A 71,734-nucleotide genomic window follows, 5' to 3' on the forward strand; every position below is an offset into this window, starting at 1 on the left:
TATATATAATGATTATTATTAAGTAATTATATGTTGGAGTGAAATATTAAGTTGTCAATTAATGATTTTTTTTAATATCATCGATTCGATGAAAATATTAAGAAAATTTGATATTTTTCAAAAAATTAAAATATAATTATTTCTTTATTCTTTATTATCTTTTCATTCTTTCATTTTTTCCTCTCATTTCATTTTGAAACATGATTGTAAATCAAAGTTCATATTCATGAATAATTGCATTATGACATCGAAGTGCGTGTCATTTCTTAAAAATAGAAACTATACAAATAAAAAAATTAATTTATATTTTAGATTTTCTATATATAGATATGTATTCATCTTTATTACCTTTTATTATATGTATTTAGTATGATAAGATGGACTCCTATCCTCTGATTTTAAATAACTGATTTGATTGTTTCGTTTATGATGACCTAACAAAAAACATCACAAGTTTTCATATCATAAAGAGAATCTTAGATAACCAAACAAAAACCATCACAAGTTTCATATCAAATTAGTTACAAAGAAAAATGATGTGTTGTCGATGGTGGTGAAAGATGTGGAGAAACCAAGTGAGACTTCAAAAAAACAAGAGGAAATAAAATTAAGTAAGACCCGAAATGTGAATGACTCAAATAAACAAAATAAGAAAAACAAGACAAATATAAAATAGATTAATCAATATCAAATCCGATGATAAAAAAACATGGAAAACACATATGATGATTAAATTGCCGAATTTAATCGAACAAAGAGGCATGAAAAATTTAAAATTTAAAAAAAGATGAAAAAAATATGGAAAGATTCAAAAATTAAAAAAATGAAAAGATTGGAGAAATTAAACTATGATTTTTGAAATAATATATAAGTGTGAAATAATATTTTTTATTTAATAATTTGTGAAAAAAAAATGTATCTACATTGATTTGCAAATTTACGACTAATATTCATAGTGTACTAAAGCTCGTTACTCACATGTAACCCACATGCTTTGCTAGCAAAGTATTATTTAAAAGTTTAATGATAGTGGTAAACCTTCCTACATGAGGAAGAGGTCCATTGACCAAGACGAGAAGATAAATCGAAAGATATGCATGAGTAAGTAGAGACCCAAAATAGATGACGACAAACACTTACCCCCCCCAAGAGCATATCCCACAATATTTCAGTGAAAAATACACTCCACACTAGAATCGATCATATGACGTCAAAGAATATCAACTCATGTCATCACAAACTTTACCAACTTACTATGCGTATAAGGCAACGGTCATATATATGAATTCGATGTGATCCTTTCTACGAATCAGAAATATAAATAGGATTGCCTTTTGGTTTTCATATTTTCACAACAGCAGCATGCAGAATATATAAACCAAAGAACCATTAATAGAATAACCACGTTTCGATTTGCTTTAATTTGCATAATTATAATATTTTCGGACTACCATATTCTTGATTATTTCGTATTTAATATAAATCTTAAAAACAGTGGTTTCCCTACATTTTTCACGTTAAAAAACAAAACAGATAACATAATGCAATTTTTCGAATTATACATTAAATATATAAAAATTTTATACTTTATTATATTTATAGTCAATTATTCTCGTTTACGATCAAATGGTATTGGGTACCCAATGGTCGGGGGTTTTAATTTTTATGGAAGATTAGAAGAGCAATCTGTATTATTTAGAGCTAAACACATAATTAAACATGAGGAAAATCGAATGTTTTTCTTAGGTTTCATGCAAAAGTAACACTTTAAAGTGTATCATGGCCAAGCAATGTGTCAAGGACGAGTATTAAATTTAAATTTAGAAGACTGTTATGTACGTATGTTGTAATTTATTCGATGACATGTTCCAAAACTTCAACGTTTTTTTTTATCATATTATCGATCAATATACGATCTTAATCCACTAACTTGTGTTATATTTTCAACTTTAAATTTTTTTATCATATTACCGGGGGTTTAAATATTTCCTTTTCACTATATATGAGTATGTTTATTATGAGATGATTTCACTTATTCTTGAGATGAGTCAACCCGGTCTATATTTATAACAAAGTAATATTTTTGGTATAAAAAGTAATATTGTTTTATGAGTGACTCAAATTAAATATTTGTATCACAAAATTGACTCATAACACTATCTCACAAAAGTTTTTGTGTTAGTAAAACATGACAGAGTATATTGTCGCGCACCGTTTACTGCAAACCCGTAGATTTTTAGATGAAAGCAAAACCAAAAAAAAAAAAAAAAAAAAAAAAGCGCCCCAGATTTCCATTATAGAACTGAAAAAATGATAATTTAATTACAACACGCAAGAAGAACCGACCATATGATTTTCAACTGAAATCGTAAATTAGTATTAAGTTTTAACGTGAAATATTTAAATTATATTATTATATAATGAAAGTCAAAGATTTATTTAATGCAACGCAGTCCTCTATGGGTCGTTTTCTTAAAAAAAAATAATATGTGAAAAATTTTGTTACGTTTAATGAATGGATAATTTAATTATTTATTTATGGAGAAGCTATATATTTTTAATCAAAGGGGGCATTCACTATTAATTGACGATCAACCACCTACGTGGCATATTATCTATCAGATTGTGGTCTTAAGAATAACAGGTAGCTTGTCCCAATCCACAATTTTATGACACATTTTTTATTTTATATATATTATATTATTAATAATTACAAAATATAGCAATATTGGGTATCTTATAATTAATTTCTCAATAAATGATACCCAACCAATTATAATTATTTTTTTATCATGAAATTTAATTACTTGTGAAACGTGGAAGTGTAATTGCTATGCTTTATAATTTATTCATCGAAATAAGTTCAATTTTTGACAATAATATCTGCTTATTCGGAGTCTCGGAATCCACGTCCTTTATCGAGAGATCATGCACTTTTCCATGATTAGTGGACTAAAATGCAATTGAATTATACTTTTTTGTATTGTATGAAAACTAATAATATACAACAAAATCTAAATGAATAGTATTAATTAGCATGCTGTTAAAATTGAGACTTGGATTTAAATCAATCCTAAATGCTAGTTTAAGGGGAGAGTAGGATTGTCCAAGCTAATATACGCAAGTCCCAGGAATTTTATCCAACCGACATGGGACAACTAACACTTCATTTCTGGGCGTGAAATTTACAAATGAGCCAAATATGAGCAGAACATATGACTCAACTATGGGCAATCCAACACATAACGGTGAAACCCGAGCTCTGATATCATGTTAAGACTGTGACTTAGATCTAACTTAACCACAAAAGCTAGCTCAAGAGGGGGGTGGAATTGTCCAATTTTATATATACAACTTCCAGGTATTTTATCCAATCGATGTGGGATAACTAACTAATGCCAATAACTATTCATGTCAAGAGATTGATCAAAACATTCATGGTGCACTTGAGTTGTTATATAGTTTAAGAGATTTAAGCTGTGTCGTTGTTATCAACTATAATTTTTGATAAAATAATAAGCGTTTGATTGCATGAGTAAATATTGAAATTTGAAGAACATCAACAATTATTTAGGATTCAATTATGATATGATATAATATCTAATCCCTGAGGAAAAGGGTTTTTACTACACAACTGATTAGAGTACAATCTAGTTATCACAAGATCAAATTTACTCTAATAGAAGTTATACAAGTAACTCCAGTTGGTAGAAGCAAACTGAAAACTACTAAAGATATCAACATGTATAGATACAAATTCAATGTAGACAAAATAATAATATTACAATAATGTCGAGAATTCTTGATTTTTAATCATTATTTTTGTTTGCAAATTAATTTTTAGTGTATTAAGAGTCTAGTGATCTGTAATGGTCATATAGGATGAAACATGTTTTTATCATAAATTTGTCTAATAAAATTGAGTCGTGGGAATATTTTATAAAAATTTTGTATTAATAAAAAAATAAAAATAATAAAGCGGCTCTTTTAGAAAATAAATATAAAAAATGAAAATAAACTTATTGAAATTAACCTGCTTCCCATCTTGAGTATTGTATGGTAGACAAAAACTTGTGTGAGATGGTCTCACGGGTCGTATTTTGTGATACGAAACTCTTATTTGAGTCATCCATGAAAAAACATTATTTTTTATGCTGAGAGTATTACTTTTTATTGTGAATATCGGTAGGTTTGGGACCGTCTCACAGATAAAGATTCGTGAGACCGTCTCACAAGAGACCTACTCTGTATGGTATGAGTAATGATTACCATAAAAAATCTAATATTACAGGACAGATGATCAATTTAAAAAGCGCAATTATAATGACACCTAACCTACCCAACATTGTCCCACCTCACGCAATTTTCTTTACCAAACGTATAGAATAAGTGTTCAACAATTGGAGAAGTAGATTAGAAATATCATCACCACGAAATCTTGCAATACTTTTTTTCGTGTATTTTCCCATTGACTTACAAAAAATTTTAAAATAAGGAGAAATATAATTTTAGTCAAGTAAGTTAATCTATTTTGAATTTTAATTTAGTCATGTAAATATTATTTATTTGACACTGATACTCTTATACATGGATATGTGATACTGTGATGAGAATAATGACTATAATACACACAATAAAATCTATTTAATCAATATAAAAAAAAATCTGGACAACGAGTTCACGTGATTCATGTGGCGCTGTGTTAGTGCTCAGGAAACCACATGCGACAATTTTATATAGAAGATTTGTTTTCTAAGATTTAAAGCTTTTATGTTAAACACTTTTATGATAAAAAAAACTTATCATTAGACCAAAATTATAGTTATTAGCTAAAATAAAAGTTTATTTTCTTATGTTCATGACAGCGCATAATGCATCTACATGAGTGTTAATGGGTCAGGCTGTAAGGCTCATGAGTCCAGAGAGGTTCGTGTTTATCTGTTGGTGGTGTCTAATATCCCATAAAGATCAGTGTTATCCTATTCTTATTGTCGGTCATGTCCCCACTAGAGACAATATTACGCATTAAGATCTAGCGTCACTCTTTTATGGCCTACCTAACCTACCAAATCAAGCAGAGCAACGTCAGCAGCTTGACGAACGAGAATTTATCCGGAGGTCGCCCATCCCAATATTATTTTTACTCATGCACGTTTAACCCAATATTAAGTATATAAATATGATTTTTGGAGACTTGAACTCATGATCTCGCTCTGATACCAATTATTAGGATGAAACACTTACTACTAGGCCAAAAACTATAGCTTTTAGCTAAGGCGCAACTCGAATTCCTTATGCTCGTGATAGTGCATAATACACCAATTTGTGCGCTAATAGGTCGGACTATTACATTAACCTAACACTTTTGCGAATTCTTCTCGGATCAATATCATATTTCAAAAAATCTAAAATGATGATTAAAGTTGCTTCGATCGTCTGACAATAATACCTCTTAGTCTCGACGATAAATATTTAGGCTACGTTTGGTTGGAAGGATATGATAAACTAATGATTAGTATGTAAATGATGAAGAAAATGATTGTGGTAGGATTGTAATATATGGTGTAAAATAATATTATGTTTGGTAGGATTTTTAAGTGTAGGATAATTTTGAATTTTTTGATGAAAAGACAATTTCCCTTCCCCTTCGCGGTGGCGGCAGGGGCCGGCGGCCGGAAACGGCCAGCCGGAAAAATCGGCCGGCGGCCGGCGGTAGGTCGGCGGCGGTCGTGGCGGCGGCGGCAGTCGTGGCGGGAAGTGGTGGTGAGTTTGAATATAATAGAGGGGTAAAATTGAAAAAATAGGAGGTATTAAGAGTTTGATAAATAATCCTAGGGGGTGAGAAGTATTATTTTAACCTACCTAATATAACCTAATCATTCATAGGAGGGATTGACTTGGTTAAATAATTACGCGTACCAAACAGCTGACTAGGCAGGATAAAAAAAATAATACCCCCTAATCCCGCCAACCAAACACTCCCTTATTATATTATATTTTATCAATATATTAAAGTATATTTAGCTTTATATATGATTTAATTGAGTTGAAATTGTATTAATATATAATATTTATATATCGATAAAGAAAAATAATACTATTTTATTATATATTTATAAATATGTTTTATATATATTATATTGACTAAATAATTTATTTCCTGAGATATGTTTGTAGTAATTAATAATTATAATATTTTAATACAAATAACATGATAATTTATCGTAGTATATATTTTTAAAAATAAATAAATATAGTTTTAAAAACTAATTAAAAATTTTAAAAATAAAAATGTATATCTAATTGAATTTAATAAAAAAATCGGACTTAAAAAAATTATCTAAAAGTCATATATCAATTAAATTATTTATAATAGTTCATGTATCCATTTACCTATTCACCAAAAGTTCGTATACCAAAATATTTTTTACTCCTCCAAAAATATAATTTATTATTTAACTTAAAACTGTTTTTTTTTTATCTAGTATAATAATTAATGAATATCTAAGTAATTTATAAATTTTTTATTTAAATAATTATAATAATTTAATATTCAATATAAAATAATAACCATATAAAATGGTTAACATTTTTAAAATAAATATAAAAACAATTTCATTATTTAACTATATTAATTATATTAAACTACCAAATGTATTTTACTTGATCAAATATTCTCCGCTATATGTATATATATATCTATATGAACGAATATATGATTACACTCATCTATCGTCATCTATTTATTTTCAGTGCATTATTCATATGATCACTGCTACAATTAAAGCATGGAAATCCGCCACATTTTTCATTGGAAAAATGACTTTAATTCAAGAGCCATTAATAATTGCCACTTTTGGCACTTCAACAGGGAACTCGTTGATCTCATCAGTCCAGGGATTCTTCTCCTTAGCCGGTTCAATCCGCCTCAACGCTCTCCAAATCGTGCTGTTACACTTGAATCCAGATCCGAACGCGATTTGCCACGTCCTATCACCCTCGTTAATCCGCCCCTTCGCCTCCAAATAGGCCAACTCGTACCACAGCGTGCTGCTAGATGTGTTACCGAACCTGTATAGTGTCATCCTCGATGGTTCCATATGCCATCCACTCAACTCAAGATTCTTTTCGATTGCATCTAGCACTGCTCTTCCACCAGCGTGAACGCAGAAATGCTCGACAGCGAGTTTGAAATCAGGAACATAAGGCTTGACTTTCATCTTGAATACTTTTCTTGCAACTAATGAGGCAAGAAACAGTATCTGTTCCGACATGGGGAGGATCGATGGGCCTAACTTCATGATGTTTGATTTTAGGGCCTCACCTGCCACGACCATTAGGTCTTTCGAAAGCGCGACGCCTATTTTTTCCATGTCATCCTCTTTCTGAAATACGGAGCTGTAGCTTTTATGATCGGGGCCTTGGTGGGTTCGGATTGTATGCATGAGCTGGTACTTTGCACGACTTTTTTCCGATGGTTTGTTGGAGAGGAGAATGGCAGCTCCTCCCATTCGAAAGATGCAGTTAGAGATGAGCATCGAACGATCGTTGCCATTATACCAATTTAGGGTCATGTTCTCCGTGCTCACTATTAAGGCATAGGAATTGGCGTGAACCTGTTGCATTGATACAAAACATATATATAATTAAAGAAGCATTAATCTATTACATATAAACATTTGTAATTATGTGCTTTATATATTCATCTATATTATATTATTAAATTTGAGACCTCTAGTGTAACTAACTTTTAGTGTCATACTCTGTTTTACTAATTATATATTAACGTACCAACGCACACATATAGCAACTAACTTAGTGTCATATTCTATTTTATTAATTATAGATATTAATAAAGTGTTAAAATTTTATTGTAAGTTACATGTAGCTTTTCGGATGTAACCTAGTTTTTTAAACATCAAATTGTAGGTTCAATTCCTAGTTTTTTTCTCTCTTTCATATTCTATTTATTTTTTTTATTTCATATATCAAAATTATAGTGTAGTCCCTCACTATTTCTTATAATTACATTTGATCTCAATTTAAATATAAACCAAAATGAATTATAAAAAATATTGTACAAGCACGCAATTACGTGCATCAGTGCACTAGTATAAATTAGTTTTTGTGTACGTTTTGGACAATATGAACTATCTTTTGCAGTAATAGAATCGTTGTGGTCATATCCTTTTAATTAAACGTGAAATATGCACAATTTGCTGCACATTCAGTACTGCTTAACTTACATTTGAGGATATTAAATCTCTCGATCAAATTCATAATTGTTTTATTCATGTGGCTAAAATCATGGTTTTCTACCAAGAAAGATATCCTACGAACTTGTAAACAAAATGGAATTTTAAGATTAAATTGGAAGTCTTAAGATTCAAGGTATATCTACTATATGCTATAAAGAGTGTGACACTTCTTCTTGATATTATTCATAGTACAAACCTGCAAAAGTTGTTTGGCAAGATCAATAGAAATCAACCCAGCACCGCACCCCATTCCACTAAGATTGTAGCTCAAAATGTTACCTCTAAGCTTATAATGGTTCACAACCACCGAAGAAAGAGATGGTGTTGGGTTAAACAAGCTGCAATTCACCACAAGAATCCCGATATCTTTGGCTCTTACACTGGTTTTCGCTAACAAATCATCAATAGCCCCGAAGATAACAATCTCAGCTTCTTTTCTTGCCTCGGACATGCATATATTCGGAGGCAAGCTGAAAAACGCTTCTGGGAAATATGTCTTCTGCCCCAAACCTGATCTCTCCACGATTTTCTTTAGAAAAGCTAAGTTCTCAGGTGTGTAATGGTTTACAGCAGCAAATGTTCTTGTAAGCAGTTCTCTGCTACACATAACCTCAGGTTTGGACTTGTAACACGCAAAATCGACTAGATACACTTTTCTCAGCCTAGTCATGAAGTAAAGTGTGATTAAAGAAACCATCAGCGAAGAACAGACGAAGACCGATACATTAATATCGGATTTTAGTCGATCCCATGTCAGGATTAAACCCTTGGCCATTGCTGTGGAAAGACGAACCGAAAAAATCCCAAGTAAAGGGAGTAGAAACAAGTGCGTGGCATGTGAAATCAAGCAGTGATAGCCATGTTTCAAATATTTTGGCCAAAAAGATTGAACAGCACTAGTGCTGTTAGGCGTCGGCGTCTCTTTTCTTTCATTTGTTTTGTCACCCGCCATCCTTAACTACAAAGAACAAACTATAGCTTGGACTGAGTATGTATAAATGCTTGAAATCTACCAATAATCCAAACTACCAATCAACTTAATCTAGATACTGTATCAAAAGCTATAGATAATAGTCGCTATATGGTTTGAAATTATGACTCCAAAGTTCATGAGTGACATAATAAAATTATTTATCTCCTAAGATCAGTTTCATTTTAAAATATTAAATAAATAATAAAGTATATATTTAATTGTAAGAATTTTAAGGGGCTTTCCCAATTCCCCCCTATCGTTAACTATTTGATACAGGGGCTTCAATCTTTACATTTTTTAGCTGCTCCTATAATTTAGGTAATTTATATGCACCAAACCTAGAGCCGTCCTCTCCTAGAATTTTTAATGAAGTGTAATTAATTAAAAAAAATTACTCAATTATTCATCCAAATTTTCCCTTGGCCTTACGCATGCTTATGCTCGGGCAGTGGTTATGGGGTGAGGCCATTTTGGGGTCGGTGATTCCTGAGAAGTTTTTTAGGATGCGTGTGAGTGAGAATATAAACACGCGGACAGTCATCGAATCTGAGACGTTAAATACTTAAATTCTTACTCACTCCGGGCTAAGCTGCGAGCCCGAGCTTGTATGAGTATTTGTTGATCTAATCCAATTCTCTAGTTGTTGCTGAACCACGAATGTTATATATAAGAGTACTTTTTTTACGGGCGCTAGTTCTCCCTCGGTAGCCTCAGGCTCCGGATCTCTTACTCTGTCCGAGTCCGAAGATGATCCAGTCTCTTTGCTCTGGACCGATATGGGCCTTTTGAGCAAGAAACCACTATATAGGCTAACTGGGCTCAACCCAGCCCAAATGTAACACGGCCTCAATGTAATAAAAACTGATAAGTCCAACAAATCTCAAAACTGTGGATTGTGAATATTAATTAGGACGCTTTTGTGGTATGTAGCATATTTTGTTCGAATATAAAAGCATGTATAATATTTTGTGCTCGTTTATCCCGATCTTATAAAGCTGTACTACAAACAAGCCCTTTTAGTAGACAAGTTTTCTTCCTATTTACATTGAGATACAATTTACTCTTGTGATAATTTGAGTCAATCATTTTTATAGAGCGATGCCGATTATGGAGTATTTGCTGCTTGGACCACCGATTGTGCAGCACAAGTTTAGGTTCGGAGCATGACAATATGGATCGGTTTCATTTTGCAGAGCAATCTAGCTATACAAGGAATTAATGAATTTCATTTTTGGTATTGTATTTGCGATTTTGGTAAATTATGTTATTGAATTTCATTTTTGGTCATACATCTTCCATTTTTCGGTAATTTTAGCCATTTTCATGAGGAGTTCTAATGTGACACTGTACATGTCAATACCATGTCAGAAAAAAGATTAAAATTGCAAAAAAAAAAAAAAAAAAAAACAAAGATAACGGGCTAAAACTGAATTTTGACAATATAGAATATCAAAATCGAAAAAAACATCTGTGACCAAAAGACAATTTTATCATCGTTAGATTTAATTCCAATTTTTTTTTTTCAATTCACTGTTAACCTGCACTTATTACTACCAAAACTAGCACGTGCTTGATCATGGGTGAGTTGGTTATTTTCTCCAAAGGAAAAAAGATAAATATGTTGTGAAAAAGTAAAAATTTATGGTGAAAAGTAAAAATCTTAAACTCTCAAAATTTACCAAACAACACACTTTATAATATTTTCCTCTATACTCAATTGTGAATTTCTTCACAAATGTTGAGGCAATTTATAGAATTTCTTTACAAATAATCCAAAAATAAAATACGTCATTACCTACATCATCACACACTAATTTTCAATATTTACAACTCTTACTTTCAACATTCAAATATTCAATACACACATTTTAAATATTATTTTCCAACACTCCCCCTTGTGATGATGATCATAATGATTGTATTAATTACGTGTTTTTATACTGTCTCGTTAAAAACCTTACTAGAAAAAACCCATTGGGATAAAAACCATAGCAAGGGAAAAAGAGTGCAGTCACGTAAACTCCCCCTTATGTTGACACGAACAATTCTTCACAAATTTCGTAGATTGCGCATCCCAATATTATATATGTGCTTTCTGAATATTGTCGTAGGAAGTGCCTTTGTGAAAAGATCTGATGAGTTTTCACTTGATTGAATGTGACGAACATCAATACATTTATTCTTCTCAAGCTCCTTGGTGAATGCAAAGAACTTAAGAGGAATATGTTTAGTTCTGTCGTTTTTTGTATCCTTCTTTCATTTGAGCAACACATGCAGCATTATCTTCATATAGTATCACAGGCTTCTCGTCGAATGATAATCCGCATGATATTTGGATATGTTAGGTCATTGATTTTAACCACACACATTCACGACTTGCTTCATGTAGTGCACTAATCTCGGCATGATTTGATGAAGTTGTTACGAGCGTTTGTTTCTGTGAACGCCAAGAAATTTCAGTGCCTCCACGAGTAAATACATATCCAGTTTGGGAACGTGCCTTGTATGGATCAGATAAGTATCCAGCATCGGCATAACGAATTATACTTGAATTAGCATCTTTTGAATACAAAAGTCCCAAGTCTGTCGTTTCTCGTAGATAACGGAATATGTGTCTAATTCCGTTTCAGTGTCTCTTTGTTGGATATGTGCTAAATCTTGCCAACAAATTTACGACAAAAGATATATCAGGCCTTGTACAATTTGTAAGATACATAAGGGCACCGATAGCACTTAGATATGGTACTTCTGGATCAAGAATATCTTCATCATCTTCACATGGACGGAATGGATCCTTTTCTATGTTTAATGATCTAACAACCATTTGAGTACTTAAAGGATTTGATTTATCCATATTATAATGTTTAAGGATCTTTTTTGTATAATTTGTCTGGTGAACAAATATTCCACATTCTTTTTGTTCAATTTGTAAACCCAGACAATATTTGGTTTTTTCAAGATCCTTCATTTCAAATTCTTCCTTCAAGTATGACACAACTTCTTGAATTTTCTTATTCGTTCCAATGATGTTTAAATAATCAACATATACAGCAATAATTACGCATCCGGATGTTGTTTTCTTAATGAAAACACAAGGGCATATTGAGTTATTTACATATCCCTTTTTCATCAAGTGATCACTTAGTCGATTATACCACATTCGACCGGATTGCTTTAACCCATATAATGATCTTTGTAATTTCACAGAATAACATTCTCTGGGTTTTGAACTTTGTGCTTCAGGCATCTTAAATCCTTCAGGGATTTTCATATATATATTACTATCAGGTGATCCATATAAGTAAGCTGTAACAACATCCATAAGACGCATTTCTAAATTTTCAGATACCGCCAAGCTAATCAAATACCGAAACGTAATTGCATCAATCACGGGAGAATACGTTTCTTCATAATCAATTTCAGGCCTTTGAGAAAAACCTTGCGCAACAAGTCGAGCTTTATATCTTACTATTTCATTTTTCTCATTTCGCTTTCGAATAAAAACCCATTTGTATCCAACAGGTTTTACACCTTCAGGTGTAAGGACTATAGGTCCAAAAACATTACGTTTATTTAGCGAATCCAATTCAACCTGGATGATTTCTTTCCATTTTATCCAATCCTGCCGATTTTTACATTCACCAAAAGATTTTGGTTCATGATCTTCATTATTATTTATGATGTCGATTGCCACATTATAAGAAAATATATCATCAATTTCTTCTATATCTTTTCGGTTCTATATTTTTCCTGTATTACTATAATTGATAGAGATTTCATGATTCTCGTCAGTTTGTTGTTCTGACAGAACATTTTCATCATCATGTGTTTCTTCAGGAACACCATTCTCTATTTTGTGATCATCATATGTTTCTTCAGGAACATCATTCTTTATTTTGTGATCATCGTGTTTCTCTATGAATTTTCTTTTTCGAGGATTTTTATCCTTGGAACCGACTGGCCTTCCACGCTTCAGGTGTTTAATGACATCATGAGTATCTTCAATTTGTTTCTTCGGAATTTCAATTCGAGCAGGGGCATTTTCAGCATGTATATATGATTTAGTTACCCCTTTTGTGTCTGCAAATGCATCTGGTATTTGATTTGCTATTCTTTGCAAGTGCACAATTTGCTGTACATCTTTTTCACATTGTTTTGTTCTTGGATCCAGATGTAACAATGATGATACATACCATGTAATTTCTTTTTCGGTATGTTTTTATTCTCCCCCTAACATTGGGAAGATTTTCTCATTAAAATGACAATCAGCAAAACGTGCTGTGAACACGTCGCCTGTCTGAGATTCAAGATATCGAATGATTGATGAACTATCATAACCGATATAAATTCCAACCTTTCTTTGAGGTCCCATTTTCTTTCGTTGCGGTGGTGCAATAGGCACATACACCATACATCCAAAAATTCTCAGATGAGAAATGTCTGGTTCTTTACCAAATGCAAGCTGCAATGGGGAGTATTTATGATATGCACTTGGTCTGATGCGAATTAATGAAGCAGCATGTAAAATTGCATGTCCCCTTATAGAAATAGGGAGCTTTTTTTTTTCATAAGAATTGGTCTAGCAATCATTTGCAGACGTTTAATCAATGATTCAGCCAATCCATTCTGTGTATGTACATGAGCAACAGGATGCTCAACAATGATTCCCATAGACATACAATAATAAGTGAAAGTTTGGGAAGTAAATTCACCAGCATTATCAAGTCTAATTTTCTTGATTGTATAAACGGGAAATTGATTCCTCAATTTTATTATTTGAGCAAGTAATCTTGCAAATGCAACATTTCGAGTTGACAATAAACATATATGTGACCATCTGCTGGAGACATTAATCAATACCATAAAGTATCTGAATGGTCCACATGGTGGATGGATTGGTCCACAAATATCACCCTGAATACGTTCAAGAAACATTGGTGATTCAGTTTGGATTTTGGCTGGTGAAGGTCTTATAATAAGTTTTCCAAGAGAACATGCTTTACATTGAAACTTATTATTCTGAAAGATCTTCTGGTCTTTCAGCGGATGACCATGTGTATTTTCTATAATTCTTCGTATCATTGTTGAACCAGAATGTCCTAATCGATCATGCCAATTGATTAATATTGAAGAATTATCAACTACCATGTTTGATTCAATGGGACTTATATGTGTATAATGCAATCCAGTAGGGAGCATTGATAGTTTTTCAATCACATATTTCTTTCCTGATTTATATGTGATAAGACACATATACTTCTCATTCCCTTCATTCATTGTTTGAGTATCATAACCATGAGAATATATATCATTAAAACTCAACAAATTTCTTTTCGATTGTGGTGAATATAAAGCATCATTGATCAAAAATTTTTACCATTAGGTAACAAAAATTATGTTTTACCACATCCTTTAATCAAGTCTACAGGACCTGATATTGTATTCACCGTTGTTTTTGTTGGTTTTAGTTCCAAGAAATATCTTTTATCTCGGAGGATAGTGTGCGTTGTACCATTATCGGGTATGCAAACTTTAGCTTTGCTCATAGCATTTTCCATATTTGAACTTAAAAAAAAAATATGCAATGAAATAAAATTACTGACAATACATATATAAATATAACACATATCATAATTGTACAATAAAACATTATTATATGAACACATGAAAAATAAATTATTGTACATTTATATTCTACCATTATATTGTTCATTTTCAGATAAATCATTGAGAAAATATGTAGCATCAATATTGTTCATTTCTATCCCACCAACATATTGATCATTGTCTGAGAAATCAATCAGAAAATCTCCAGCATCAAAATGAGTTGAATCACTCAAAGGTTCACTTTGTTCAGTGAAGTTGCTCTCATTTTCTTTTCCCTTTATTGATTCTTTATAAAGTTTACAAAGGTGCTCAGGGGCTCGACAAATACAGGACCAATGTCCTGGAGTACCACATCTGAAACAAGAACTTTCAAATCTTTTTGAGTGATTCTCATTAACACTCGTATTTTCATGATGCCTTTTCTGTGGATGGTTTGGGACGTTCTTTTGAGATGAGTTATAAAAGTAACTATCTCGATTATTTTCAAAATCACGGTCGCGTCCACGACCACGACCACTTCCACGTCCACGTCCACGACCACGACCTCGATTTCGTCCTCGACCAAAATCTTGTCTATAACTTTGATTTTGGTTTCCAGATTTAAATTCATTTTTGTTTACGACATTTACTTCAGGAAATGCCGTTGAACCAGTGGGTCGTGCATGATAATTTCTCATTAGCAGCTCATTATTCTTTTCCGCCACAAGGAGATAGGCGATAAGTTCAGAATATCTCAAAAATCCACGCACTCTATATTGTTGTTGTAGAGTTATATTCGATGCGTGAAAAGTGGAAAATGATTTTTCAAGCATTTCCATTTCAGTAATCTCATGCCCACAGAATTTCAATTGCGAGATTATTCTATACATCGTCGAGTTATAATCACTAACTTTTTTAAAATCTTGGAATCTCAACGTATTCCATTCATCCCGGGCGGTCGGAAGTATAACTTCCCTTATATGTTCGAATCTTTCTTTTAATCCATTCCACAAAGGCATGAGATCTTTTTCAATTAGATATTCACATTTCAATCCCTCATCGAGATGTCGACGCAAAAATATCATGGCTTTTGCCTTTTCTTGGGATGTCGATATGCCATTTTCTTTTATGGTTTCATTTAGATCCAATGACTCAAGATGCATTTCTACATCGAGAGTCCATGGCATATAATTTTTTCCCGTGATATCAAGAGCAATGAATTCGAGCTTTGCCAAGTTTGACATGGTGGTACTTTTTCTTCTGTTTTGGAGCTTGGAAAAATATGGAGGACTTTTAGAGCTTCGTGCTGATAATGTGTTGTGAAAAAGTAAAAATTTATGGTAAAAAGTAAAAATCTCAAACTCTCAAAATTTACCAAACAACACACTTTGTAATATTTTTCCCTATACTCAATTGTGAATTTCTTCACAAATGGTGAGGCTATTTATAGAATTTCTTTACAAATAATCCAAAAATAAAATACATCATTACCTACATCATCACACACTAATTTTCAATATTTACAACTCTTATTTTCAACATTCAAATATTCAATACACACATTTTAAATATTATTTTCCAACAAAATAAATGAGTATCCTTTGACTTTATTTTTTTGCATATGAAGTGTTCCTTTTTGCTGTACTGGGAATGAATATCCTTTTCATGTTGCGCAACAGCCAGTATTCTTTAGTGTTCGACAGATATCTATTCGTGCATGCATGCATACATTTCTAATTTTAGAATATTGTCCATTTCCATTTCTAGCCAGATAAGGAAAGGACAAACAACAATTTAATAGGGTTGTCTGATTTTGTGGAACCTTATTTTATTAAAAATTTAGAGTTTACACAAGTGGTACTGCTTGCTATTCACTTAGAAAGAGCTTTTCGGTTACGAAAATTTGCATCGCCGCGGAAAATTTGTCCAATTAACCATCGAATTGATTGAGCTAGAAAAGGATATATAAATGCTCGAAAAAAGTAGTGGTTAATCGAGTGAGAAATTTGGGCGAATGTATCCAAACCACTTCATGTCCAAGATCTATCCCCATGAATCAAATCTTAATAGTTTAATGGAAATAATTAAATAAACAATTGATAGGTATATATGGTTAAATTGATCGATCGAGCCAAAAATGGCAACAACATATATCATATGATTCAAACAAGAACCATTTAATTGGATGTAAATAGCACATAATTGATTACTTGATGACGATAGTTTAATAATCATAATAATTCGCAATAAACTATGGTTGAGAAAGTGATGGGAAAATCTAATGATTCAAAATAATATCTCCTAATGGTCATTATACAAATTTTGAGATCCGCCAAGATTTTGGATATATATATATTTATATACACAAAAAAACTATTATAAGACCGTTTCATGTGTCAATTTTGTGATAAATATCCAACCCAACCAATTCATGAAAAATTATTACATTTTATGCTAACAGTAATTATATATATATATATGGATTAGGCGGGTACGTCTCACGAAAGTTATGTGAGACTGTCTTACAAGAGACATACATATATATGTGTGTGCGGTTGCTTTTCCCTCCTTCAATCAACCCTGCCTTCCTTGAAAAAATACAGATAAAATATAATGTCATTCCTCTCGTTTTTCATTTTCTTTACGAAATCATAGAGCGGACCATAAACTTGAATTAAAAATGTAAACTATAATTACAATAATATCTTAAGTTCGCCTTTTTGGCTCACATTCCCGTCTACTTTTCATATACTATTTATATAAAAATTTAGAATGAATTCATCTAATTTTAATACAAATGACAGGGATTTTCAATCAAATTAAACTGCTTAAACCAACAAAACAAGTGGAGATTGAATCCAAGACATCACGGGCCTTGGATCTCGTCTTTGTCTCTAGACCTAGCTATCCTTTACGATTAGATCTAAATTTTTAAATGCTACAAAAATATTAAATTTTATAGATTGCACTAGGGATGTCAAAACGGGTTAGCTCACACCGACTTGCCACAACCTGCCATCATCAAATGGGTCAGTGCGGGTTAACCCGTCTATTTATTTTAAGAAAAAATAGTATAAAAAGGAAAAGTAAATGTTGTTTATAAAGAAAAATTTGTAAAAAAAAAAAAAACCCTTTTCAAATTATCAATTCAGTAATAAATAAAATAGAAACGTAGAAACAAGTCAAATTAACGAAGATCTATCTTCGAAAAAATAATTGTTAATAAATTGAATCAAAAGTGGACCAAAATAATGGCAACCTCAATTTTATATAATGGAGAAAAAAATATATTTTTTCCAAATTTTTTTTTAATAAATGGTGGGCCAACTCAACTCTTTATAACTCATAACCCGAACATATTAAGCTAAAATTAAGCCATTTTAGCTGACTTCTAGTGGATTGTTAAATATTAACTCAACCAGCGTTTCTACGATGAAAAGTTGAGTTAATCCGATGAATCTAACTCATTTTGATATCTCTAAATTGAACACACGTTGTGAATAGATTAGTGTATTTTGACATGAAATGATATCTATAATATAAAATATTGATTCTGAAAATGTGAGTAAATAAACTTTATATTCTCCAATTAACCCAAAATCACATTTTTTTTTAAAAAAAACTAACGTCACGTATCCAAACATACGCTATGTGTCCCAAGTCAGTCCAATATTTTAAAAAAAAAAAAAAAAAATCCAATACTCTATGGTTCAATTGGCAGTCCACATCCATCAATATGTTTTCCCTTTAGTTTTTTAAACAACGTTTTCACTATTTTTATGGCACAGCATTGGACGGCTTTTATCGCATACTTTCTTTTTTAATTCATTCACCTCCAAACACGGAAAATTAAAATAATGAAACAAATCCGACATTTTAATCAAGAGAAAGATACTAGAAATTATTAGGATCCTTTATCAGCAATTGAAATACTTTCGAGTTGAGAAAATGCAGTAATATATAATGATTTAATAGTTATAATTCTAATCCATCTTCAATTTTTTGTCGATTAAGTTTGTCTGTTTGCAATTTTACATGGCAATTATCACACCTAAATATATTAAAGAAACCCTTAATAAAAAAGATTAATATATTAACTGCATTTTTTGTCGATTAAGTTTGTCCGTTTGCAATTTTAATAATTTATATTGTTAAATTTCAATATTAATCTTATAACTTTCAATTTTTTTGCAATTTTAATCGACATCTTCTTTTTCCCCCTATCAATTGTAGAATTAATCAACATATGAATTTCGAGGTTGCCCACTTTCGAGAGAAAGGCCAAGTTTCAGCATTGTATGCAGGAAACAGCTAGAGCATTGGTTGTTCCTTGTCACGAAAAGCTAAGCCGTTTGACCATAAATAACTGGATATGAATGGAGGAGCAAGAAACACATGGTCAACGGATGTAGTTAATTAAAGAATATTTCCACAATTAAGGAGTATATCATTATTGTTCAACGGCTATTTCGATTCATAATAACTAATGACATCAATTAGCTGACTCACGAATATCAGTCGATAATCAATTTTTGAATTCATTTCACATTATATTAATAATTCTATTATTTTATAAATATTTAGCTGGGATGATTCGAAAATTATGACTCTGATCAACGACTTAATATATGAATTTTTTTTCTGAAAAAATAAATTATTACCCTTTTTCGTGTCTGATCGTAGAGCCTGCATAATTATCACAAATTGGCGCAGTACTTTTTGACATTTATATTTTAATTTATACCTAAACCAACAAGAGTCCAAGCACTAACAACTCATGGGACAACTATCTGTATTTATTGGGTGATAATTTTCCAGCCATATTATATGTCAGATTTAAGCATTGTCTAGAAATTAACCTGTGGCTCAACCTCTTATGCAATCGATCCCATAATAATTTAATAATAATTAGATAGTGAAAGTAAGGTTAATGGAAATCTTCATTTAATTATGGGAAGGGTGACAAAGTTTATGGAAACAAATTAGAAGAATTGATTTCATAAGAATAAGATTTCTAAAAAGTTTAAAATCGGAAAAATCGATATGCATGTTTCATGTTTGTGATTTTAGGAGATCATTTAAAAAAAAAAAGTAGGTCTCTTGTGATGCTATCTCACGAATCTTTATTTGTGAGACAGGTCAACCCTACCAATATTCACAATTAAAAATAATACTCGTAGCATAATAAGTAATACATTTTCATGGATGACCCGAATAAGTGATCCATCTCACAAAATACGATCCGTTAGATCTTCTCACATAAATTTTTGTCTTTAGAAAAATGACGTTGGCTAAATATTTTTTATATATATATTTATGACGAGATCAGTCATTTCATTATGGGGTGATGAATTGATCGACAAAATGATATTTAAACATAAAAAAACAAAGACTAAATAAATGGTAAATATTGAGAATAGTAAATTTCAAATTCATGGTAAAACAAGATCATTTAGTTAAATAATCTCGTGATGAGGAGATTGTTTTTAAGATATAAATTTGAATCTAAAAGTTTCTATTGACGAAAGTTGAAAAGAATTTTGCTCTGAAATGGCAAATTATATATTAATTCAGATGTTTTAGTAGATGATATTTCAATACATGTATTATTAATTATAAAAATTCATATATGTCAATTTTGTAAAATGTATATTCAATCAATTATTTGTATATTTAAATTATTATTTTTTTACAACAAATATAAATTGAATTGACTGAGTTCATATTTATAAATTTATGAAACGGTATCACGAAACCTCTTCAATATATAATATAATAATAGTAAAAAAATTGAATTGCTAGTTAGTTTCCACGGAGCCAACAATCATAAAATGGCAAAAATTAGGACGCAATCGTAACGTCGATGGTGACATTGAATAATAATAATAATATTATTATTGTTATTAATTGATAAATAAAATAAAATAAAATGTTCGGTATTATAAAAACTCTTTCACATTATCAAACCTGTGTCACACAACACTAAGAATCACTTTCGTCCGGCTTCCACCGTCAGGTATCCCCACTTCCTCCAACTCGGTTCCATGCCCACCCAAAATCCCCCATCACCACCACCTCGTTCCGCCACCGTCAACATAAGGCGAACCACGAGCTCTGGCGGTGGCAGTAGTTCAATCATCCTTGAAAAATACCAACTGGGTTATCTCCTCGGCCGTGGCAGCTTCGCCAAAGTATACAAAGGCCGATCTCTAGAAGACAATACCGTAGAAGTCGCTATAAAAGTCATCGACAAGGCCGCGACTGTCGACGCCGCGATGGAACCCCGGATACTCCGCGAAGTCTCCGCCATGCGCCGCCTCCACCACCATCCGAACATCCTCAAACTTCACGAAGTGCTGGCTACCAAATCCAAAATTTACCTCGTCATGGAACTCGCCCCCGGTGGCGAGCTCTTCGCCAAACTTGGCCGCTGTCGCCGCTTTTCTGAGTCCACTGCACGCAGATACTTTCAACAACTAATCTCCGCCCTCCGCTTCTGTCACCAAAACGAGGTCGTCCACCGCGACATAAAACCGCAAAATCTCCTTTTGGATCACAAAGGGGCGTTAAAGATCACGGATTTCGGGCTGTCTGCTCTGTCTGAACAGAAAAGAGACGGATTGATCTACACAGCCTGCGGAACTCCGGCATACACCGCACCCGAAGTCGTTTACCATAAAGGATACAACGGGGAAAAGGCGGATGCATGGTCGTGTGGAGTTCTTTTATATGTTTTTCTGGTGGGCAGCCTCCCTTTTGACGACAGAAATTTACCGAACATGTACCGTGCGATGCATCGTCGTGAATTCGAGATTCCAGACTGGATTTCGAAATCAGCCAAGAGTATAATTTATAAGCTCATGGACCCAAATCCAAAGACAAGACTGAGCCTTGACGAATTAACCAATCTTTCTTGGTTCAAGAAGTCATTTTCACTCCCCAATCTCGGCTCAGAGACAGAGCGAAATCTGGGACCCGAGTTTCTTGAACAAAAAGAATTCAAACCCCTGTCGAAAGTGAATGCTTTTCACATAATTTCGATGTCTTCTGGGCTGGATTTATCTGGGATTTTTGAGGCCGAGGCGAATAGGAAAGGGATGAGATTTACTTGTGGGATGGAAGCAGGGGAGATTGAAGAGAAGGTGATGAAGATTGGGGAGGAATTAGGATACAGAATACAGAGAGGGAAGGGTGGCAGGATTGGGTTGGTCAAGGGAAGGGTAGTTTTAACTGTGGAGATTTGGGAGGTGTCTCTAGAATTATGGTTGGTGGAGTTGAAGTTGTTTGATGGTTGGGTGGAATTTGGGGATTTGCATTGGGAGGAGTTGAAGTTAGGGCTCAACGATATTGTAGTCTCCTGGCACAATGGGGTATCTTAAAAGTTGGAATTTTAAAAACAAGATACTCTGAGCTCGTTGGAGTTGATGGAATGAAAACAAAAATGATGGGTTTGATCGAGTCTACCGGATGGATGTAATACAGTGCAAACTACGATCAAAATTTATTGGCATTTTGGGTATCAGATTGGTTTTGGGATTTTATCAGATCAATGAGCAGGGGGTAGGACTAATCTTGTGCAGAGGTTTTGAGACAAAATGATCTGTTCTTTCCTGAATAAATAACGAATTTAAACATTGTAAATGAAATTTTACTTCAAGTTGGACAGTTTTAATAAAGAAACTGCATTATTGTTCATAACATGTTCATCTGATTTTGTTGGATATCATCTGTAGTTCTATCTAACTTGTAACAAAATTCCTACAACTTTCCGGCCCGTTTGTGGATTTTCACGCATCAAATTACGCTGACCCCTTCCTCGATCCATCTGTAAATCACAAAACAGAATCACCAGAATCTGAAGATTATTCGGAAGAATGCCACGGTGAGGAACAAAATGTGAAAAAAGGCTGATGCTGATACTACATACTTTTGCTCTTCTGAATTTTTTTGACAAGTTGTTGTATTAAATTACCGTCACAAGTATTGTACAAGTTACTGTCTACTGAGCATCCCAAGATGGTGTATAGCCTCAAGTTACATATGCTCTTTTGAAGGTTATGGAATGAAAAGGAATGCAATAAAAATATATTGTCAATTTGGCTAGTTTTGTTAATGAAATGAATGATGAAATTATACAATTGAAACATATATGATCTGCATGCTTATTTAATTTACAAATGAATTCCAAATTTCTAAGTTATAATTATAGCAATAATAGGCATAATTAAAAAATTGTGTTAGATATAAACAACAACCAATTACATCAAGATTTTTTTTTGGGTAGCAAAAAAGAGAAAAAAAAAAAACACAAAGACAAGTATGATTAACTCAAAGTCAGATTGAAAATATTGATAAATATTTTAGTAACAAATATAAAATAATGAGAAAATAAACAGTTGATTATCCTGCGGACATTTAACGACAAAATCAAAACAACAATGATGTTAGAGAATTTAATTTGTGTATGAATGATAATGACGATGAAAAGTTCTTCAAACTCTTATTATGAACGAAATGAATGAAGAAGAGATTATTAATATTATAAAAAAAATTAATATGAAAATATGAATCAAGAGAGTTAGTTTGCTTTTAAATGTTCATCATCACATAATCTGGAAACAATTGATAAAAAATATTAGGGGATTCTTAATTTAAAAGGAATCAAATAGAAATATGTGGTTATTGTTTGAAAAACTCTTATATATGAAAAAAGGTGACCCTACCACTACTATCTTGAGATGTTCAATTTTTAAGTTCAATTCAGACTCTCAAAATCTCGATGTTGGCTATAAGAAATGTGTCTACATAGTGAAAAGTGGATACAAAGTCCATGATTCAAGTGTGATATAATATTCCATTTTGGAAGTTATTATACATTTTTTTTAAGTTTGAAGTTTTATTTTATTTTTACAAAATTTAGTGAAATTTGAAAACAAAATTTTCATTTGACATTGCACGACAGCCATATTAGATTGCTCCACACGCTGATTTCAAATTATCAATTTATTTTTATTTTTTAAATGTAAATAAAAAAATTTCCCTACTTTTTCATTGCCATAGAAGCATAATAGTTTGTTGGGCTCAGAATTTTTTTAATCCCTGGACTTGGTTTTCGTAGGTGAACCATGGGAACTTGGTGAAGCTTGAGGGGTTTTGCGTAGACCCGGAAGAATATAATTGCTACCTTCTTTATGAATATGTAGAAATGGGTCCGGTTACTCGTGGCTCCATCAAAGAAAGAACGAAAAGATAAGATGGAAAACAAGGCTAAGAATTGACATGGATGTAGCTAATGGATCCACGAGCACACTAGGTCAGATGTTGTGCACAAGGACATCAAGAGTAGCAACATTCTCTTGGACTCGAACATGCGAGCCAAAGTCGCTAACATTCGGGCTAGCAAAATCAGGCTGCAACGCCGTACCAATGCACATCGTCGGCGGCCCCCTATTATCTAGCCGATGGCTAAATGGATGTTTTTTCATAGGGGTCGTGCTTCTCGTGCTTATCTCGGGTAGGGAAGCTATTGATGAAGAAGGGAAGGTTTTGTGGGCTAAGCGTAAATGGGATTTTGGATGGAAAATAGGAGACGAAGTTAATAATAATTGGATTTACAATTCTAGGATGTAATTAATCATTGTTTTTTTGCTATCTAACTATTCTTAGTTTTTGATATCGGTGTAACGATGAACAAAGTACGAAAAGACTATATATACGTGCAATTTAAATTAAACAAACTAAATCTTAAAATTTGATACTATCTTAAGCTAGACAAAAACTTGTGTGAGACGATCTCACAGGATCGTATTTTATGAGACGGATCTCTTATTTGGGTCATCCATGAAAAAATATTATTTTTTATGCTAAAAATATTATTTTTATTGTGAATATCTGTAAGATTGAACCGTATTCGTGAGACCGTCTCTCATAGGGATGTTTAGTCATATGAGACGTACTCTTTACGCTAAACGTCCCTCATAATCAGAAGTATTTAAGATATTAAATATTTATGAATAATATCTACCCAACTAAAATAAGTTATCATGTCGAGCGGCAAGGTAACAACTTTAACGATTTTCTGTTTACCCCCTGAAGAGTTGCTTTATCACACTTTTGCCCTACCACTCTTTCTCTGCGAAAATAATCCCACTTTTCGAAAAAGCACGCGTCCCACATAAAGCGCACGAAAACACAGACATTGCCACTTTCGCGAAAAGCTCTGACCTTTCACCACCCAAACCCTAGCCCCAAAATTCCGGTAAACCGTCCTGAAGTCTCCGGCATGACGTCGAATCCACCGGATGGGTACGCCGCAGATGACTTTCTCGAGCAAATTCTCTCGATCCCTTCATATACCGGGCTGGCGGGAGCCGACTCTGGTAACTCGTCTGAAACGGCATCTTTGAACCACAGTGTATCCCATCTTGGCTCAGCTGCTGCTGTAGGCTCTGGTCTGCACAATCACACGTTGTTTCCGTTGGGACTCAGCTTAGATAACGGTCATGAAGCGGTTAGTTACTGTGGTGGCTTTACGGTGAAGCCTGTAAGCTTTAGCGTTTAGCATTAGCCCCTTTTTCTGGTTCAATTTGGGGTTGATATGAGTGTCAATTTACGAGAGATCGTGTTTCCAAGACTCTGTGTATGTGTGAACTGTGTGTGGTGTGCTTGGGATGGAGTGAACTTAATCTATGGGGCTTGCGAGGGAGCGGTTTAACTGCTTCGCCGGGAATTTTGATTTATAAAAAACATATTATTTAAAATTGGTCTCGTCGCCCCTGGTCCTCTCTTGGTGTTTGATTGTTGTAAACCAGTAACGGGGTACTGTGAATTCTGTTCTTGCAGGAAAGGGAAGCGGTTAATAACAACATCGGAAGTCTATATCCAGCCTTTAACCATTTACAGGGCCATGCAAACCGCCACCCCGTGCCTCAGGTTCAGCAGGTCGTACAGTAAATGTATAGATATTTTGTATAAGGTTAATTTTGTGCCGTTCGTTTCAGCTAACTGATTTAGGAGTGACTTTTCTATTTATGTATTTATTTTTGAATTACTAAGCATGGGTGGTTGTTATTGTCTGGAGATAGCAGGAATCGATATAAGTTAGTTTGGTAGGTTGATGCATATGGTGGAGGTGTAAATTCTTTATTTTTTACCAGGTTAATCTAAAATCAGGCTATTTCAGTGGCAGGACTGTATATTAGCTAGTTTAGTAATTGACAATCTGATGAAGGTGCAAATTCTTAATTTTTTAACCACGTGGAACTAAAATTAGGTTATTTCAGTTCACTCCTAAATGTAGTTGTTCTGCTGAGTGAGTAGTTTCTAATGCATTTATATTATATGACAGGATAAGGTTTGAGGCTAGTGCTAAGCGTGTTTGATTAGTCTCGTGATGACTTGTGTAGTTTTGAATTCCTCTACGTTCACAGGAATTTTCAGTTTTTGAGTGAAGTAAATAAGGCCTGTTTGCAATTTTTGAACAGAAGTAATATATGTGATAAGTTTGGGTAACTGTTTCTCCACTTTACTCTTTGTATCCGCTTTTCCAAAAAGAGGCATTATTTGTTAAATCGATGATACCACGCTAGATGCCAAAATAAGTCTGCTATACTTCTCAGGCTTTTCAAGGGCAACTTACACCGAGCACTGCAGTCACTGTTCCACATGCCCCTGGAATTAGGCCAAGAGTTCGTGCACGAAGAGGGCAAGCAACTGATCCTCATAGCATCGCTGAGCGGGTATATTTATATAAACGAGCTATAAAGTATGATATTCTGATGAAGAAATTTGTGATTCTTCAAATTGATGCTAATATATTACAGTAAAGTTAATATTTCTTGATACAGCTGCGTAGAGAAAGGATATCAGAACGAATCAAGGCATTGCAAGAACTTGTTCCCAGCTGCAACAAGGTGCATAATCTTCATTTGCCACAAGTTTTTTATCTACTTGGATTAAAATATACGCCTACCATATGAAGTTTATTATCTCTTTTCTCCTCTCGTTTTTCAGACAGATAGGGCTGCCATGCTTGATGAGATACTTGACTATGTGAAGTTTTTGAGGCTCCAAGTCAAGGCAAGAAAATTCATGTTTTCATAACCAGATTTCCCATTCTTCAGTGGTTAACTTTTCGTTAGTTGGCGATTATTGCTTTCTATTGTATGCTTGTGCCATTCATAGTTGTCAAAGGCGAGCCGCGAGAGGCGCCACCAGGCGTGGGCGTTGCGCCTGGGGCTGTCCCAGTCACAACGATTCACAAAGGCGCCTGGGCTCGCCTTGGAAGGGCTCTCGGGCGCGCCTGAGATTGCTTTTTTTTTTAAAAAAAAATATATATATATATTAGTAAATACAACTTCTCTATTTTTTTTTATAGTAACTTAAAATGTAGAAGATCCAAAAAATATATATATATTAGTAAATGCAACTTCTCTGTTTTTTTTTTAATAGTAACTTAAAATGTAGAAGGCCCAACCCAACCCCAAACCCTAGCAGCCCAATTCACAAATTAAATAACAGCGACAAGAGCAGAAGTGTGCAGACTGCAACAGAAGCGAACAACGTGACAACGTGAATATTTCATTAGTTTTAATATATTATTCTAATTTCTAAGATAAATATATTTTTAAAAAAAATTAAAAATGCGCGCCTTGCTTTGGTAAGGCGCGCGCCTCGCCTTGCGCCTCAGGCTCCAGAGCCCTTGTGCGCCTCAGTGCGCCTTGAAAACTATGGTGCCATTGCACAGGACTTTTTAGACTATAATACCTTTATTCTTCTAAGGTTAGGTTTTTTTTTTTTGTTTTCTAGGAGTCTTTGAATCATGCTTGTATGTTAGTTTGTTCTTAACATTTGTTGATTGATATTTCTGTCAAGTGTTGATGTTTTTTCAATGTTTTGGCTTATGTCCACCTCATTGCACTTCATTTGTTTTTTTATTGATGGAGTTGATTATATTCGAGGATTTAGCATATGTATAATGGAGTTGGGGATTTCTTCATAACCTTTTCTCCCGGTTGGTGTATGTGAAAAAGAGCAACGAAGTCCTTTTTGTCATACGTTGGTCCAAAGAACGAGAATCAACTTTCTTAAGTCCATTGTTCCTCAGTGGCTCAGTGATAGAGCGGTCGGCTGTTAATTGACTGGTCGTAGGTTCAAATCCTGCTTGGGGAGAATTTTGATCGCATTTCTGACTCGGACCTAGCGACTCATGCCGTTCTCCTTAGTTTCTAAACTAGTCCTACCAGTTCGCCTAGTAGACTCACTCTACCAAGGATAACCGAAGGCTGGAACTATTCGATTTATTGTTTAATGAAATATTTGCTTTCCAAAACAGCGGGACCTTTTATTAATACAAATATGGTGACCCTGTGGTCTATATATATTTGGCTTGTGCTAAGAATATTTGAAGGATTTAAACTAGCTCTTTGTTCGCATAATATTGTGCAAGAAGATTCTCCGTGTTTATTATATTATGTGACATGACCTGTTCTTGTGACATTCCATATATTACGCTCTTCAAGTCCTCTCGAGGCCCAAATAGGAGAAGGCAGTTTTATTGAGCTTTAAAATTCCAACAGGTTTTAAGCATGAGTAGGCTAGGTGGGGCTGGTGCAGTAGCACAACTTGTTGCTGACATTCCACTACAATCCATGGAGGTGACTAAAAATACTTCCAACTGTCACATGAACATGCTTGCAAAGGTCAATATACAAAATTTATTTTTCTGTTTGTTACTTTCAGGGTGAAACGAGTGAAATAGGATCTAACCAGCAGGTGTGGGAGAAGTGGTCGAATGAGGAAACAGAAAACGAGGTAGCTAAACTCATGGAGGAAGACGTGGGGGCTGCAATGCAATTCCTTCAATCCAAATCACTTTGTATCATGCCTATATCACTTGCATCCCTTATCTATCCCACTAATCAATCTGATGACTCCACCCTTGTCAAACCTGAGCCACCTGCCCCCTCATAATCCTACAAGTCATTGCGCGTGCCTATAATAGCTCCCATCAGACCTCACTCCCACTATACATACATCTCTTTCCGTGTCTATTTGCTTATCAAAGTCGGATGCCACAATTTTGCTTTTGTTGCACTTTTCTCCCACTACCTCCTCTTCCTAAAAGTCTTCTATATGTTATGGCATTCTCAAGCTCGATATGATGGCGATGTTGAAGTATACAAAAATGGTCCGAAGTGCTTTGTAATGGAGAGTTGATAAATTTGAAAAGGTATCATAATATGGTTCTCCTCACTTTTATTTAGTGGGTTGGTTGGTGGGGAGTGGGAGAGACTTTGCGTTTTGCTTGTGGATGGGTCGACTCTTGTATGAAGCCCTGATATTGTTAGTACCTAATTTGATATATAATGTAATAATTTAGTGTGAGGTTCAAGTGGCTATCGTGTTATCGAAAAATATTGTTGGGGTAAGATATGACCACACACACGCATATATATAATTCATGGGTCGGATATACACACAAAAACTCTTGTGGAAGATTTGGGTGCATATATATTATATTTAAACACATTTTTACGAGAGTCCAGTCTCATGAAAATATATCATTTATGTTATATATATATATATACATATATATATATATATATATATATATAGTAATAATGATAATACAATCTTTTTTATAAAATTTTTATGTGTCAATTTTGTGAGATATATCTTATATTCGGTTCAATGTTGAAAAAATATTATTTTTATGTCAAAATTTTTATTTTTTAATTTTAAATATAAATTGAATTGGTTGTTTTCACATTTATGCTATCCTACTCGTTTGTTTGTCAAATTATTGGTATTTTATGTTGTTTTGGCTTCCCTAACATATGTAGTTTTAAAAAGATCATTTTTCATGTCAATGTATTCGTACAAATTTGTAATTGTTTTCAAATGTTGATGACGAATTTGAATTTTATAGATAAATGTTATTACAATACTCTCCCTTGGACTAAGTCATATATATTTACCCAGATGATGATGATGATGAATATCATTGAGGTCCACAAAAAAAGTATTAATGAATTATTTTTTTTCCAAAAAGGGTTGAATTTGTGATCAATATCAAAAGATACGGGATAAAAATGAATTTTATTCTATATTGATTCTATTCAGAACCACTAAAAATAATTTATAATTCTCGGACTTTATTGTTTCTCAACAAAAAAAACGTTTCTCTTGTTCGGACTTTATTGTTTCTCAACAAATTCTCAACAACAAAAAACGTCTCTTGTCCGGACTTTATTGTTTCTCAACAAAAAAAAAACGTTTTTCTTGTTCATCATATTGTCAACATGTAATTTGTTCGTTTTTTGTTAATACTCTATTCATCCCAAATATCAATCATATAAAAATTTTTTTTCCTGATTGTCTCAAATATGTAAGTATAATTTTGACAATCAATAACATTTTTTCTTTTTTTTTTTACTAATATAGACTTATGAATTAAATCTTGAAATCATCTGTTGGATAATTTAAATAAAGATGAAATAAAAAAATTTGTTTGTAAACATTGTTTTACAATGATAATCCATTATGTTTGAAATAGATGGAGCATTATTTTAATCTTTTTTGGGATTGACCAACTTGTCTTCAGAACGATATTATTTTTATTTTTTAACCTAAACTAAAAAAGTAAACCTCTCCAAAACAGAATCGGCCAAGCATGGTTGTGATTACTTTTATTTTTTTAAAGTAGGTATCTTGTGAGACGATTTTACAAATATTTATCTGTGAGACGGATCAATCCTACCGATATCCACAATAAAAATCAATACTTTTAGCATAAAAAATAATACTTTTTTCATTAATAACTCAAATAAAATATCCGTCTCATAAAATATGATCCGTGAGACCGTCTCACATAAATTTTTGCTTTATTTTTTAGTGAAAAATTTGACAATAGATTCGAGAGAGAGCAATTCGAAGGCGTAATAATAAGCAGTTAAAGGAAGATTTTTTTCTCTAGATAATCATACGTAAATGATCAATGGAACAACTTCCAAATCATTCCGATTTCATTTTAAAGAATTTTAATCGAACTCTTTTCAAGATTTTGCTGTAGAAATCATTGTGAAAATATTTTTTTTATGATAACATCAGTCAAAAACCTTTGCTTTGACAAAGACTGTATTTTCCAAATTTTTACAAGTCATATTTTATCAACATTTAATATTTTATTTTTCGTTGGAGGGATGTTCATTAATATAGTATGATTTTGAATTAATATACCCAAAAACTGTAATAAAAATTTTCGTATAATCGAAGGAAAACATGTAAAAAGAATTTCCCCATTATTTGATTTAATTAGTTTGTTAGGATTAAAAAAATGTAATCAACATTTTAAAAAGTTTTTTTAGGATTGAATTAAATTTGGCATTTTTATTAAATGAAGCCGGTCGGGTGAAAAGTTGGGTCACTTTCTGTGTTCGTTATAAGCTTTTTTTATCAGAAGGATTTTCATATCTACAACATGCATTTAGCGGGCTGAAAGTGTCTCAAGAATTTGCTTATCTACTCGTGTCATCCGTATGTACATTTAAATCTGGATTTTTATCGCTTGAAAAGAAAGTTTCGAATTCAAAAGGATGATGCAATTAAACAGCTTTCGGCCATGGATTTCGACAAGAAATCCCAGATTGAATCAGAATTCTTCTTTTAAGAGGTGACCTGTTATTCTTACTTCATGTGGGTAAAGGTTTAATCTTTGTGCGTGTTTAACAGAGGTGGAGAATCTATCGTGTGTACGCGAGAAGTTACAAACAATATGTATGTATAAATTTCTGAACCAAAAGCTCATCGGTATCTCAGCCCATACAATATACTTGCCCTTGTTTGATACTATTCTTTCTTGGTGTGTAAATGCGTCGGAAGGAGTTTTCGTTTTCTGTCTTTGTTAGATTGCATTACGGTATTATAGTTTAATGATTTTTTTTTTCCCCGGAGCACTGGAACTGTATCAAGTGTCATTGCAACAAAGCTGCTTATGAATGTCACAGCTGCAAGAGGGGAGTGTCCAGTGGACCTAAAATTTTAGCTGAATAGGACGAACTCATGTATTTTGGATCAAAACATGAAATTTGAATTCTGAATGGCAACTGACATTCAGCTGAAAAAGCATGCAAACTTCAAGTGTTGTTTATGAAACCGATAGTTTGCCCTATGAATAATGGATTAAGACTGGTGTATTATTCATGCTATGAGCATATTTATTCTCTGTTTCCCTAGATATAGATAATGTAAAATCTTTGGCACGAGTGAGGCTTAGGAGAAAGAGCTGCACATTTTTAGTTCATAAAAATGATTTACACAATTAGAGAAGCCCATCACATCGTTTCATAAAGTCATTCCCACTTATATCTATGCCTTATAATTGATTTAATTTATTAGTTTGTACTTGATCATTGTAAATTAGTTGTTTAGAGATTTTTTTTAAAAGCTAGCAGCATTGTTAATTTCAGGAAGTCAAGTCTGCATTCATGCGGATGCATGGTAATTTCACCTTTGCATGTACAGTATTTCTCAATAAACAATAGAGGTAAGCTTTGATCCACGTGTACTTACCGTTTAGTTCAAGTTTCTTCATCTTGTAACTGTTTTCAATTATCTGCACTGATTGTTTTACTAGAGATTCTTCATGTAAATTTTCTGTAATCAGAGGAGCATCGGGAAAAGTGTTTTGTGTCAATCTTGATCTGTTATGTGCTACTTCGTTTTGCTATGATTTATTTCCAGAACAACAGAAGATAATCTGCAAAGTAACATTGGATAAGTTCGACCCTTCAAGGAAAACCAGTGGTTCTGTCAGTGAGAGTGATATACTCCCGAAGAATGGTCCTCAGGTTTGTGCATCAGCTTAGAACTTAAGTCGTGTTAAATGGTCCAAAATGAGTTTTTTTAAATGAGATCGCATGCAAAAAAAATGCTAGTAAACTCAATTTGAGTTGATTTTGTTTGTATAATGGACCCTGAGCAGAGAATCTTTGGGATTTCTTTAACTTTTTGTCTGTCTTTAGGTATACAGTGTGACTAATCCATTCGTATTGTAGCCTGTGCAGTATGTTAGATCAAAACTCCTGGCGGCATCGCTCTCATGTTTTTTAGTCAGAATGATGCATTCATGTACCAATACTTCGGTGATGAAAGTTGTCCGGGAACCACTCTTTTGTGCAATTCAAGTGTTTGCAACTTCAAGTTTGCCCTTTGCTTGCATGTCTAACTCCTTTAGTAAACCAACACCGCTTCAATTGGATGTTTCATTGCCTTCATTTGAAGATCTCAAATGGAGTCTCGCTCGATTAATTTATTTATTCAACATTCAATTAGAGAGAAACGTTGCCACGTAAGTACAACAAACACCACCTTCAGGTTATCTTCAGTTGTTAGTTTTCAGTTGACGTAAAGTGTTTTATGTGCATTGATGATTTAATTTTGATGAATTACGAGTCAGATACCACTTTTTTAAGTTTTTTATTTCGTGAAACTATTACTGGTTAATGAGTGGCTGCTTGTCCTAAAACACAAACATGCCCTTAACCAACTTGAATTTCCAAGAAAACTTATTGTGAGATTTGTTAATTGGTTTGCATGTCAGTTGAAATTATGTGAATCACGAGAATTTGTTAGTTAAATGTAGTCCTGTACAATATATAGGATTTTGTTATACGAGACGGGAGTGTGATATTTGTGCCCATTACAACATGAATTTGATAACTAGGTACAGTACTTCAGTTTTAGGTTCAATCCAATAAAAAAAAAGATTTATATGTGTTATGTTCCACATGCTTTTGTAAAGGAAAATATATCGAACATTTTACCTATGCTTTCTTGCAAGTATTCTTGATTTGACCTTATGTAATTGTATTGACTGGTTAACAGGAGTACCTAATTTGGATCATGCAGGTTTTTTATTGTGCTCCTCGTTGCATGCTTCTCGTTTGTCATCATTGGTGGTTTCCTCTTCTTCAAGTTCAGGTTGCGTAATGATTATTAATTTGAAGAACAATATCGAGGACTAGTTATGTTGTGTCTTTTCAAGTTCTGTTTTGTAGCTTCAATTGGTTATTTGATTACTTGTTTACCCCAAGGATTTTGTGAAATTTATAAAATTACTTGGTACTAGTATATTGTTCTTTGTCCAAGTCCACTTATTTTATGTGGTAAATGAGCTAAATTTTTTGTACACAGTTTATTAATTTGTATTTTCTATGTATTAAAACCAGATCAGCTTCAGTGTAATATGTTGAAAGCCACCCTTAACTCTGCTTAGGATCATGTTTATAAGATGATATTGGCCTCACAATTAGCAAATTTGCTCTGTCAGAAGCTAGAACATGTTTGCCTTTTTGTCAATGGAACTTCTTTTTTTTTTTTTTTTCCCTTTTTTTGTACAATTAATCTTTCTGACAGAAATAATTTCCAATTTCATACTAAAAGTTTCCTTCGTTTTCTTTGAATTTTATGGATTGTTGTTCGGCTCCACCTTAACTTCATAAGTTCATCTTGTTTGAGACTTGACAAGTTACTTGAGCTATGAGTTTGAATATTTTTTTACATATTTTCTGCTGCTTAATCACGACTGATCCTTTATCTGATACATTTTGTTAAGTATAATCTACTTATGCTTGGTGCCTCTACAATCTTTTTTTACATTTAGAATCTTGTATTTTCTGATTGCAAAATGTACAAATCGGAGTACAGGGGTAGCACTCGGTCTCTTGAGGATTGCTTTTGGGAGGCTTGGGCATGCCTGTGTTCATCATCAACTCACTTGAAAGTGTGATCCATCTTTGCCAATTTGATCTTGTCACTTGATAAAATTTTGAACTCTTGCATATTGGTTGACAAACAATGAAGTCGTAACTTTATCTGTTAAAAATCATTCTTTGATTCAACTACAGCAAAGAACTAGAATTGAGCGTGTTATTGGCTTATTGCTTGCTATATGGGGCATACTGTTCTATTCTCGGCTATTGAGCACCATGACCGAACAGTTTAGGGTAAGCTGATAATACACTGTGTTTTACAAAAGATCTGTTGGAAAGTTGTACCTCTGATTAGCATTTTGGCAGAATAACATGCAAAGGCTCAGAGAAGGGGCACAAATACAAGTTCTGGAGACTGACCATATAATCATTTGTGGAGTTAATAGTCGTCTGAGTTTTATCCTGAAGCAGATAAATAAGCATCATGAATTTTCTGTTCGGTTAGGCACTGCTACAGCTAGGTAATTGGTCATGAATATTGACATTTAGACACTGCGTTAAGATTATGCACCGTCTGTCATATCTAAAGACGTTTTCCAGGAGACAGAGAATCCTACTTTTGTCTGACCTTCCAAGGAAACAGATGGATAAAGTTGCCGACAACATAGCTAAAGATCTCAGTCATATCGATATTCTGACAAAAAGGTATATTATTTAACAAAAGATGTAAACAAGCGCCTACAAATGGTGTGATTACATCTTTCTTAGTTTAATACCTAAAACATGTCCACATACTGTGTATTTCCTGAAAGCATCAGTGTGTTGTTACAAATGGCCAAGTAGGAAAATTTATCAAGCGTCCTAATTCCTAACAATATGTAAGAGTACCTATGGTATTAGGCCATGTTCTTCTTATTGTCACCTAATTACTAAACAAATAATAGTTGCCTGATCACATATGGGAAAAGCTTGAACTTTTCATATGGGTTCCAGGTGTCTAGAGGAGGATGAGATTTAACAAGTCCTTGGTATTTATGCACTTTTTGATTTAGAATGTGACAAATATTTGTGCATAGATAACATATTGACTCAGTTTTACACTTGCCTCGAAAGGTTACCATTCTCGAATATTATTCTTCTTTTGTAATGACAATCTGTGGCTTTAACATAAGGGTGTGCTGTACATGTTTGTGAATCGTTTTAAAAATTTTATACAAAACTTATGCATAAAATTTAAATAAAACTTGGAGCACCTTTACAATTAGCATTTCAATGGGACTTATCACCTAATTTTACAACTCAACTTAGCAACATATTTTCCAATCAATATTGGAAATATATATTGCATTTCCCTAGTTCATTTTTTTTCAATTACTACTGAAGCATATAATGATTGCCAGTAAACTGGAAAAGCAAACGATTCTTGCTTGCGTTATTCGTTCACTATATTTTCCATTACATTATCCTATTATTTTTTCCATGACCTTTTTATATTGCATTTTTCTGAGAGGCAAGAAGAATTGATCGCTTTAAAGATCCAGTATTCTTTTAATTGTCTAAAGATCTTGAATCAAGCAGTCTTTTGCAATTGTTGTTTTTATGCCTGACTGCTGACATAACATCTACTGGTGCAGTTGTAGTCTAAGCTTGACTAAGTCATTTGAAAGAGCTGCAGCAAAGAAGGCACGTGCCATTATCATATTACCAACAAAGGGAGATCGGTAAGAACTTGATTGGTCCTGGATAACTTGTTTAATTTAATGGGCATGTGATTGACAACAGTTTATAAAATTATTTAGTATTTTTAGTATTTTCACTGAATTTGATTATTAATTAAGAAGGCTTTGACAAAAAACTTGGTTTCCCAGCGCTCCCTAAAATCGTAGTAGTGACCAGTGAGTTTGAGGAATGCCCATTTCACCCACAATATTTCAACAGAGCTGAATTTTTTCTCACTCTTTTCTTCATATATGACTTATAACAAGGCTTGTATTTTATGCCCTTTTTCATTTTATCGAGATATTGTCTTTGACGCATTTGATTTTGTAAAATCTGAAACATAAAGCTAAATCTTTAATTTGTTAGATATGAAGTTGACACGGATGCATTTCTAACAGTTCTTGCTCTTCAACCCGTTCTTATGATGACCTCTGTACCTACTATAGTTGAGGTTAGTTTCAGATGGATGGTCTCTTTCTATATTATGAGTTGTAAAGTTTTACTCTAATTTGTGATACAGGTCTCAAGTTCAAACACCTGTCAGCTTCTAAAATCAATCTCAGGGTTGAAAGTGGAGCCTGTCGAAAATGTTGCATCCAAATTATTTGTTCAGTGTTCTAGACAAAAAGGGCTGATAAAGATATACAAACACTTGCTAAACTATCAAAGTAAATCCATATCCTTTCTGTTCCTTGTCATGATAGATGTACTTTTCAGCTATCTCTATGGAACAATAATTCTCAAAACTTTAGAAAATTGAAAGATATAACTGTTCTCTTGACACGTCAAAACATGGGATTTGAATGACATTATGCATTTTTCTTTCGTATTGATTTTAAATCTCATGCTAATTTCTGACCACGGATATCTCGATATTGCAGAAAATGTGTTCAATCTTTGCAATTTTCCTAATTTAGCAGGGCTAACTTACAGGCAATTGAGGTGTGGTTTTCAAGAGGTACATAATAACCATTCTGTATGTGGTATATTAATTTCATTTGTTTCTTTAGGTTTCTGAATCAATGAATTTTTGGTTTTCTTTTTTCGTTTACCTTTTTCAGGCAGTTGTTTGTGGGCTTTATCGGGATGGAAGGGTTAGTTTTCACCCAAATGATGAAGAAATTTTGGAAGTAACTGACAAGGTATGTAAATCTTGGATAGCGAATGTACTTCAGTTTGTATTTTCGTAACAATTTACTGTAAGGATTATGGGTTTGACTGTCTAGCAACCATGCCGTGAAAATATGTTCAAAATCATGTAAAAGTCTTCTAAATCGGGTACCGGTTTTCCATTTCACACTCTAGCATGTGTAAAAAGCATTCATACAACACACGTAGGTTCTGTTTATTGCACCTATACATGGAAAGAAGAAACCAAAACTCTCATATCCACGAGAAAATGATAGTTTGACCAATGATCTCGAGGCCATGAATCAAGGAAACATATTCCAAAGCCTAACATCTGATGTTACAAGAGAGCGGCTGCAGAATATGGTAAAAAGACCAAAAAAATCAGGTTCCAAGGTATGTCTTACCAAGTGAAGAATAACTGCTGTTATTGTGCATTTCTTAGCTTAAGGATTGATTTTGTCCGAACATTTGCATGAAGGCATCAGACTCGTCACTAGGTCCAAAAGAATGCATACTAATACTCGGATGGCGCCACGATGTTGTGAAAATGATAGAAGAATATGACAATTATCTTGGACCAGGCAGCGTGTTGGTACACTCCGTTAAACTTTTGCCTGTCTCTGTATCTTCTATTTCTCTTGCGAAAAGTTTTTTATTTTCTTCTCAAATTTATTCGTATCTGGATGCGTAAGAGCAGGAAATTCTATCAGAGGTTCCGATGGATGAGAGAAATAAGGCAAATAATCTAGCTGGTCAGAGGAAACTCAAACATGTTAAAGTTTCTCACCGGGTAAAACTACACCACACCCTAAGTATGTCATTACATTTAAACAAGTTTTACATTACGTTTCATTCACCTTCGTTCCCAATGGTACTGTTGTCTGTCCATTCATCACAGGTTGGAAATCCAATGGATCATCTCACTTTAGAAGAAACCATTATTAAATTTCGAAGGGTGTTTCAGAAAGAAGGTGTTCCATTTTCAATTGTCGTGATATCTGATAGAGAGTGGCAAGTTGGAGGTAAGGCGTATGGTGCTGATTTGTATCAAATTGACTCAGGTTTTTGATTGATATTTTTCCTTGTAATTTAATGGTTTATAGATTCATCAAGGACAGACAAAAACTCAGCATATTGTCTTCTTCTAGCTGAAAATACATGTGGTAAGCTTGGAGTAAAGGTACGGTTGTTTAAAATTCACCAACTCGTTACTTTGTCTAACACTTGTTTTCAAATAAGGTGCAATATGGAAACTTACCTCATGTTTTTAAAGTAATTCGATGAATCTTGCAGGTGCAAAATCTGGTTGTGGAAATTGTGGATTCAAAAATGGGAAAGCAAGTAAATTTTTTTCCAAGAACCTAAAGTGATTATTTTAATGCAGCCACGCTCACCATGTTACTTTTATACGGCCATTTCTCAAAGAAATCGCTGATAGCTAAATCTCATTGCTTCATAGATTGCTAGGATCAGACCAACCCTCACATATATTGCGGCAGAGGAAGTAATGAGCCTTGTGACAGCTCAAGGTTTAGAAATTCGCATCTCTCCATCTTCGAAACCAAAAAAAGAAAAAAAAAATCATCTGTCGCATCAAACTGATTTTAGTAAGTCTCATCTTTCTTTTTGGCAGTGGCAGAGAACAGTGCATTGAACGAGGTTTGGAAAGACATTCTTAACGCAGAGGGAGATGAAATTTACGTTAAGGTTTACAAAGCATTCATTTTGATAATTGTGATTTATTGTATTAAAACTTGAGAGAACTTTGGCTGGTTTTCTGAAACATGAATTGATCTATCAAGTGTCGAACAATACAGCACTTAGCTTCATGGTATTTATTGTTCACGATTTTTGGACAGGATATAAGTCTCTACAAAAAAGAAGGTGAAAATCCCACGTTTAACGAGCTATCAGAAAGAGCACATCTCCGAAGAGAAGTGGCCATCGGTTATGTCAAACAGAACAAGAAGGTAGCTTGCTTGCCTTTCGTTGGTTATATTTATTGAAATGAGAATGGTACATTGATCCTATGTTTCAAATACTGCAGGTCATCAACCCAATTCCGAAGTCGGAGCATCTAACTTTCGACCCCAGTGACTCGTTGATCGTTATATCAGAGCTTGAAGGAGAACAACCAGTGGTATTATAGAATCTCGTTGCTCATAGTTCTCTTTATTATTTTACACCCCGTTTCTCATTGATCCTTTCCATTTTTCTTATTCTTTATTGGTGGAATATAGTAGTCGCATGGGAAATGTATAGTTTACGAACATAATAAAATGAAGGTTTTTATAAAGAATAGTTTGGTTGTTTTTCCATGAAATTCATTTATCCTGCCAAACTTGCTATATTCCAAATGATGTATTTTGAAATAAATTAATTAATATGCATCCATCCCCCTTCTATATAAATCAAATCTTACATGTAAAAAATTGTTCATCAGAAGATCTAGATGGAAAGAATGGAGCATTTACGCTATTCTAATATTTGAGTATCCTGAGAATTATGTGAGACCATTTAAGATTAATACTTCAATAATATAAACTTGCATTTTCCTCACATGTGGGGTCAATCAAGCTATTTATTATTTTAATTTTAATTTTATTTTTAAATTTAAAATTAATTATTTAATATTTACATTGACATTAATTCACAAAAAATCACTGTCATACTGTTATAAATTTAAATAAATTGTTAATATTATGAACATTAAGGTAAGTTATTTAGTCAATTTTTGATATACGATGCTAAATAAATATTGCTAAATGATATATTATCTATTAATATATTAAATTATATGCCTTTCACTTGTGAGCTTACTATTTTATCATTTTTTTGTTTTACAAATTTGTCATGTTCACGATGTTATTTAAAAAAACTTTATGTTAGTTTAATAGGATCATTAATAGTGTACTTAACTCAATCAAACTAATTATTATTTTAAATTACTTTTAAGTTTAATTTTAGTTACTTAAATTTATACATTGTTGTCAAATTCATGGAAAATCTCTACCATATTAATGATTGGTAATAATGGAAAGACGAAGGAGATGAGTCGGATTTAATAAAAATAAATTATTAATAAATATTAAGGTCATACAAAACTTTTTTTAATCTCTTTAGAAAAAAGATACTTTCAGACTCTTTATGTGCCAACAGAGATACGTGATTGAGAGAAATTATTGTATGTAAGTAATTTCAAACACTGTTTTTAAGCTATTTAGTCTCTTTTTTTTATAAATGCTGATAAATAAATATTACTTATAAATAATATGATTCATTTGATCATTTTATGTTCTTGCAATGAGAGGAATTTTGTGGGGATCCGAACGCTAATCATGTTCTTAATCATAATTTGGACTAATTAATCAATTATAAAACAGGGTCTAAATTTTTTTTTTTTAAATGCGGAACGTAGTGAAATAAAACATATACACATCTAATCCAAGTCCGAAGCCTCCACTCTAATCACGATCTCACTTCATCTTCTCAACCCTGAACATGTCCCACATGTTGTCATGCAACATACAAAACAAGACAACAGCCGGATAACTCCGGTGAGAATAAATCCCAGTATAAACAATGTAAACATGCAATCATATAAAAACATATACAAAAGCATATAACAAATATCATTCACATGCAGCCAATCAGTAAACATGAATGATATAAAACTGTAAATCAACTAGTCATCACAGACTCGACTCAACTCTAACATAGGGATCCCAATGTCTGGATATTGATAATTATATCGAATCTCAGTCGATAGGAATGAATCAACCCTAAACGGCATCGATATAATCCATATATCCAGTGTCTGGGCGAAACAGCCGCAGAATTGACGAATCAGTCAAGAATTAAGCGAATCAGCCAATAACTAGACGAATCAGCCAGTAATTAAGCGAATCAGCCAATAACTAGACGAATCAGTCGGTGACTTGGCGAATCAGCCAATGACTAGCGAATCAGCAGTCAATACATGCAGTGGCTATAAATCAATAGTCTACAACCATCAATCTCATCAATTACAAATATCAATGCAATAAACTAAGTATGTGATTTAGGGAAACTCGAGTCAAACCTCACTCGAGTTGTGCAATCCGAACTCAACATTAATTTATACCTTTCTTTCTGATACTCTGACTCTGTCGAAGTCTCGAACTCAAAGCCTGTCAATACTCAATCATACCAAATCAATATCATCAGCTGTTATCATATTCAATCTCAAATATCATCGTAATATCATTCCCATTCAGCGGAGATCTGCAGTACTCACTGTACAATGTCTTATCTGTGGCTATCTCAATACTCGTTTGATAGCTATCATCATACAGTAATTCGTAAAGTGACAAGACATCAGGTCACTAGTGCTAAAATCCCGCACTACATTTCCTAGATATCCTCCAGTATCTAGATAGTTCACTCCAACTATCCGTCAATCTATAAACCATAGATAAAATTATGCTATACATTCTGCCAAAAGCACAAAATCAAGCAAAATCACAATCTGATATACTCTACTTCGGCATTCTAGTTGTTCTGACCACTTTTCTGACATCGATCTGTGTCATTTGGTCATGTTTGTACGTTATCTGGTACAAACTAATAGATATAGATTGAACAATCTGTCAATCAAGATCATATTACATCACAATCTGGAAAGTATTGCAGTGATCTCATTACGAAATTCATCGAAATATACTCCCCATGTCTAGTCAGAAATATACAAATTCTGTAATAAATCTTTTGATTTCTATCTTTCTGTCTTCATTTATTGGGAATTCAGACAATTCAGTACAAGTTCTGCCAACATTTCAGTACCAATTCTGTCACAACTGATTTAATCTGTCTATATCAAAACTATCTGTTCGAATTATCATATATTTACAGTCACCAACTGAAAACTGAATCTACTACTGTGTGTTTCTGACACCATCTGTCATTTCAGATTCGAATGATTTGATATAAACCAATCAGTTAATAATATAAATGAAAGAAAAATACCTACCTGGTATTCGGTTCTGACTATCGATATCAAATTCTGTTGTACAATTCTGAAACATTTGAAATTATAAGATAATCATTCTTATACAATACGAATCACATATCTATCACTCTGATCGATACTCTGCTCTGATTATCGAAATCTAATTCTAAACCTTCTGATCATATTTCTGACTCACTGAAATTCTCGAATTCAACTCTGATTCGAATTGAACTGTATATAATCTCAACGGTTCACAATGCTCTGTATCAAATACGGCTGTAGAAATATAACAATACTCAGGCAGACACAAAACAACAATCGTATACGATAATCTGTCAATTCAGATCAAAAATAAATTTCTGACATTTATGAAATTTCTGATCTTTCTGATATCGGTATCATTCTCAGCCACTGATCATGATCTCAACTGTGTCAAAATCAATCAGTATACTAACTTCAGATATCGCATATTCTGAATACAATCTGTTTCAAGCAGGATTCATATCTGAAAAAATTTCTGTATACAATAATTACATTTCTCAGAATATCCCATTCAAACTTCAGTTATTCGATTCAATCAATCAGATGCTGTAAGTATATTAAGCTATCATAGATACAACAAGCATGAAATCAACAGAATATCTCTGAACATACTGAAACATGCCAAAGAGAAACACTAAATCAGATGTAACTCCTGGTCGGTACTCTTCTACTGATCTTTCAATTCATTCAGTGTCATTCTGTATATTTAATATCATTCTGTACTGAATTCTAAAGCACAACAGTACCTGATCTCAATTCTGCAATTTATCTTTCTGATACAAAGCAAATCTGAAATCTTGCCTGGGCAAATATTAGCTAACTCGTACATCACTGGCAAATCTGCCAATGCTAGACTCGACTTCAGTATGTCTACTGAATACATAAGGATACCATCTGTTCCTTTCTGTATCGATCGAGTCATAGACAACACACAGATATCAAAGGAATTCTGAATCTAGAATCCTTACCGTGAAATCTTTACTCATCAGCCATATCTGGTCTGAATCTTATACTCTCCTGAAAGAAATCTATAATAGTTCTGTACTTGTTCAGCATATTAATGTCAATAATGCAATCAAATCAGAAAACACAAGTACATCATAATTTAACTCGATCTCATTCTCATCTTACTGTAGTATACAATATGTCACAGAAATCTCTGATATCAATTTTTCTTTCCCAGAAGGTACAAAAATTAATACTACAGCAATACAGACCCTACAGATATCATATGTATCAATGCAACTCAGTCAAAGATAATCATAGGAATGCATCAATATATATCAATACATATGCAATATAATCATAAAGTAACAGTACCTGCCACTATATCATCAAGTGTGCTCTGGGTCTGTTCCTCGATCACCACAACCAGATGGTCCAGCTCCCTGAAATTTACGGGAACCTCTCTGTGGACAGACTCTCGCAAAGTGTCCCGGCTGTCGGCAGATACGACAACTACCAGTCACTCCCTGGCATTGCTCTGTGGAATGTCTCCCTCCGCAAATCCTGCAATACACTCCAGCATAACTTGGGCTGGAACCACTGGAGCTAGTTGAACCGCTCAGTCCGCTCCCTAACTTCTTGAATGGTTTCTTTCGAGCTTTCAACAAATCTTGCTTTCCACTCGTGCTGCCGCGATCAAATCGGAGAGGGGATTGTTGTGTCTGGGGTTGCATCGCACACACCCTTTTTAGTTGTCTAATCAGACTCGCCTCCGCTCTCTTCGCTTTACTCAAGGCATCAGCAAAATGATAAGGTCGCTGCATATTCATCAATGCAACTATCTCCGAGTTCAATCCTCTGATGAACTGATCCGCTACAGCTTTATCATTCCCAATTATATTAGGAGCAAAACACAGTAGAGTAGAGAATTTAGCAACATATTCTTCAATATCCAGTTGACCTTGTCTCAAATTCTCAAACTTTGCTTTCTAGTCCTCTCGGTACGAAACTGAGAAAAATCTTCGATAAAATTCAGTTCTGAATATTTCCCACGAAATCACTGTACCTCTCTGTTCTAGCATTCTTTTACTTGTAATTCACCAACTCCTGGCAGTCTCTCGTAACTGGTGAAATATCAGTTTAATTCTCTGCTCATCTGAATAATCAAGTAAATCAAACAGTATTTCTATGTCATCAAACCAGTTCTCACACTCTTCAGACGTCTCGATACCACTCAGAATCGGCGGCTGAAATAACTGAAACTCTTCCAACTGTATTTCCATCTGAGTTTCTGATACATCTATCTGTTCAGTCGAAGTACTACCCCTTTCTGGGATTCTCCGTGGAGGCATATCTGCTTATCAAAACATTAGTACTCAAATACTACAAATCTGTTCCCATCTTTCTCTAATCATCTTACTGTTGATCATGAATCAGATCTGATTCATACTCAATAATACATAATACCAACTCAAATCAGATAATCAGGTAACCATGTATTTCAAAGCAGTAAAACATAATCTCATGCTAGCATACACAATGTAAATCAACATTAAAATAAATCTCATGCTAGCAATCACATGCAAGGAAAGAAAACTCAATCTACCCCGCTCATTCTCTTATATCTCAGTCTAAAGGATCTATCGCTCTGATACCACCTGTTGTGGGGACCCGGACGCTAATCATGTTCTTAATCATAATTGGGACTAATTAATCAATTATAAAACATGGTCTAAATTTTTTTTTAAAAATGCGGAACGTAGTGAAATAAAACATATATACATCTCAGTATAAAAGTACAAGTCCTGTACTACATACATTTATTCAACTAAGGTTTAACAGCTAATATCAAGTGTCCAACCCTATCTCTAATCCAAGTCCGGAGCCTCCACTCTAATCACGATCTCTCTTCATCTTCTCAACCCTGAACCTGTCCCACCTGTTGTCATGCACACATACAAAACAAGACAACAGCCGGATAACTCCGGTGAGAATAAATCCCAGTATAAACAATGTAAACATGCAATCATATAAAAACATATACAAAAGCATATAACAAATATCATTCACATGCAGCCAATCAGTAAACATGAATGATATAAAACTGTAAATCAACTAGTCATCACAGACTCGACTCAAACAACGCGTCGTCTCAGACTCGACTCAACTCTAACCTAGGTATCCCAATGTCTGGATATTGATAATTATATCGAATCTCAGTCGATAGGAATGAATCAACCCTAAACGGCATCGATATAATCCATATATCCAGTGTCTGGGCGAAACAGCCGCAGAATTGACGAATCAGTCAAGAATTAAGCGAATCAGCCAATAACTAGACGAATCAGCCAGTAATTAAGCGAATCAGCCAATAACTAGATGAATCAGTCGGTGACTTGGCGAATTAGCCAATGACTAGCGAATCAGCAGTCAATACATGCGGTGGCTATAAATCAATAGTCTACAACCATCAATCTCATCAATTACAAATATCAATGCAATAAACTAAGTATGTGATTTAGGAAAACTCGAGTCAAACCTCACTCGAGTTGTGCAATCCCAACTCAACATTAATTTATACATTTCTTTCTGATACTCTGACTCTGTCAAAGTCTCGAACTCAAAGCCTGTCAATACTCAATCTGACAATAACAATATCGAGGGTACGGTATCAATACACCACTCAATCAATACTGGATATAATCAGAATTCAATCAAATTCTGGTTCAATGACATAACATCATAATCTCAATATATCCAGCCATACCATATCAGTCAGATATCAATTCTAACATCTTATACTCGATAATCACTCAATCTTGATATCAATTCTTACTCAACTTTACTCTAAAAATCATAACAATTTCATATGTTATCTGTTCCTCAGTCTGGTTTCGATTATACGATGTCTAACATGACAAGAAGATGATATATGAATCATATCATATTCTGACAATACCATAATTTCAAATCATATCAAAACGTAGCAAAACTTACGTCCAGTTGTAGCCTACGTCGATAGGAACTCAATACCGAAGTCGGATAGGAACTCAATACCTCGCGCATATGCGCACCCCTTCTCGCGTATATGCGCGAGGTGTTCTGTCCTCGCGAAGGATTTTTCGCTTGTACAGGCTCGCGCATATGCGCGACTCACTTCGCGCATATGCGCGAGGTCCTCTGCCCATGTCGCGCATATGCGCACATCTGTGCCGCGCATATGCGCGAGGGCTACTGTTCCTCGCACATTTTCATGCATTATCTCGTCTTTCCCGGTCCGATCCTTTCCGTCTATAATCATATCAATTATCCCTAAATCATTTCAGATTAATAGGATAAAATTCTCGGGCCTTACAAATTTTTACCCTAGTGTTAACATATTTTATCGTTATATATCATTTGTATTGATCGTGTTGTGTTTGGATTGATTATGTGATTTGTTTGTTTGCCGAAATAAAATAGAAAACAAAACCACATATATCACAAAAATGGTTATTTTTCAATTTTTTATTGTTGAGATATTTTGTTAATTTTTTAAGACATAATGCATGTTTTCTGTTTGCTTAGATTACTTAGTTTGAAGTGACTTAGAAAATATTTAAAATGTCGAAATATTTTTTCGTTTTTACCTTGTGTCTCAGAATATAAAAAGATAATATTTTTTATTTTTTGGGACAAATGTATTTCAAGACTTCTGTTTATAAATCAATATTTAGAATTTTTACGACATTATTGTATTCTCTATTCAAAATTTTTGTATTTAGATTGAGAGAAGGTATTTGAATTTGAGTTTTTATGTGCTTGCTTATATCATTTTTGTAGTATTATTTATTGTGAAAATAATAGGTAGATTAAAAAAATTTGGCAGGTTTAGGAGTCCTCTTGTGGACGACAAACATGAATAAATTGTTAAAAGATATAATATCAAGTAGATTTTTGGTATGCGGTTTTGTTCTAATTCAATGATTATGCATGACAGCATGAATCTAAATTTTCATTATATAACCAGTTAACGCATGCTTCGTTGTTGCAAGATATATTTTTGTCAATGGTCTAATATTTTTCTTTGGTTTAAGAAAAATTGTGTGACTTTATATTATATTTTTACGACTATTTTTATTAATGGTTTTATTAAAGGATTTTTATTGATGATTTCGAGGCACCATTTTTTCTTTTGTATGTTTTTTTAAAATGTGGAATATCTATGAAAATAATGACGTTAATAAGACGACTTCTCTTTATTTGAAAAAAATATTGGAAAATTTATACCAATTGTGAATAATATGAGTTATTATTTAATTTGAGAGTGATTTATACTTTTTGTTGCTCGTATAAACTTTCATTTCTTTGTTATTGTTAATTGTACTAAATAAATTATTTTTAAACTTTGAGTTATCATTTTTCTCTTATCGAGATTGTTCGTGTTATGATTTTTTTACTCATTTTGGTTAATATTGTTGGCGGTGATTGATTTTTCTTAAATTATATGATGTGTCTTGTTGTTTATATGAAAATAAATATGAGAGTACACCAATCAAAACCACGTATTTTGGGTCTTCTGTGCTACGAAGATGGTAATAAATGGTTTCTATTAAATATATAATTTCTTGTTTTCATACATATAGTCTACGAAATGCGTCAAATTTTGAACAAAAAATTTAAGACAAATATAATAGACGAAAAAAGACATGTTAAATTAAAAATAATGTAGCGTATTGTTATGTCCTAATTTCTGTATGATATAATTCAAGCACATTTTTTATAGATATTTGAAATTAGGTCTAACTAAGTAACATGGAACATATACATATATATTAAATCGTATTTAAATCAAAATGTTAAGATCAAGAATGATTCAGATTTAAATTTCAACGAAGCACAATGAAGAAGAATTGTATGTGTACGTTAAGTGTTATATAGTGATTATGTTGCTATTCATGATTTGCGACATATGGATGCCATATAAAATGTCAATATTTCTAAAAAAATAAAATAGTTTTTCAAAGAGAAAAAAATTCTTCATTCAGAAAAAATACATGAAAACAAACTGTGCATAATTTTCATTCTATTTATAATGGCATGAGAATAATTCTAAAGTTTTGTGGACACAATAGATCAATTTTGTGCATTTTATTGAGACATTGAGTCAGTTTCACTTTATTTCCTCCAATATTATCTCGATATATTTCGAGGTGGCTAAAATGTTTTTTTTTGTCTCTTTTTTTAGTCAAAGTATCTAACCAACTAATTCCTAAGATATTTGATGCTATCATAGAAAACTTCTCGCCAAATAAATTCAATTAGCCAAATATTGAAATTCAAATAGAATTCTACAATATTTCGTAAAATTAATTCTGACTATCATAAAATGCTCATGAAATATAAACAATTGTATTATTATATGAGATATTGAATAAGACAAATACTTTGACATATATTTGAATGATATCTCATATGCATATCTTAATTATATTATTCGTGTCTTTTCTCAAGATTTTTAAAATACCGTACTTAATTTTGTAAATCGTTCCACAAGATATAAAATATCATAAAACAAAATGTAAACTCAATAGAAAAAAATTTGTTTTATTTCAATAAATAATATAATATTATGTTCTAGACACAACAAATGAGATTGAAATTATATCATCCTCATGACATGACGCACACAATCATTGTTCCAAAGCTTTCAAAAAATGACGAACGAGATGACTTTTCTGAATTTTATCAAATTAAACGAGGACACAATTATAAAATATAGTCATTTAAAGATATTTTCAAGTATTTTTTTTATCACAGTGATTGAAAAATAATTGTTAAAAATTTATGAGCCTTATATCTATATGTTGATAATATTGATACTAAATATATAAAAATTATCACAAATATCACGATATTTGAAGAAGGTGCAACATCATTCATTGGTTATGTTGTTGAAGAATATATAGGTTATGCATATTTTTAGTCATAAGTGAAAATCTATCACGACTACAAATATTTTTCTTAAGAAAATTTGGCACTTAAATCATGCCCAAAATTGTGCCAAATCTTAGCAAATTTGACTCCAAATATCCTTGTCATGGCTGATGATTTAGCTACCTAAATTGTGGGATTCATTTCTTGATTTCCACCCCTTGGTTGGCTCGAAATATGGTGCAAGCGATGGGAGGATTTGCTTCCATTCTCTTGGCTCAAGCTTGCATAATATCCAATCTTTAAGCACCACCATTTTTTTTTGTCAAAAATGTCTTGTATATTTCGAAATTTGCTTGCAATATTCATGTCTTAATTCTTCTAAACTTGTATGATATTCTAATTTTGTATATTTTCTTCTCAATTTTCGAAAATATGCATGCCTTGGTGTAAATATTATTGACTTGATACTAAAGATTTCCAATATATAAAATTTCTAATACAATGATTTCCAATATATTCCCACTTAATACAAGAATCCAAGATCCTAATTTCCTTACAAATAATAATTTACAATGCTATAAAAAGAGAAAAATCATGTTCTCACATATGATTGTCAAAAAACGAAAAATCATTTCACAACAAAACAATTAGTCTAAAAAATAAGATCATCAGATAAAAACAATGTAGAAAACTAAAAAAATGTCGTGATAAGAAAACAAACTACGATTATATCAGATCCTAGGTGAGGATTGTAAATTAAATAACATAATAGATGTTAAAAGTGATCAGATACTTGTTAATGGTTATATGTATATTCTAACAAAATACGACAAAGAGTTGTTGAGTTGTCAAAATCAACCAAGAAGCATATTGAAAAGTGTGTCAAGTGGATAAGATAAATTATCCGATTCACATAACGTCTATGGTCATGATTTTTTATTTTTCGTGGCTTGGTTTGTTTCAATTGATAAATGTTGTTAGCTATGTTTTAATTCATTTAAATATGATCAAAATTTCGTACATATATTTTAAATAACGAGTGGCGGACTTTTTCGTTCTAGAATTTTCTCCCTTCTCCCCTTTGTGATTGAGCCGGAAATAATTCACGTGGATCTTGGGATAAAAACATTTATTCAATACTGAGATACAAATAATATTGATTCCTTTGTATTCAATTTCCCAGCAAATGCCATATTCAAGATCACAATGCAAACACACGTTCTTGAATGAAGAAAACATAACCAAAATCCAAATCCTAAGGATGTATATATGCATATCTTTGTACAATTGCTTGCAGATGGATTTGTTACAAGCATAACATTGAAAATCAAAATAACTCAAAAGCATTTTTTAAAGAAAAAGAAATGGTATGAAAATATTTGTAATTTCTATGTATCTCCTCCCAGTTGAGGTTGCAGAAAATTGTTGAATACAAAGGAACTTCAAAATCTAGAGTTCTTGGTGAACTCTGAATAGTAGTAATCATGATTCTCTCTCCCGTGAGAGGGCCTCATTTTTTTCTGTTTTGGTCACATTTTAAATAAAACCAATTAATCCAAGAATTAAGTGTCTCCTTATGCACCAAAGCCTAATACTTTGGCTTCTGATCCTTTCATGATCCTCAGTTTCTTGCAGGATGACTTGAACATACTGCAAAATAATACTTTATGCATAAGAAAATGTGCGTGGTCGAATCTGCTTGTCCGGAGAAATTTATATAAAAGCTACAGTTATTTTCTATTTTTACATATATGTGAAGATAGGAGAGATTTAGATAGGGAATATTAGGGAACTCACTCCCATGGAACATCTCCAACAAGCATCAAATCACCATCTTTATCTTCATATGCAGGTGAATATTCCGATCCTTTGTACCCTCCCCTCTCTGAATATTCCCCTAATCGACCAAATTACAGCATGTGTTAAGAGCAATCCCAATAATCATTACTAACCGGGAAGAAAAGAAATGAAAACATACATATATCCCTTACCTATTGAGAGTTTGAACATATTTTCTAAAGCCCGGAGGAGTTGTGAGTATCCATCGTAAACTTTGAGATCAATCTTTCTAAGGTAAGGGACACCATCCATGCTAACTTTCACGTAAATCCCTGGTTCAGATTCAGAATGCATCTTCATCTGGACATTGCTTTTCCGGTAAGACCTCACCGGCGGCCATCCGACTATCTGTGCCCTGGAACCAGTAAGTAATCACCATTCACCAACCAAACATGTCAGTTACTTATAAGTAATATATGATACCACCGCTAAAAGATGAGAGGCAATTAATGGGTCTCTTACTTGGGCGCTGGTGGGATTTCGGGTGCAGAAGAAGCGACCTCCGATCCGCTATTCGATTCAGGCAAGGCGCGCTTGTTGTTCTTTTGAGTTTTCACCATTTCTTCACATTCATCCGTGCCTGGTAATCCCAATCTCAGTTCAGTTGCCTTGAAATTCAGATCACTTTCCATTTTCTTGATAGCAAACAATATATGGTATGTGGAACAAAACTAAAACTGAACCGAACCCTTTTGTTTACAATATTTGTAGTGTGTGTTTCTTGGAGAAAGCGTTTGGCAACAAAAAAATGAGAGTTGATTTGGTGCATGAATTTGGAGTTAATAATGGTGTTTTAGTGCATGAATTTGGGACAAAGCAAGATTAAGATGTCTGCAGTATTGGCAGCAATTATGAGGCAAGGGATCCCATATTTAGGGGACAGGAGAGGGACAAACTCGGCCGCCCATATGGATTACTTTTTTCCATACAGTCAAGATGCGTTTTGGGGGGAAGTAAACAAATTTTCATAATTAGATACAAAGTCTATTATTATTATTATTTTTTTCCAAATTATGTGATACTCTAAAGATTTTTTTATAGATAAAAAAATGAAGGGTTTGTCTTGTGTGTCCTAATAAAATTTTGTCGAATGAGTTGCCATGGTTTGGAGGTCCAATTCAAACAAATTTTAAGAATATAATGTTTAATATCTCTAATCAATATTAAGCGTATAATATTTGCTTAAATGCATGAATTGTGAGTACCAACACATAATCTTGTAGAAAATAAAGTAATAAATTTAATAATTTATGCGACATGAATACAGAGTAACATGTTTAAACATTGTTTTGGTAGTATGCTTGGCATGATATGGAGTTGAATTCCATGTGAATGGAGATGGTCCACTTGGGTGTTAGGTATTGGGCATGTAGGCCTAAATGATTCTTGGCAGGGTGGCCATATTGCCATTTTTTTTAAATTTTGAAACGAATATTTGCACATACACTACTACTTACTTCTGTCATGATACCTTGAATTACTCATTACTCAAATTGTGAATGAATGAATATATGGTTGGGAAATCCAGGTAACATGCAACGTGCTGATCTGCTCTTGGAAGACCTGGGAGGTTGTCTATGTTAGAGTGTTAAACTTATTTTGTTATTATTCTTAATACACGCTACCGCTGCATATATACATACATAGATATATATAGATATCAAGATGAAATCTTGAGGAATGTTCATTGTATCTGCTAATGCAATTGACCATTTGATTGATTTTGCTCTTTCATTCCTCTGTCAAGATATTTATGGAGAAATTAAGAAGATTACATTAATCTGAACTGATCATTCTATGTAAATTATAATAGTAAAGCTAACAAACACGCGTCCGCGTGATGCAAAACACCAGAGGGGATCTGGCTGGCTCCAACGTAACATACACAGACCAGATATAATTAGCTTTCTTGATAGGGGAGATGTATGTGTTTGAAAGAAAAAACTTCTCGCCTCATAGTGTAAGCTAATGATATAGACATATATATCACAAGCAGCACGTAATTAGCTACGTATTGGATTTATCATAATTAAAGATACTGATGCATAACAAACCATCAAGGTTTAGGCGAGACATGCATTAATGTGAAAGCAAAATGTTAGATATAACCTAAGGTTTTTTTTTGGTATGAGAAGTTTATTAAAATAATCATATTTATCATGAAATTGATAGAGATATTTGATTTTTTTCATAATAACACAGAGTTTCCTAACAAAAAATGTTATCAAAACTTTTCATAAGACAAATTACAACAGTTGGCTGTCCTTAATTCATAAAATATAGATTGAGAAGGGTATATTCTCAAAGCAAACAAACATTTTCGAACGTGCATGATATCCCAACATTTAAGCGTAAAAGCGCCTAATTTTGCTCTCTCATAAAGTTAAAATACCACATTAGGGCGTAAACCCATTAATCATTATGCTTTAGATAGTCGGTGCAAAGAACACAACACATACCATGTGTGTGTATAATAGGTTTTCCGTGAGACTCGTTGACCCGATTTTTATACAGAACGAAAAATAATATTTTTACATGTGTCGGGTCGAATACGAGACTTGTATAACAAAATTGACTTGTGAGACTGTCTCATACATTTTGTGTAATATATATTATAAACTTTTAAAATTTAAAATATCATTGAAACAAGCTAAGTGGTGCATGTTTATAGAACTATATATCTTACAGGCTAGCATGTACCCATGGATGGGATTTGAATGGATCTTCTTGATACATACATGTTGGATCCTGAATCGGGTGGCCCGACTAGATAGCTATTATATTCTCCCACTTGCCTGTTTACATTTTAGTTGTTGTACGTACAAGCCAGCTAGGAAATTAAGAAGATGGTTCCTAGAAAGCCCAGCTAGCTCTCCTCTGTTGCCTAGCATGCTAAGACTCGCTCATTTCTCCACGTTACGCCACCATCACCATACGAACCTCCAACTTTATGCATTAATATTACACGTTAAATTAATTGTTTCTGTTCTGCAGACGACGACACTTACCCTACGTACGTTTATAATGTGTGTGTGTGTGTGTGTACTTTTACATTCAGATTTTATATTTTATTAAAATAAGTAAATATCTATGTATGTAGATATAAGCTGGCGAGAATAAGAAGACGACAATGTCGAAATCCGATTTGTAGTTACTCTCGTCGAGATTAATGAGAGAGCCCATTTTCAGTCACGCGAATGGTCCCTTCACGGGGAATAATTTTGACGTGTTCATGAATCGATTGATTCATCTTGAGAATGATTGAATTTCCATATTACTTATGATATATATCTCTGGTGTTCTACGGAATGGATTGATATTCCACAAATAATTAGTTTTAGCTTTATACCACAGTATAAATTTTAAGTTTGAGCATGGCCATCTTTATAAATTGCTTCAATTTACTTCAATACATATGTTGTAAGTAAATTGTAACACAATCAAAATTCAAAGAGTAGGCTATTGTGAGACGGTCTCACGAATCTTTATCTGTGAAACGGGTCAACTCTACCGATATTCACAATAAAAAGTAATACTCTTAGAATAAAATGTAATATATTTTCATGGATAATTCAAATAAGAGATCTGTCTCACAAAATACGACTCGTGAGACCGTCTCACACAAGTTTTTGCTCTTTTGCAAATACTTCGATAAGGATGTACTTGGTATTTTATTAAAAAATGGTCATTTCTTTATCAAACACTCTAACTTGAGAAATTTTCAGTTTTTAATTTTCAAACATTACGCACTACTTCACAATCTACAATATTTTGTCAACACTCCCCCTTAATTTTCTTTTTTTAAAAAAAAATATAATGATAAGAATAAAGAGGAAGGATTTATTATTTAAATGATTCAAAATTTTGTAAAAGATACTTAAAAACAAGAAAATGGATCATTAAAAATTCCCTCAATGTTACGTAAATAGTGAATAAATTCCTGTTTTAGCTGATTCTTTAACTTGCCAACTGGTTTTGAGAAGAAAACAAAAACTAATTTACAAAAATTCCCCGTAGAATCAGAATTCGAATGGGCTATTTGGAACCAGATTTGGTTACATTTCTATATGGGCCTAATTTCAGATGGTATGGACCAGTTAACCATCAGAATCCTTCCTATAAATGCATGAAAAGGAGTTGGTAGTTGAGATACAATCAATCAATCAATATATAATATATATATCAGATTGTACGACTCAGTTCACTGCATTTTCCTAGGGAAAAAATAGGAGGGAAAAAAATATATATATGTTAAAATTTAGATTTGGATCTGATTCAATCACAAATACCAACTATCCAACCAACGTGGGACAAATAACAGTATATTAAATTCACATGCAATCAACTTAACCTGTTTGAAAATCTGATTCCAAATTATCCGACAGGGAAATAACTTAAATTCACATGCATGGTAACCATGAAAATATATATATTTTTCGTTTCACCCGTATTGATCTGTATGTATCGGTCGTGCATGTGATATGAATAAATTCCGAACGAAGGACTGAATGTGATGCTGGGGAGGGAATGTGATGCCAATAGTTGTTTTCTGATGGGTTGGAGCAATTATTGGGTTGAATTTCGAGACAGATACATTTCTGGATTTTGTGGTGCAAATTCCAACCCTCTTTTGTTTAGGACCGCCGGTCATTCTCACACTCCGGCCCAGAAATTGGTAATAATAAATACTATATATGTTATCCTCAACAACCCTTTTTTTTTTCCCTTTCTGAGCAATACTAATTTTCTGAATCACCTAAAATTAATTTTGTCGATTTAATTATATTCTCATCCTGATGCAAAACAACTTGATACAAAAAATATTTGAGTACGAATCTTTATCTGTAAGACATGTCAATTCTACCGATATTCACAATAAAAAGTAATACTCTTAGCATAAAAAGTAATACTTTTTCTTTATCTGTGAGGCATGTCAACTCTACCGATATTCAATAAAAATTAATACTCTTAGCATAAAAAGTAATACTTTTTCATGGATAACCCAAATAAGATAAATATATGTCTCACAAAATACGACTTGTGAGACCGTCTCACACAATTTTTTGCCAAAATATTTCACACAATATAATGTGCCAAGAAATAATAGTAACAGCTCAAACTGACGATAGTGTAGACCTATAACTATATAAACTTCTATCAATAAGAAAGAAACGTAAATTCCATCTCATGTTAAAAGCTAAAATCTCCAACCAACTGTAATATTAATATATATATATATTAACAGTATAACTACCATCAATCAACGGTAGCTTAATAAATAAATAATACAGAGGAAATTAACTTTAGACTTTGAAGATTGATATTATTGTCTAATTAAACCCCATTAATTGAACATGATCATCAAGTCCCCTAAAAATTAAATCATAAAATCAAGAATGGATTGTTCATTGACAAGGGAAAGATCCTACAAAATCAAACGTGGCCAAAAAGCACATCGTAAAGGAGATTCTGCCCGAAAGAATGCGATTCACCTTATCTTTTTGGAGTCCCCCGATCGACTTGATTTTTTCTTCTTTTTTTTTGTTTATTTATCTCCATATTATCTTCCCTTAACCAAACCAATCTTTTTTTCCCCTTTTCTTTACAAATAATATTAGTTTCGTGTTTTGAAATTTTTTGAATGGTTATTTTTATAGATTTGGAAGAGCGATGAGTAATGGTAGCAGTAGACAAAAAATGCGTGTTGGATTGGTAAAAGGGAGTTGATAAGGCTGAGGCATTCCAAGGAATTAATGGGATGATGCGACCAAATCATGGGGATCCACTGTCTCATTTTCAACCTACATTTGGAATCATTATTATTGTGCCCGAGATTCTCATAATATTTCATCGATGGGCCACGCCTAATTCAACTAAGATTATATGCTAATCACCCTGTAAATTTGTCTCCCCAATTTAAGTAATTTTTCGACACCGATGCATTATTGCATCTCACTCTATAGTTGACCGCCGAAGAGTCATGTACCGGAGCATCTTTAGGGTTGGAAAATGCGGATAATATAAAATAGGTATCTTGTGAGACGGTCTCAAGAATGTTTATCTGTGAGACGGGTCAACATTACCGATATTCACAATAAAAAATAATGTTTTTTTTCATGGATGACCCAAATAAGATATCTGTCTCACAAAATACGACCCGTAAGACCGTCTCACACAAGTTTTTACCTAATATGAAACTAATAAGTTGTTCATAATGTGTTTTGACCATAATCCGAGTTAACCACTCTCGTAAAATGAATATAATCGTTCTTGAAGATTATTATATACATAATCGCTAGCAAATTACATTTTACAAACATAATCGCTAGCAAAATAAGAATATAATTTCCAAACTCGCTAGCTAACTATGTTTTAATGACACATTTATTTTTGTGGGGACATTTTGGACCGCCCGAGTTATATCTACTAAGACTCAATTTAGTTCACCGTGAAAGAAACAAAACTCCAAATCTGATCTCAAGGGGTGAGTCACTCTCTCTTTAGTATGTTGATTTTTTCTAGTGTAATTTTGAGTCCTCGACTCCAACTTTCGAAGAAGGTGTTTATAAATTATAACATACATGGAGTATTTTTATTTTTCACAAAATATATATAAAACAAATTTATGAAATTTAATCATCTCAAATTATTAACTAATTATTGGGGTGGGTGCGTACTTTTATGACCATTACTAATCAATATCATTTAGAAATATGCTTTGATTTTAAATCATATTTCAAAATCTGCATAATTATGTAAAAATTCAATTTTTTCTTCCCATTTTCATTTTAATGTCCTCCATCATGTGCAAGTATTCATGAACACAGTTTTTTTCAAATTCCAGATCATTAGAGTTAGTTCAAATCCAAACCTTTAAATCCATTATTGGAATAATTAATATGGAGCCCAAGAAAAACAAAAACTTATCCAATTCGTTACTCTAATCATGATTTAGAAATCTGGTTAAGGTTTTTTTTAAATTTATTAATTGATTTCAAAAGTTTAAACATGTTTCAATTATTGAGCATTAAATAAATTGGTAAAAAAATTGGAAGGATTTAAATATTTAAATTGGTAGATTTAGTAGAGATCTAGCGTTGAAGTATTTGGGCTGGAGTAGCGAAGGGAGGATGGTGATGGTGGCAGGGCACAGCTAGGGTTGAGGATGTTTTCTTCTCATGGAGATGTGACCTGTCTCAAAGTCATCTCCACTGGTTCAAAAAACTGTACAATAAGTGATAAGTGACAAATAATGCAATTATAATAAAAGTAAGTTTTTTGTCGAGCAATCTCACGTATTTTTATTTACATTTATAAAATGAATCAATTTTATTGATATTTATGATAAAAAATAATATTTTTTGACTTAAAAATAATAATTTTCATACGTGATCCAAAACAGAATATATGTCACACAAAATTGATATGTGAGATCATCTCACATGAGTTTTTATGTTATAATAATATTATACTAAAATGATCAATTTTAGGGATACACAATTTCATACAAATAATGTAAATCAGATAAATCATACTATACATGTTATGTATAAAACTTGTCTGAAAAGATATTGATAAAAAAATAAACAGTGATCATTATCCGATACGATGTCTTAATGTGCTTGGATGTACACATGTATAGTTAATTATAATAATACTTACTTTTTTGAAACAATAATAATACTTATCACTCAAGATTTGGAGATATATATATGATGTGCAAAATTTGTTATATATTTTTATTTATCTGATTGAAGAATTATTGCTTGATTTTCGTGATATTAGGAAGTCTTAGAAGAAGACGGAATAAATTTAAGGAATCCTAACTATTCACAAAGAATGACTTGTTTATTACTATTTCTCAGTTCAATTTTTTAGTTTCACAATAAACCATAATAAGTTTTATTCGAGCTCATCCGACTCGGTCAAAGATACTCACGGGCCAGGCCACCCGGGATAATCCCATAGGGTCAGTCTAGGGCAGACCAGGACATCAGAGCTCATCCCATCAGGCCATGCTACTCGGGATCGTCCCACCAAATCAAGAGAGGCCACCCGCGCTCATCCCATCATGCTAGGTCAGGCTCATTATATCAAATCAAATTCTTTACATGGATAAAACACCTTGACGTCGTATGTGAGAAATATGATCTATAGACGTAGATACGATTTTCATGCAAAAATGAGCCCGAACAGCTCGACAATCAGATTTTATATATGGCTCATCACTTGGCTCAAATTTCGGAAGCTGTTTCCAGATTGGCATGGAAGGGCATTTGGTTATGCAGTCAATATTGTACAACCATATTAGTCACTTAATTCAGCTCAACTAAGAAATCTCACTCTACCGTAACGAGTTCAGGATTTTCATGTTGATTTGGTTTGTAAGAAAATTAACCTAAAAACAAAATAACAAGTTCTGTTATCATCAAAATCAAGATTGCCAGTGTTTCTAAGCTCAAGAGTTTGTAATTGTGTGAAGGAGTTCTTTCAAACAAAAGCATCTATCAAGTTCTTTTATAATATCTTCTAAAAATAGAAGAAGATGTGATATAAAAACACATTATCTTTCATATTTTCAGAAACAAGTCTTGTGCCTTAATTTTCTGTTGTTTACATTCTCACTACTGTTTTAATTAATCATTTGGAATCACTGAGTTCGATGAGACTAATTCTGCGCTCATTTCACAAGTTGCCTTCCGGACTTCGCTGATTGAGATTTGATTAGTGTTGTTAACACGAGTGTTGAGTTCTCTTCATATTTTTGAAGCAAGAAAATTTTGTACAGTGTTATTCAACTTTTTTTCTAAACATCATAACTGATCTCAACAAAAAAAACACAAAAATAAATAAATAAATAACTAAGAGAGAGTTTAAAAAAAAAATAAAGGAAAAAGAGGGGAAAAAAGTGTTACAAAACCGACGTCTAATAACCTTGTCCCTCTGTACACACATGCATAACTAGTCATTTTCATTTTGCGAGCGTGGAATAACTGACCAGAAATCCGAATAAAATTATTTAATTTAATTTAATCCGCTTAATTTAGTTAATTATTTGGAAGTATTCCTAGCTTTGTTGGGCACAAAATAAGTTGAAATTCTTATTTATTTCTAACTATTAATACTTTTGTTCCTCGTGGGTACGTCATTTTGGAAGTTGCTCAAGAAAAACCTCAGTTAAGGAACAAAAATTCGGTAGCTTCGATGATGATTTAGATGGACAAGATTCACACACATATGTGATTTTTAAAAAAATTAGTGGACCTCATGTATGTGTGACTAAATTTGGGCACTTAATTCTATCATGGGGATAGTGCCCCTAGATGAAATCAACCCAAAAATTCGAGCTCATAAATCTCAGAAAGGCACTTACTTGCGTCATTTAGTCAAATACGCAAAATTCAAATTTCTTATTTTTATTTTCTTACAAAAATGATTTCTTAATCAAGTATAATACCAAAAGAATGGAGGCATAGCTTACACTGTGCATTAAGATGGGTAAATTGCATTTGCAATCTTTAAATATGTTTCAACATCATATAATTAATTCAGAAAAATCATATAATTATAAAAATTAATCATCACACCTCTATGTTTCTTTCTTAGAATTATATCTATATATAATTTATAGGATATTTAAGATTATACAAACATATATATAATCAATTACTTTTTCTCTTCTTTTTTATGACGATTATACTCGTCTCTGTCAGTTTTTTGTGTAAACTGAATAAATTTTTGAGCTCAGCAGTAACTGAACACCATATTAGTCAAGTACATTACACTAGACAAATTATATATGATAAATATTTTCGAAAAAGTGACGATAGGAGGAATATTTAAACCCAAGATCAGTGGTTACGGCTTTTCCTTGTTACAGGAGAGTTCAACGACGAGTAAAAATTTGGCCAAAATAGTGGAAGACTAATTCGTGATGTCAACCGAAATTATCAAACGCCCTACCAAATTTCACTGTTAACAAATAGGGGCATTTTTGGGGTGTAGCATGTTTTCAAGGCCACCTGATTCCATTATTAAAAATAATTTAAATTATATATGTATAGCTTAAGCAAAGAAATATATAGAATAATTAAACGTCATAATTGTGTGGAGAGATATCTTGTGAGATATTATTCGTTAGACGTGTTGACTTGATTTATACTTAGAGTAAAAAATAACACTTTCGATGAAAAAATAATATGTTTCATGAGTCGGATCAACAGGAGATATGTTTCATATAATCGACACACACGTGAGATAATATGGAGTTTTTGTGGTTGTGATATATCCTAAAACATAGGTTGGGCCTATTTTTAATCTTTATGAAGCAAAAATCAACACCTATCTTTATGAGTTTTGGATATTTTAGTTATTTATTATTATTAAAATTGTAGAATGGATTATTCAAAAAATGTCGAATGGATAAAATGAAAAATAAATTTGGATATTTTAGTTATTTATTATTATTAAAATTGTAGAATGTATTACACATTAATATTTATAACCACAGTGTATACCGATACGTGGATTCCTGTCGTAAGTGTTGAAATATTTATATTTATTTTTTTAAAATGTGGTTATTTTTAATTTTTAAAAGATAATAAATGGGTTTATAGTATAGTATGATAACATAATTATTACTGAATTGATTAACTGTTGAATCTAAAATGCACTGATAGATCATGTATAGAGAATTGTGAAATTAAAATGAAAATATATTTATTTTTTCTTCCCAATTTAGTTCTATACATTATCATATTATAAATTTTCATTTTCTAACTCTTCAAAATTAAGTCTCGGAGTTTTTTTTTAGTTTTTAATTATATTTCACTGAAAAATTGTCATTAGCATTCCGATGAATTAGGAATAACAACAAAAAAATTTCAAACCTGTATGAAGATTTAATCAAAACCCAAAATTAATATAAATTAATTATTCAATGAATTTGATTATACTCCTATTAAAACAATAATTTGGGTACAATTGTTTGTGTTCTCATAAAAATTAAACACGTCTTTTAGGGCAAAACCTTGTGTGAGACGGTCTCACGAGTCGTATTTTATGAGACATATATCTTATTTGGATCATTCATGAAAAAGTATTATTTTTTTATGCTAATAGTATTACTTTTTATTGTGAATATCTGTAGGGTTGACCCGTCTCACATATAAAAATTCGTGATACCATCTCACACAAAAGATATTCATCTTCTACATATATATGAAAATTTATATTTTGGGTTAGTACAAAATTTTCCCTAAGAAAAGACCTCATGATAAATCACTATGGGCCCTCACCACACATCAATGCATGGTGTTTTTCGACGTATAGTTATTCTCGACGTGTGTATATATATATATATAAAATAAATTTGGCCATTAATCGAGGTGGAAGCTAATGGTATATCGTGGTTCTTTCTTTGTTTTCCTGGGCCACACCATGCTCAGCTCCCGTAATCATGGCATTCCCATTTTATTCCAGTGTGTATTACTTTAATTTAATAACCTCCCACTTGATCAAGTTTTTATAATTAAGAGTTAAGGATTGACTATTAAGATATTATTTCGCAAAAATATGTTCTTACAATTTCATGAAACATAAATATTCTAAATTATTAACGAACAAAATCTGAAATTGAGATGTTGTTTGATAATAATCAAATAGTTTAAAATATTTGTATGTCTATTAATATATATGAACTTGTAAATAATACTCATTCATTAATTTTAAACAACTTTTGCACCCAAAAAAGTAATCCGTAAAAGCATAGCTTTGTTCCTTTATTTTTGTCCTCTCCCAAAATAAAATTTTCATTGTTCAATAGAATAAAATAAAAATCATTATTTTAGTAACATGCTCATGATCCCAGACACACACACACATATATATAGATGTATTATGCAATTACCACGTGTCAACACGCGATTAGACGGAAATTGGCTTGGTATATTTGCACATGAAAGTCGTACACATTGCTTCCTCTCGTATATTAATATTATTGCACAGACACAAACAAAAGCACTCATAAAACTAACACTTCACCTCAAATCATAACAAGTTGAAGAAGAAGAAAGAAAAAAAAAAGAAAAGAGAAGAAAAAAGTTGCCCTCGGCGGAGAAAAAGAAGTGAGTTTTGATGCAAGTTGACCGGAAATTGTCGTCGGCTTTGCTCGGTGAGTATGGCCTGAATCTTAAGGAAACTGAACTATGTCTTGGACTTCCCGGCGGCGGAGCCGGCGGAGGTGAATCTGATCTCATCAAGTTTACTGGGAAGAGAGGGTTTTCCGAGACTGTTGATCTGAAACTCAAACTTCAGTCTAATGAATCAGCTGCTTCAGATCTGGGGGAGGCCATGAAAACTTCTGCAAAGGAGAAGGCTGCGGCTCCTTCCAAAGATCCGGTCAAGCCACCAGCTAAGTTAGTTTTTATTTACCTTTTTATACGATACGAAAGCGGAAACTTAACGTATTTTGTGTGCCAAATATTTTTTATTTTTTTAAAAAAACACATAATTGAAATTTTCATCGATTGAACTATTGTTAAGGTATGTAATCTTTTAATCATCATGCTTTTTGCTTCACATTTTATAGAAAATTACACGTGCAAGCATGTGAGTTAGACGTGTGCACACAACGTAAAGTTTACTTAATTTCCTTGGATTAATAATAGATGTAAAACAAACGAGATTATGTATCATCCTCTTTTCTATGACAATTTTTTGTGTATCGTCTTATGAAATAAACTAATTTTTGCATGGATAATATGAATGCTTCTCTCTAAAATAACTTGTTGGTCTCTAACTTTTGAAGATTAATTGTACGTCTCTCCGACTAAAAATTATCGGTTTCATTGATCTTGACTGGCTATAATTTAAGCAACCCAACAACACCCATGCAATCCAAAGCACTAGCTTTAACTTTTCACGAATCTTTGAATTAACTACGATAACACCACTGACCGCAGACGAAATCCATGTTCGATACCAAAACTATCATAGACAATTCTTTTATAAATATGTTTTTTTAAAAATCGAGAGTTTATTAGGGCACAAGTGGTGGGATGGCCGCCAGTCCGGTCTTTCCGCAAGAACATAATGGCGCATCAGAAGAGCAACGATGAAGAATCGGGTGAGAAGAGCGGAGCCGGCGGCACCGCCACCTTTGTGAAGGTGTCGATGGATGGTGCACCCTATCTCCGCAAAGTGGACTTGAAAATGTACACCAGCTATCAACAACTCTCCGATGCCTTGGCCAAAATGTTCAGCTCTTTCACCATGGGTGAGTTGTTCAGCTAGCAATTCAAACATTTATCCATATTGCTTGAAATTTTCATAACGGGAATGATTTTTGTTTCAATAATAGCAGAAAATTCACATGCAACACTCGAAAATAAATATGCAGTTTGTAAAATTTTGTCAGAATTTTTTTCTCTTCTGAGACAATTAATTATTTTAATTAGTAATCAATTAATTTTAGGATGATCAAATAATTGGAATTCGATAGTTAATTAACGTATGGAGATGTATGTAATTATACAGGTAATTATGGGACCCAAGGAATGATAGATTTTATGAATGAGAGGAAATTGATGGATTTGCTGAATAGCTCTGAATATGTTCCCACCTATGAAGATAAGGATGGCGATTGGATGCTCGTGGGGGATGTACCATGGGAGTAAGTATATATTCATTACACACTTTTTTTGTATTAATTACCTTCAATTAACTATTAATAATTAATGCTCAAGTTAATTCAACTGTTCTTTGTATTAATTACGTGCAGGATGTTTGTTAATTCATGCAAGCGCCTTCGTATCATGAAAGGATCAGAAGCAATTGGCCTCGGTACGTACATATATCTACCTCATAAAAATTATATTTTTAACGTAACAGATATACAACTTCATTCATTCTACATGAATATTATATATTTATTAATTTTTAAAATTTTTTTTGGGGGCATCAATTTCAGCACCAAGAGCCATGGAGAAATGCAAGAACAGGTGTTAATCATCAATGCAACCTAATTATTATGTAACGTACGTGCAACCTGTGAAAAGGTTTGATGAAGCAAGAAGTTGTTTGATTTCTATGTGCTAAGTAAGCTTCGGGGTTTCATTTTTAATCTGTTCTTGAATTTGGTGACGTTTCTGTATTTTATTGTCGTAAAGACATGACAGAGGTAGTGTCTAAATATTTGTTTTGCAAAATAAGATACTGCAGTGCTTTGTGTGTTGTTTGGCTTTGTTATTTATTTATTGCTCTAATTGTCATTAAATATATGAATTAAGGCACTGTCCTAAATGATAATTAAATTAATGAGCCCACCGTAGCGGTCATTCTTGTGCCCCCTGTCTTTTTTTTTTTATCTGCATTAATTAATATTAAAGTATTTATTTCTTGTACAGATTCTTCGTATTCTTTATTATTTTTACAGTTTTATAATTGATTATTTTAATCCCCCAACTAGACTACCAGAGGGAACAGGCCCATGTGGGTGTTAAATGGAACTATTCCTTTTATTTTTGTAATGTAACTATTAATTGTAATATTTAATTATGGAATTATTGAACAATTATTTAATTATTATTATCTGGCTGTTATTTGTTTAGTTAAATTTGATTGGTTGTTGGAAGCACATGCATGGTCAATGCTTAAATTTACTTGTGATCCGACTCTCCAATGTACGCATTTAATTTAGGGTAGGTCTGTTGTGAGACGGTCTCACGAATCTTTATCTGTGAGACGAGTCAATCCTGTCGATATTCAAAATAAAAAATAATACTCTTAGCATAAAAAGTAATACTTTTTCATGGATGACCCAAATAAGAGATATGTCTCACAAAATACGACCCATGAGACTTTCCCAATCATGGTCCTTGCGAATGGGATCTCACACAAGTTTTTGCCTTTGATTTATATGAATTTGAAATAAAAGTTCAATACTTTTTATATTTAATTATTGAAATTTAAATATAAGAATTATTTATGTTACATTATGTTTAGAGATATAAAATATATAATTTCAAAAAAATTTATAAATGAGAGTTATATATAGGTGAGTGAGCTGAGTCGTTTGCGAATAGTAGTCTTATTATATATTTCAGACATATCAATCTTAGCCCGTTGGTAACCTTTTTCTAGAGAATAACTTTTAGTTGGACAACTTGATATATCAAAGAAGTTTGTCAAGAACTTATTATTTACCTAGAATTCCACTAGGTTAGAAAATAATTTAGATTAACGGGGTTTCAATTTTGTATTTCAAGAACCAAAAGATGAATATACGTGTAGTTTGTTGCTGGCTTTGGGCCTATCGATCTGTACATTTACAATTCCATCAACTTTCAAAAGATGCCAGAAATGTATCAAATTCTAGTTTGAAAAGTCAGGGGAAAAAAATTTTGGTCCACTAACTTACCCACTTTGAGATTTTGAGCTTTTAAATTTTCAATTTTTGACTGATATGAGAACAAGTCATCAATTATTAATATCAAATTAGTATTTTTTATGTCAAGTTGATATTTTGCAGTGTCATATCAACATATTTTTGTATCACCTCGTCACTCCGGCGAAATATGACGGAATGGTAAAAAAATCAAAGTCGGTGAATCGAAACCAAACTTAGTGAACTTAAAGGGCCAAAATCCAAATAAAAAATTTAATGGACTAAAAAATATATTTTGCCTACACACACACATATATATAATGTCAAATGACATTCTCAGTTAAGTTTTCATCCTAAAAACAATAATCAAGGAATCCCCACGAAAAAGTTACATTACTTGGAATTCTTTAATTTAATGCCCCAAAACTTCGATCTTTCAATTCGTTTTTCATAGATTTGGACTTGGATAATACATATTGCAGAATCAATCGGTGTAAGATGGGGATTGGGGCGGCCCTTCGAAATCTTAAATGATATTGGAATCGAATATGAACCCCAATTTTACTAAAATCAACCTGACGGTTGGGAGACCAATATGAACCCCAATTTTTGTTTGCTTGGGCTAGCTATATCAAGACCGATTTCAAGATTCTCAGAATCTAGTCGGGAAACTGTATATTGGATATTTTCAGTTTTCCAGAATGAAAGTTGTACGTTTAAGGATGGAAAATTTGTACCTTTTACACCATAACACGGAAATATAAATTTCATATTAAATTTATTTCCTAAGATCAATTTTTTTTTTTGTTGATATAATTTCGAATATTTAAATATGATTTTGTCTTTTTAGATAATGTGATAATTATGCTAATATTTTTGTGATATGATATCTTTGTTTAAAAAGAGTTTGTTTCTAATAAAACTCTTAATTTTCATATTATGTAAGTTTCATTGTTGATAAACCTTAGGACTATAAATAAGATGATTCATCTCATGCAAAGAAAGATGATTTACGCATAAATATATGCATATTATTGCACTTTTGCACATCATAAACTTTAGAGAAAACAATTTACAAGGTTGCAGCTGATCGAAGAGTGCTGAATTCACATGTTGTCGTGAATTGTTGGAGACATCTGCAGAAAACAACTGTGAAGGAGTTGACTGAAGATTTGTTTTTGTTGCTCCATTTTTGGCATCGTGTTTTGCATTCCTTATATATTGTTTCAATGTGGTTCTTTGTTTTAGGAAGCATTTGATTTTCTCAATGTGTTGAGAAAATTAGTTTTTTATTATAAAAGCGGACAATGCTAGATTAAATCTTAAACGTATTTAGAACAAGATTTAATTAATATTCCTCACACATAATTAACAAAAGATATTAAACTCAACTGTGTCGAATTTTTGTTTAAAACAATTACGCATGAATAAGAATATGAAACTATTAAAGATCACCATCCATCTGATTTAAGATTTGATAGTCTATAATAGATATATTGATGCATACACTGATCTAACAAAATTCCTTTAAGATCATCTCACATATCAATTTTTTGTGAGACATATTTCTCATCTAACCTAATCCATGAAAAATTATTATTTTTAATTACAAAAGTGATTTTTTTCATTTTAGATATATATCGGGTCGACCGTTTCACGAATATAAATATATGAGATCGTCTTACAAGAGACCTAGTATACATTAATAGTTAATGCATATTACAATGTAATACATTTGAGTCTTATATATATAATAGGTACGTTTTTTGGTGATATTTATATTAATATGTAAAGTGTTTCTCCATATGTTACATTTCTCAACTGTACTTCTACTTTCACACCTAAAAGTTTCAATCTGAGAGATTAAATTTTCAAAATCAAGCTTCCCATGTCGTTTCAAGAGTTAAAGCCTCAGCAATATAACAGTCAAAAAGTAAAATAAAAAATAAAAAATTAAGGAATAAACTAGCTAACTAATTGTTTAATTATTAAGTTAACAACAAATTAATAATTTATTTTAATTATTAACGAAGGTGGCATCGAATATATATATATATATATATATATATATATATATATATATATATAGAGAGAGAGAGAGAGAGAGAGAGACTCGTTCAATTTTATTTATTAACTACGCGAATATTCTTTACATATAATTTTTATTGAATTATTGATGTTTGCCACGAGCAAGGGAAATAATTGTTTCAATCAAAGCTCGGTTTGAAATTTCAAATGAAGCTATATATTTTTCATCTAATTTTTTACTTGACTTGGGGTTCCAATTCGAGCTTCATGTATTCAATTATCAAACTTTATTAAGTAAAATTTCCGAGACTCGAGTTTGAATCAGCTCGAAAATTATTCAATACATGTGTGGACTATGTTCGAGTTCGACATTGTGGATATAAATCGAATACAATTCGATCATGTTCAAAACAATCACAAGACAATTGGTCCCATTTCCGCCACCAATGATATACTCGACATGATTTAGGTTCGCCCTTTTTTTTTAACGGGAACCTAAAACCACTATTAGTAGATGTGTATTAGATAAACAATCGGGCTGAACGTTATAGTCTGCAAATCACGTCAACCAATTTGGTATTATTACACCTACTTCATCAATTTGGACACCTCTCAAGTACATATAACCACAATAATTCATGAGGTTATTTAGTCTCTCATTATACTTCTATTCAAGCTCTCTTTGATTAATTAGAGTCAGTTGTGTCACTGCAAAGCTAGTACGTTTTAACGATGGAGAAATAGGGTTAACTGAAAAATAAATTTAAAATGTCACTCGATCAAATTTTTAAAATTAAAAAAATAATAAAAAATTATACGAAAAAGTTTACGTGGCTCAAACATGATAGTAAAGGTCCCGTCTAGGATCTAATTTCACTCTGGACAGATCAGGATTATTCCATCCTACTTTTGCAGTCAGTGCCTGCAGGGGTACATCCAAGGGCCGGAATTTTTTCTGGCCCAATTTTTTTTTTTAATTTATTTTTTCTCATGAAGTGGAATCCCAACCATTCATATGAGGTGTGGGCATTGTCCTCACACTCAGGATCGAACGAACCGACAGATCATTAACAACTTGACCATTTGTTAAACAAACTTTAATGAGAAGTTTGAACGAATCTAGGAAAGTTGTTTGACAACTTTCATGATATATTTTTAGAACAAACATGTATGTATAATATTTTACCCCATAGTATCAAATAATTAACATGATGTGGTCCCAAAAAGAATAATAATAATAATAATAAAAAACTCACCAAATCCACCACGCCACTGCTTAATACCAAAGCTGTCTTAATTTGGTTGCGTCAACGTTAATTAAAAATATTTTATCCTTAAAATTTTTGAATATATATATATATATTTTGTGTGGCTGCAGTTAACTATTCTGTTTTTATTCTCTAATCCGTATTTGACACACGTCTTGTTGGTTAGGCTTTCATTTTGTTACGTTTTTTCGCCAAAAAAAAAAAATTAGCATGAACTATTATTTTGGGGAAAATTTAATTTATTTCAAATATTATATAATAATAATATTATTATTATTATGTTTGAACGAATAAATTTGAAGTTATATATTTCAAATCAATTTGATGGAGTGGATGAATTTTAAATGCACAATATACTTCTAATTTATGTAAATGCAACAATGATTATGATGGATTTGAAAGTATTGTTCGCAAATGCTTAAAAAAGTGACTATTGATTTTATTTTTTTTCAAATTTGTAAAGGAAAAGTTCATAATCATTTTTTTATGTATCCTAGATAATTTAAAATCCACCAATCAGTTCTCTTACCGAATCAAATTTCTCAATCAAAATGAAATAAAACTGCAACTAAAGAGCTAGAAGGTTCCTTGAATAGGGATGACGATTGGTCAGGTTTATCAATACCCAAGCCAATATCATATTATTATTAATAATTGCATTGTCTCAAATTTGAATTTATTTTATACTAATAATTTTCTTCATTTCATTAAACAAATATCATTCAACAAAATCATATTCTCAACACCATAACCAAAAAATCATATATATATATATATATATATATATGTTATTTATTTAATCGGGTATACGTGTTGGATATATGTAGGTTTTTTTAAGATAGTCTCTATCCTCATACCCGAAAATCCTCATACCCAATTACACATTTATTAATAGGTAAAAATCACTTCCATACTTTCCTCCATTCGATTAAGGTATTAGATTCTCCGTCGGATTCAGAGAAAATTATCATCCCTAGCCTTGAACTATATCTGGCCCCAGTTCGCGTTGGGCCTGCACCCGAACCTGACCTAACCCATGGTCAACGGTTTAGTTAACTGGGTCAACGGTTTTACCTAGAACCGTGACCGTAAATGACCTTATTCTGGTCGGTTACTTGTTTAGGATATAAAATCTCTCGACCTGTCTGGTTGTTATTTAAAAAAAATAGTATTTTTGATGTTTTTTTTGAGTCGACATGAGCGTTTCTTGTAACGCTTGGAATGACCGCCAGTGCAATCAAACATGTTCGAAAGATGATCCAAAGCACCCATTTCTTCTTCTTTCTTTCTTAATTTCTCAAACAAAAAAACTCAGTACTCATATGTGTAAAGAAACGAGATACTATATTTGATGTATGTGTATATATGTATATGTTCTCTATGAGTAATTTGCAGTGACTACTTTGTTTAGATTTTGGGCACTGGGCTTGTGGGGTTCTTTGTTTAATAAGTGGGGGTTTAAAGAGGAAGAAAGGCTGACACGTGGGCAGGGACGTAGCCAGAAAAAAAATTTATCCTGTTCTGAATGAATCGATAAACAATATTAAATAATATAAATCAAATATTTAAAAATTCATTCACGTGAAATTTCCAATCAGTAGGAGACTAGCAGCTTTCATCCTCTTGTTTCTATTTTGGGAGGACGGCTGTAAAAGAAAACCCTCACGAAATGGGCTAATATTGGGCTAAAAATCGGGAAAAAAATTAAAAATACAAGGCTACAATTTAAAAAAAAAAAAACCTCAAAACTCAGTCCATATTCCTAATTAGTCACAAAAAAATAGATTGGACTGGAGCCCACCCCAGCCTTTGGGGTGGCTCCGTCCCTGCACGTGGGGAGTGTTATTGGGTAGTGATCCGAATATGCCTGCACCGACCTGGAGAGTGAAGATGAGGGAGGAAGGTTCTCCCGACTCAAATATGTCGCTAGGCTTTTTTTAAAATT

General features: G+C 32.6%; 6 protein-coding genes and 1 long non-coding RNA gene across 9 annotated transcripts; 4 read left to right on the forward strand and 3 right to left on the reverse strand.

The window, feature by feature from the left end:
* Positions 1-6,702: 6,702 nt before the first annotated feature.
* LOC142518281 (3-ketoacyl-CoA synthase 20-like) lies at positions 6,703-9,315 on the reverse strand. Its single transcript, XM_075621030.1, has 2 exons — positions 8,455-9,315; positions 6,703-7,616 (listed from the first exon to the last, which is right to left on the reverse strand). The coding sequence occupies exons 1-2, from the start codon at positions 9,208-9,210 to the stop codon at positions 6,831-6,833; spliced, it is 1,542 nt and encodes a 513-aa protein (XP_075477145.1). The 5' UTR covers positions 9,211-9,315; the 3' UTR covers positions 6,703-6,830.
* Positions 9,316-20,805: 11,490 nt separating this feature from the next.
* On the forward strand, positions 20,806-22,912 carry LOC142519245 (CBL-interacting serine/threonine-protein kinase 7-like). The gene has a single exon (XM_075622193.1). It carries the CDS (start codon positions 20,862-20,864, stop codon positions 22,194-22,196), a length of 1,335 nt encoding a protein of 444 aa, XP_075478308.1. The 5' UTR covers positions 20,806-20,861; the 3' UTR covers positions 22,197-22,912.
* A 2,058-nt stretch (positions 22,913-24,970) lies between these two features.
* Positions 24,971-29,212, forward strand: LOC142518151 (transcription factor UNE12-like). 2 transcript variants are annotated; one of them, XM_075620857.1, is made up of 7 exons: positions 24,971-25,360; positions 25,660-25,758; positions 26,436-26,555; positions 26,664-26,729; positions 26,830-26,895; positions 28,395-28,472; positions 28,558-29,212. In XM_075620857.1, exons 1-7 carry the CDS (start codon positions 25,100-25,102, stop codon positions 28,786-28,788), a joined length of 921 nt encoding a protein of 306 aa, XP_075476972.1. In that variant the 5' UTR covers positions 24,971-25,099; the 3' UTR covers positions 28,789-29,212. The 2 variants fall into 2 exon arrangements, with proteins under 2 accessions (XP_075476972.1, XP_075476973.1); XM_075620858.1 differs by having other exon boundaries at positions 24,972-25,327.
* A 2,038-nt stretch (positions 29,213-31,250) lies between these two features.
* Positions 31,251-39,702, forward strand: LOC142517776 (putative ion channel POLLUX-like 2). 2 transcript variants are annotated; one of them, XM_075620218.1, is made up of 24 exons: positions 31,256-31,489; positions 32,286-32,362; positions 32,560-32,666; positions 32,874-33,166; positions 33,727-33,798; positions 34,525-34,600; positions 34,725-34,823; positions 34,896-35,050; positions 35,130-35,234; positions 36,164-36,250; positions 36,615-36,699; positions 36,769-36,916; positions 37,130-37,206; positions 37,310-37,390; positions 37,587-37,772; positions 37,858-37,971; positions 38,077-38,169; positions 38,278-38,401; positions 38,483-38,559; positions 38,673-38,720; positions 38,839-38,908; positions 39,013-39,086; positions 39,239-39,349; positions 39,427-39,702. In XM_075620218.1, exons 1-24 carry the CDS (start codon positions 31,413-31,415, stop codon positions 39,526-39,528), a joined length of 2,538 nt encoding a protein of 845 aa, XP_075476333.1. In that variant the 5' UTR covers positions 31,256-31,412; the 3' UTR covers positions 39,529-39,702. The 2 variants fall into 2 exon arrangements, with proteins under 2 accessions (XP_075476334.1, XP_075476333.1); XM_075620219.1 differs by lacking the exons at positions 39,013-39,086; positions 39,239-39,349; positions 39,427-39,702 and having other exon boundaries at positions 31,251-31,489; positions 38,792-38,895.
* An 11,140-nt stretch (positions 39,703-50,842) lies between these two features.
* On the reverse strand, positions 50,843-51,878 carry LOC142518439 (auxin-induced protein 22D-like). Its single transcript, XM_075621229.1, has 4 exons — positions 51,571-51,878; positions 51,261-51,463; positions 51,067-51,166; positions 50,843-50,919 (listed from the first exon to the last, which is right to left on the reverse strand). Exons 1-4 carry the CDS (start codon positions 51,738-51,740, stop codon positions 50,844-50,846), a joined length of 549 nt encoding a protein of 182 aa, XP_075477344.1. The 5' UTR covers positions 51,741-51,878; the 3' UTR covers position 50,843.
* Positions 51,879-63,103: 11,225 nt separating this feature from the next.
* Positions 63,104-65,341, forward strand: LOC142518193 (auxin-responsive protein IAA14-like). Its single transcript, XM_075620913.1, has 5 exons — positions 63,104-63,524; positions 64,152-64,384; positions 64,645-64,780; positions 64,889-64,950; positions 65,078-65,341. The coding sequence occupies exons 1-5, from the start codon at positions 63,244-63,246 to the stop codon at positions 65,113-65,115; spliced, it is 750 nt and encodes a 249-aa protein (XP_075477028.1). The 5' UTR covers positions 63,104-63,243; the 3' UTR covers positions 65,116-65,341.
* LOC142518195 (uncharacterized) lies at positions 63,608-64,192 on the reverse strand. Its single transcript, XR_012813484.1, has 2 exons — positions 64,057-64,192; positions 63,608-64,017 (listed from the first exon to the last, which is right to left on the reverse strand). It is a non-coding gene; the product is annotated as an uncharacterized LOC142518195 (long non-coding RNA).
* Positions 65,342-71,734: the final 6,393 nt, after the last annotated feature.

This window comes from Primulina tabacum, chromosome 11 (assembly GCF_025594145.1).
Source record: "Primulina tabacum isolate GXHZ01 chromosome 11, ASM2559414v2, whole genome shotgun sequence".
NCBI lineage: Eukaryota > Viridiplantae > Streptophyta > Magnoliopsida > Lamiales > Gesneriaceae > Primulina > Primulina tabacum.

Coding starts and splice junctions, on each gene's coding strand:
- LOC142518151 (XM_075620857.1), top strand. CDS start 25,100: ATGACGTCGAATCCACCGGATGGGTACGCCGCAGATGACTTTCTCGAG. Junction 25,361..25,659: donor GTGGCTTTACGGTGAAGCCT/GTAAGCTTTAGC, acceptor CTGTTCTTGCAG/GAAAGGGAAGCGGTTAATAA. Junction 26,730..26,829: donor TTGTTCCCAGCTGCAACAAG/GTGCATAATCTT, acceptor CTCGTTTTTCAG/ACAGATAGGGCTGCCATGCT.
- LOC142518193 (XM_075620913.1), top strand. CDS start 63,244: ATGCAAGTTGACCGGAAATTGTCGTCGGCTTTGCTCGGTGAGTATGGC. Junction 64,385..64,644: donor GTTCAGCTCTTTCACCATGG/GTGAGTTGTTCA, acceptor GTAATTATACAG/GTAATTATGGGACCCAAGGA. Junction 64,951..65,077: donor ATCAGAAGCAATTGGCCTCG/GTACGTACATAT, acceptor CATCAATTTCAG/CACCAAGAGCCATGGAGAAA.
- LOC142519245 (XM_075622193.1), top strand. CDS start 20,862: ATGCCCACCCAAAATCCCCCATCACCACCACCTCGTTCCGCCACCGTC.
- LOC142518281 (XM_075621030.1), bottom strand. CDS start 9,210: ATGGCGGGTGACAAAACAAATGAAAGAAAAGAGACGCCGACGCCTAAC. Junction 7,617..8,454: donor TTGCCAAACAACTTTTGCAG/GTTTGTACTATG, acceptor TCAATGCAACAG/GTTCACGCCAATTCCTATGC.
- LOC142517776 (XM_075620218.1), top strand. CDS start 31,413: ATGATGCAATTAAACAGCTTTCGGCCATGGATTTCGACAAGAAATCCC. Junction 32,363..32,559: donor TTTCTCAATAAACAATAGAG/GTAAGCTTTGAT, acceptor ATTTATTTCCAG/AACAACAGAAGATAATCTGC. Junction 33,799..34,524: donor TTCCTCTTCTTCAAGTTCAG/GTTGCGTAATGA, acceptor ATCGGAGTACAG/GGGTAGCACTCGGTCTCTTG.
- LOC142518439 (XM_075621229.1), bottom strand. CDS start 51,740: ATGGAAAGTGATCTGAATTTCAAGGCAACTGAACTGAGATTGGGATTA. Junction 51,464..51,570: donor GAAATCCCACCAGCGCCCAA/GTAAGAGACCCA, acceptor TACTGGTTCCAG/GGCACAGATAGTCGGATGGC. Junction 51,167..51,260: donor TATGTTCAAACTCTCAATAG/GTAAGGGATATA, acceptor TTGGTCGATTAG/GGGAATATTCAGAGAGGGGA.